General features: G+C 38.1%; 2 protein-coding genes across 5 annotated transcripts; one reads left to right on the forward strand and one right to left on the reverse strand.

Annotated features, from left to right (window-relative positions):
• The first annotated feature begins 7322 nt into the window (after nt 1-7322).
• Nucleotides 7323-37683, forward strand: YTHDF1 (YTH N6-methyladenosine RNA binding protein 1). 4 transcript variants are annotated; one of them, XM_036749465.1, is made up of 6 exons: nt 7323-7397; nt 7936-7960; nt 9455-9534; nt 11531-11575; nt 29903-31426; nt 32523-32601. In XM_036749465.1, the coding sequence occupies exons 1-6, from the start codon at nt 7371-7373 to the stop codon at nt 32571-32573; spliced, it is 1752 nt and encodes a 583-aa protein (XP_036605360.1). In that variant the 5' UTR covers nt 7323-7370; the 3' UTR covers nt 32574-32601. The 4 variants fall into 4 exon arrangements, with proteins under 4 accessions (XP_036605360.1, XP_036605359.1, XP_036605357.1 ...); XM_036749464.1 differs by lacking the exons at nt 11531-11575; nt 32523-32601 and adding an exon at nt 36202-37683; XM_036749462.1 differs by lacking the exons at nt 11531-11575; nt 32523-32601 and adding an exon at nt 33486-33559.
• LOC118841811 (epidermal growth factor receptor substrate 15-like 1) lies at nt 22297-24109 on the reverse strand. The gene is given in 3 exon segments (XM_036749460.1): nt 22297-22846; nt 22848-23444; nt 23446-24109. Coding segments are annotated over 3 exon segments (1794 nt in total). The 5' UTR covers nt 24093-24109.
• Nucleotides 37684-72089: the final 34406 nt, after the last annotated feature.

Here is a 72089-nt window from a genome sequence, read left to right on the forward strand (position 1 = left end):
CTGGTTTGAAGGGGATGAGAACAGATGGGATCTTAGAGGTCATCAAGTCTAACTTCATTTTGCAGTTGGTAAAATGCCGTTATTGTTGTTCATCCTTCATTTTCTAATGACACCATGGTGTGATATCTTGACTTGCACATGAATTGGATTCAAGTGAGGCAGAGTTGCACAAAGTCTTTAGCCTCATCCTCTTTCAGAGTCACTGAAGTCCAGTGACTCAGGATGCAGTGGATGACTGTGATGTTGGGGAAATGAGAGCCGGCAAGATTAACTGACTTGTTCAATGTCACAAAGGTAGTAAGTGGCAGGGCTAGGATTTGAAACTAGGTCTTCCGACTCCAAGTACAGCATGCTTTTGATTGTAGCATGCTGTCTCCTAAAGTCTGGGGGCAGTGGACGGAGGAAGTGGTCTCTTTCCTCCTCTCTTACCTCAATATTGAAACCTCTAAGCTGGGATACAGGTACCGAGGTGGAGAAAAGATATGGGATTGTCTTAGCCTCCAGTGGAGGGTTAGAGTAGGTCTTGGCTGTTTGGCAGCCTTGCTTATCCCAGGCCCTGTCTCAGCTCTGGGATCACATCACAGTGAGTCAGCACCAGAGGGTTTCTCAAAGCAGCAGCACCCTGGTGATCAACCAGCAACAATTTGTGGGCTTGTATTCAAAGAGACCAGCATAGGTTCCAGCCCCTTCCATCTCAGGATCCAATAGGCATCTAGTGCACTGACATAAACACCTACTTTCCCAATACAGGGACCCAGCCCTTTCCCCTTGAAGCCAGGGCCTCCAAGAGCAAAATAAATAGTTGGGATCCCAGAACAGCTCTGGCTGGGAGCCACCCCTTACCCAGGGACAGCATGTTCCTCTTTTGCCAAACCCCAGGAGTAGGAGCATATTCATCATTTTACCCTCACTTTTGTATATTTTTATTTGTACTGTGTTTTCATTGAAAAAAGTGGATGTACTTATATGGGAGAGACAACAGTAGCATACTGAATAGAAAGTCAGCATGTCTACACTTGTTGCCTGAACTTCTCCTTTCACTCACTTCTCAGCCTTTTGCAATCTAACTTCCAACAACATTGTTAATAATCTCTCTTCTGACCTCCTGTCCTGCATCGCCAACTGCCTATTTGACAGTTCAAACTGGATGGAACACAGGTCTGATCCATTTGTATTCACAGATAGGTTTGACCTTTGTTCCAGGCTCCTCATCTCCCCCTCATCTTCCATCTTGGCTACCCACAATGGGGTTTTACAATTTAGAAAATTCTGCTTTGACAGGAAAAATCTGGCAAATGCAGGGTGGGTTTTCTGTTTTTTTAAGCTTTTCCTTGCTGGGGATGAGGAGAAGGGGAAAAGGAGAAGGTGGGAATGGTTCATGTTTGCATTAAAAAGTTAAAATAATGAAAAATATTTTAATATTATGCTTGTCCAGTTTTTCCTGTGGAAGAATGATGTCATCAGCTACTTCCTCCTAGCTATTTTCTGTAAAAGAGAGAGGCCACTGATAACTATTCCCTTTTCAGATTGTCTTTGAAAGGTCAGGCTCTTGTTAACTATTCACTCAAAGTTCTTATAAAGAAATGAAAATTTAATATGAAAAAGAAGAAAAGCCATATGTGTTATTTACTCTTGCTTTCAGGAAAGGCCAGGTGATACTTATTCAGTACCATCCCAATCAAACTACCAAAGGATCCATCTTGACTGGGTGTTTTTTATGTTCTTTGTATTATGGATCATGTCTTCTGGCAGTTTGGTAAAGAAGGCCAATGAAACCCTTTTCAGAATAATCTTTTTAGGTGAATGAAATAAAATATGTAGAATTACAAAGGAAGTCATTTATATTATAGAGCAGTTACCAAAACATTTTAAAAACAAGTTCATGTACCCAGATTAAGAACCTCTAATCTAAACTCAAGATTCCAGAGGAATAAAAGGTCAACAATCTCAAGGGAGAAAACTATGGGAATAAAAGGACCTACTAGTACCTGATCTGTAGTTACACTACAAAGCAATAATCATTAAGACTATTTGGTACTGGTTAAAAAATAGAGTATACCAATGGAACAAAATAGGTACACAAAATACAACAGCAAACATAGCATAATATTTGATTAATCCAAAGACCTCAACTAGTCAGTATTTATTAGGCATCTATATACCAAGTCCTGTGCTAAGCACTGAGAATACAAAGAAAACCGAAAAACAGTCTCTGCTCTCAAGGAGCTCACAGTCTAATGGGAGAGATGACATGCAAATGATTATGTACAAACAACATATATATATATATATATATATATATATATATATGTATGGGATAAATTGGAGATAATCAATAGAGGGAAGGCATTAGCCTTAAGGGTCTTGGGAAATCACCCAACTAATAAACACTTATTAAGCAACTACTCTGTGCCAGACACTGCTAAACACTGGAAACACAAAAAGACAAAAGAGAGCCCCTGTCCTCAAAGAGTTTAAAATTTAATCGGGAAGACAACATGCAAACAAATATAAATAAAGCAAGCTATATACAAAATAGGAAATTGATTAACAGAGGAAAGGCACTAAGATTAAGAGGATTGGGAAAGGCATCTTACAGAAGATGAGATTTTAGTTGGGACTTAAGAAAACCAGGGAAGTCAACAGGGAGAATTGAGGAGGGAGAACATTCCAGGCATGGGGGACAGTCAAAGAAAATGTCCAGCGAGATGGAGTATCTTGCTTGTGGAACAGCCACGAGCTCGTTGTCACTAGATTGAAGAGTGTATGGCAGAGAATAAGGTGTAAGAAGACTGGAAGGGTAAGAGGGAGATAAATTAAGAGCTTTGAATGCTGAACAGAGGATTTTATATTTGATTCTAGAGCTGATAGGGAGCCATTGAAGTTTATTGAGTGTGTGAGAGTGTGTGTGTGTGTGTGTGTGTGTGTGTGTGTGTGTGTGTGAGTGACATGGTTGGATTTGTGCTTTAGGAAAATCACTTTGGTTGCTGAATGGAAGATGGATTGGAGTGGGGAGAGACTTAAGGCAGGCAGACCCATCAGCAGATTACTGCAATGGTCCAAGTGTTAGGCGATGAGGGTCTGTACCAGAATAGTGGAAGTGTCAGAGGAGAAGAGGGGACTTATTCCAGAGATGTTGCAAAGGTGAAATCTACAGGCCTTAGCAACAGCTTGGATATGGGAGGGACAGGGGGAGATATAAGGAACCTAGGATGATTTGTAGGTTTTGATCTGAGGAACTGGGAAGATGGTGTTGCTCTCTACAGTAACAGCGAAGGTAGGGGGCAAAGGGCTTAGGAGTTGTTTTGGACACCTTGAGTTTAAGATGTCTATTGGACAGCCATTTTGAGATGTCTTAAAGGCAGAGAAAAGCTGGAGACCAGCAGAGAGGCTGGGGCAGGAAAGGTAGATCTGAGAATCAGCTGCATAGAAATGGTAATTAAATCCATGGGAACTGACAAGACCAAGTGAAGTAGCACAGAAGGAGAAGAGAAGAGGAGCCAGGAGAGAACCTTGAGGGACATCTATAGATAGAGGATGTGATATGGATGAGGAGCCAGCAAAGGAGACTAAGGAGTGGTCAGATAGGTAAGAGGGGAGAAGGTAGTGACTAGGCAGGAAAAAGGAGCAGGAGGAGATGGAAATTGAATCTGCATAGCAAGAGAAAGAAGTCCTGTTCCTCAACAACTTTTCTCTTCTCTTCCCTCGTCCCTCAAAAGACAGGCACCGCAGGAGATGGAAGGCCTGAGGTCAAATGGTAGATGCTCCACATCTCGGATGGGAGATTGGGAAGACTGTAAGCCACGTGGTGAACTCCTCGAGAAATGGAAAATGACCTGAAACTTCCATTGAATCCTAGTGTTGGCCAAGACTTTAGATGTTACCTTGTCCAACTTGTACCTGAGCTGTCCTTGTTTGGACAACAAACCTAACAAATAGCTACCCAGGCTCTCCTTGGAGACCTCTAGTCACAAAAAAAATCACCAGTTTATATGGCAGCCCATTTTACTTGCAGAAAGTTCTTTCTGTCAGGAAACATTTCCTTCCACATTTCTAGAATCTACCTCTTTGCAACTTCTACCCATTATTTCTCTTTCTGGTCAAGGCAGGAGGTTTGTCTATGTTGTACATCACAGGCCTTCACATACTTCCTCCTCTCCCTACTCCTAACCTAAATTTTCTCTTTCTTAGGTTAAATGCTTTAAATTAAGCAGATCATTATGTTAGGTGTTGGTGTAGGTAGTAGAGATAAAAGTTCAAATAATGTGGTTCCTGCCCTAATGGAGCTTAAAGTCCAATAGTTTGTGAAGTATTTTTCTCATTTAATCCTCACAACAGGCCTATGAGGTAGGCAAGTATTATCCTCACTTTACAGACGAAGAAACTGACACTCAGAGAAGCTACTTGTCTAAGATTATACAGCTGGACAGAGGGAATCCAGATCTTGTGATTTTGTATTCTCTGCTTTTTTCACTTCAGCACATGCTGAGGCTGCAGAGGGTTAGCCCCTCCTTCAGTTTTCCAGGGCCCCCAAAAGACTCTATACCAGTGTTCTAACTCAGTATTACTGTGGAGAGGACAAAGTACTTTCTTAAAAGAAACGATGCTTTCTTTTAAGAAAGGTTTGGTTCAGCTCCACTTCACAGGCACCCAATCCTATGAGGAAAATCCACTCTCTCATTCTTTTTGATCCCTCAGTTTAGATCACTTTGTACTAAGGGCTTTTCATTATTAGGCTCTGGAAGTGGGAAGCCACAATTTTACTACAATGCACAATCAGCAAGCAGCCACCCAGGGCTGCGGCTTAAGTTGCCCAAAGGTACAATGAATGAAGCCCATTCCTAGAATTTTCTCCCTAAACATTGTAGGAGGACCAGCACTCCCTCAGAGGGCAAGCTTGGTCCCTGAAACAAAAAAATCCATCCTTGCCCTCGGCACCATCATGGATATGGTGGAAATTAGCACAATGGGTAAGGTGGAAATTATAGGTGTCACTTAACCTGTGAAAACCAGGCTAATTACAGACATTGTTTAGCCTCTGTAAAATAGGTGCAGTAATACTTGCACTATATACCTGAGTTGTTGCAAGTAAAGCACTTTGTAAACCTTAAATCTATAGAAATCTACAGATGTACAGAAAAACGATAGAAAGTATGTGTTCAGCATTCAAAGCCCTTCACAACCATATCTCCATACCCTTCCAGTTTTCTTACAACCCACTCCCCAAAACTTAATCTTTGATTGACACTGGCCGTCTGGCTATTCCATGAACAAGATGCTCCATCTCCTGGCCGTTCCTTAGACTGTCCCCCATGCCTAGAATGCTCTCTCTTCTCCACTCTGACTCCTGAACTCCTTCTCTTCTTTGAAGTCCCAACTAAAATTCCATCTCCTACAGGAAGCCTTCCACAATCCCTCTTAATTTTCAGTGCCTTCTCCCTTTTAACTACTTCCTATTTATCCTGTATATGCTTGGTATGTATTTGCATGTTGTCTCCCTAATTGGTCCTTGAGGGCATCAACTCTTTTGTCTCTGACACATAGTAAGCACTTAATAAATGCTTCCTACCTTTATAGCAGATCGCTTAGAAAAGCAACATGGTGTAGTTGAAAGAGAATTAGATTTAGCCTCTTACAGGGGTGCAGCCACCAAGCATGCTGCAGCATCTTGGAGCCACAGGTGAGAGTTGGGTGACAGGTGGACAGCAAAGGTGGATGAGCAGCCCTGAAAACGGCTCAACAAGCCCTCGCACCAGAGGGGCTGGTTCCCCCTCCGCACCCCATACTCATTTGGTGTCCATCTGTCACCTACCTCTCACTTGTGGCTCCAGGAGGCTGTGGCATGCTCAGAGGCTGGCCAAATCCCTGAAAAAATCCTCTAGGCGGACCGGCTAAACCAGGTCTAGGGTAACCAACAGGCCTCCAATCCAAGTACATGAAGACTTCCTCCATCAGAATGGACAGATGAAAACAATTTATTCCAATTGTCTTCATGGAGGCAGCTGAAGCAGGTGCTGTGGAGTGCTTGTTGTTCGTCCTTCGTGAAGGTGTTGCCGTGACTTGCAATTGAATTAGATTTTAAGTGAGGGAGAGCTGTGCAAAGTCACTCTCTCCTCCAGTATAGATCAGGACACCCGGAGATGGCCCCTGCGGAGAGCTTGGCCCTTGGTCGGACATCGAAGTCATCCATCTCCAATCGTCTTGACTTTCGTCCTGCCACTGGGCTTCGATGACTGGGTGAGGGAGTGAGGCTGACGACTCTGTGTAATCCTGCTTCACTTAAATCCGATTCGCGATCACTCATGATGTCTTTGGTCCTCTTCAAAAAAACAAAACAAAATCCAACTGAATAAATAGGAGACTGGAAACCGGGAGACCTGGGTCTTAGTCCCAAGCATTAACTAGTATGAGCTTGACCGAGTCACTTTGTCTGGGTCTCAGTCTCTCCAAATTGCAAAACGATCCAGCGGGCTTAGGGGATCCTGCAGAAGCCACTTCTCAAGAGTCCACGAATGGAAGCCGCAGAACCTTCGGGAGGAAGCGGGCTTTGAGCTGCGGATGAGCTCGGTGCATCCTGGCCGGCAGACACACCTCTGACACCGGAGCCCCGCACTCTACCTCCTCCTCACCTCACCCGGGTAGCAACAGCCGCAAATACACCCCCGCGCAACTTCCTGGTTTCCCTCCCTCTACTTCCTCCCAAGCCAAACCCGAGAAAATCCTACCGTCGTGAGTCAAGTCCCGTCGAGGGGGCAGCGCGCAGGCGCGCGGCACGTAGCGGGCCGCCAGTCGGTTCTTTCCCATCCTCCTTTCCTACCCCCTCCACCCCCCACCCCCACCTTCTTCCCAGCCGGGCCGGATGGTTTCCCGGCCTGCCCCGCGCAGGCGTTGACGTCCGCACAGCTTCGTCCCCGCCGCCGCTGCCGCCATTGGACTCGGCGCTTCCTCCGTCCATCCCCATCTTGAGTCTCGGGTCGCTGCCTCCTCAGCCTTTTCTTCTCGTCCTTCAGTGCGGTTTTGCCCCAGCTCCGGCAGCCTGCTGCCGCGAGGGAGAAGCTGCCCGGGCGGAGGGTGGGAGGGAGGGTGGGACAGGGTGGGGGGGTCGGTGGGCAGGCGGGCGGTGAGGAGCGGGAAGTGACAGAGCCCCCCACCCCACCCCAGCCGGAGACTGCCTCGGCGCCACCCCCGCAGCCCCGGCGGGCGCAGGTCCTCAGCGCCGCGCCGCCTTGAGCCTCACCGCGCGGGACCCGGCCCGACCCGACCCTCGCCGCCCCAGCCTCCTGGACCCGGGGCCAGCCCGTCCCCTCCCTTCTCCCCCTCCCCTCCCCTCCCCCTTCCCCTTCCCACCCCCAGCGCCTGGTTCATGAATTATGTCGGCCACCAGCGTAGACCCTCAGGTAAGTCAGTGGTTTTGTGGGGGAGGCCGGGGTTACATTCGGGGTCCCCGCTCCTGGAGTGCGTATTAGGGGAGGGAGGACCTCTCTGGGCTGTTTCCCCTTCCTTTCCGCTGCTCATTCATCGTGCCCCCCCCCCCCCCACGCAGTCCGGACTGCTTTTCTGAGATCTTCCTGCCATTCCTTTTCTCCCCGCCTTCGATAATTCCCAGTCTTCTCCAGTTATGGAGAAGCTTTAAGGGGGGGGGAGGGGGCGGAGGAGAGACTATGTCTGACCTGGAAGGTTAGAGAAATTTGTCCACACACAGCATGTAAGGTGGACATAGATTTGGATTAATAATTGCAATGAGGAGTGAATAAGTACTTAACATTGTTAAAAAATACGAAACAAAAACATTTTTTAAACAAGCTATTTATAACTTTGGTGTTTTTCTTTTAAACTTATTTTACTGCACTTAAATGGAACCCTTCCACGAGTAACTTTCTTTCCTCCTTTCTTGGGCTTTTTCTGTGTTCGTTCTCCTCGGCTCTGGCATTACAGAGAACAAAAGGACAAGATAATAAAGGTAAGGAAAGTTCTGGGAATTTGCAGTTGATTGTATAATAGCATATGAAGGAGGAAGAGTTCTTTCTTTGAAAATGATTCATGTTTGCAGTAAAGACCATATGGAAACCACCTAGTGAGCTACCAAAGAAACCAAAGTTGTTTTTTTTTTCTTTAGATTTTTAAGAAACACTTTGGATTACATGCAGGATATGATTGTTAACTTGTTGAAGAAAATACATTTTCAAACAAACAATTCCATGAAAGACATTGTGGTATAGAGGAAAGCATAGGCCTGAAAGTCACAAGGAGGTGGCTTTTTATCACAGTTTTTTCCACTGTGTGACCTTGGGCAAGTCATTAGGCCTCATTTACCTCTTTAGTAAAGAGTTTGGATCAACACTAAGGTTTAAATTTCTCTGATTCTGTGCTTTTCCCTATGTTTTTTTTTTTTTTGGATGATAGAAGTGTCAGGGAGTTGCCCGGCTGAATCATCACAGAGTTGAATGATTTTAAATGAATATTCCGGGTCTTTATTACCTAGTTCTAAGATACTTTCTGTAGAATTGTCTTATGAAAAGTCACTGTGCTGATATAATATGTGCTTTTCTGGGAAGGAAGTTTAATTCTCTTTTGTGATCTCACACTTTAAAAATCTTTTAGAACAGTTGATATTTTGTTTTTTAAAAGTTATATTCAAATAATAAGAAGTCTTCATATTTTTCCAGAAGACTGTTTTTACTTTGTTATATTGTGCTGATGTCATTAATTGCGTTGTATATTCATTTTTCCAGGTCAGAATCATAAATGGGGTTGGGACTCAATTATGTGACTTCCAGAATTTTTTGTCATGTAATTGTAGCCATTTTTTTTCAGCTAGATATGCATTACAAATTTTGTATGTTTTCCTGAAATAAATTTTCTTTGGTGTCCTTAGTTTGGGATGGAATTTGAGTCCCATTTACCACATTGACCATAGCTTTTATTTATTAGGAAGTAGTCCATGTGAGTATGTGTGTACATTTATCAATTAAATACTATGTGCCATCTTGGGATAGGGATGGAGTAGTCTAGGAAAGGCCTTCTGCAGAAGGTCATTTTTGGGTGGAGGCTTGAAAGAAGCCAAGGATTCTAAGAAGAGGAGATGAAGAGGAGCATTCCAGGGATGGGGGATATTTAGTCTCAGAGATGGGAAATGGAGCTTAGTGTGTGAGAAACTGCAAGTAGAGCAATACAGCTCGACTACATTCCTGATTATTTATATATATTCTGCATATTTATTTCTAGATTTCTTCCCAAAATTTATAAAAATACAATAAGGTTATTGAAAGTTCTGCACTGTTATATACAGTACTATTAATGGTTATGTCCATTTTTATGTATTGGAAACCATATAATTTTTTATAGAAATTAATGGGAAAAGGAACTTGACCTTTTTTAGTTTGCATTGTGGTATACAGGAAGGTGATTGTTGATGAACTTTTAAGGTATAATATTTTATAATTTTTTATTCTAGTACAAAATGGTTCGTTGCATCAGAAAGATACAGTGCATGACAATGACTTTGAACCTTATCTTTCCGGACAGTCAAATCAGGTTAGTGTGTTGTTGATGTGTTTTTTAAAAATTTGTTTGCATTGAGAATTTTTTGCTCTATATTTTGGGGCTGTTTTTTAAAAAAAACCTCAAGGAATAAATAAAACAGTATAGTTTGAAGTGAAAGAAACCCCGAAAAAACTTTAAATCAGAGGCCTGCCTAGCCTTTTGACTCTTAAAATATGCTTCTGTATTAAATATGGATCACAAATGCAGTGAAGATGAGGGCCTTTATTTCAAGCAATAGCATAATATAGTGGATTAGAGTGCTGGATTTGGAGTCAGGAAGACCCTAGTTCAGGTCTTACCTCTGACACTTACCTGAAAGACCTTAGATAAATCACTTAACTTCTTTGGGCCCTGGTTTCCTCATTATTAAAGTGGAGGTGGGGTGGGGAGGAGTGGACTAGTTTGGTTTCTAAGATCCCTTCCATCTCTAAAGTCCTATGGTTCTTTCTGGTGGAACTGCCTCCTATGGAAGGATGGAATAGAATAGATAGAGGAATCTACCAGTGGCTTTGAGAATTATCTTTTAATATGGTGTCTTTAGCCAGTCTTTGGCTATAGTAGCAAGCATACCTTCAAAAGCTTATGGAGCACTGGATTTGAGTTAGATGGCCTAGATTTAAATCTTGCCTCTGTTGCTTCATCCTTGGGCAAGTCACTTATTATCTCTGGCCCTTGTTTTCTCCATCTGTAAAATGAAAGATTTAGACTAAATTATTTCTGAGGTCCTTCACAACCCTAAAAATCTGTGGTCCTGTGACTTATATTTAGAATTATGAAAAAGTCTTGTTTTCTTAGTTTTAGACTTGGAACATAACTTACTTTAGAAGAGAGCTCCTCCCCCCACCCCACATACTTTGACCTTCCACAGAGCACCCACTTCTGATGACTTTTTTTTCCTGGCTGTCTTAATACTGGCTCCTTGCCAGGTGTTAAGTCAGGGACTAAGCTATTAATAGCCCCAGTAGGCTGACAAGCCCCATAGAGATGAGCACAGGCCATCTAGAATTCCTCTGCTGCTTCTTGGTTAGTCTAACTGTCCTCTAGAGCTAACCAGACTCAGAATAATCTAGCCTACTGCCTCTCTAGCCATGCCTTGTCCCGGGCTTGGGAAGCAGAGATGACCTTAGTTCAAGTCAGGATCATAGGTTTGGAACTGGAAGAGGAGCCTCAGAAATAATTTAGTCCCACTGCCTCATTTTAGGATGAGGAAACTGAAGCCCAGGGATTAGGTGGTTAAGTGATTTTCCCAAGGTCACATAATAATAAGTGGTAGACCTGGTTCTCTCCAATCTCTGTAGGTCCAACATTCTTTCCTCCACCATCTTCCCTCAGGTCAGTGACAAAAGGCTCAATTTTCTTTAGCTTCAGGTTCATTTCAGAGACTTTACAATGAAACTGTTTCTTTGTCCACCATAATCATATTTTACGTAGTTTTGGATTTCTCTATGTGCCACTGTGTTTGGCTCTCTCTTGGGCACTAAACTTATCCTTATTGATTTTGCATATATCTCATTTCCAGTTACTTCGTAAGTTCATTGAGGGCAAAGACTGTTTTGCTTCATGTGTGCATTCTGAGCACCTAGCAAAGTGCTTTGCACATAGTAAGGGCTTCATAAGTGTTTGAACAGTTAAATTTTTATATGTATACTGAATTTTAGCAAAAAAAAAAAAGTTTTCTAAAACTAACTGACCTGGCTATTTCAAAACTTGGAATAGCTACCTTGGCCACAATTCTCTATTGGTCCTGAGATAATATAGAAAAAGTATGTACCATTGGCCATTAGCACGACAATTTTGGTTAATTTATGTAAGTTTTAAAATTCTTAGTGAGGTAGAGTGAAGCTAATAATTGATAATAAAACATTTTCCAAATACCCAACTCATGTGGAAGTCATATTTAGAAATGTTATTGGCTGCATGGAGGATGCTAGATTCTTGATGCTTGTAGAACTATAGAATATTACAGTGACAATTCATATTTCTATAGTACTTTCAGGTTTACCAAGCCATCTCCTTACTACAACTCTTTGAGGTAGGCAGTGTTCTTTTTATTGATCTTGATTTTATAGATGAAGCAGTAGGTTCAAAGAGGTGAAGGGACTTGCCCATGGTTACATAGCTAGTAAGTATTATATCTAGAATTCAAATCCAGGGTTATTTCCTCTACAAATGAGATGGTGGAGGTAATGCTCGTTTGCGGTCCTTATACATTAATGTAAACTATTCATATTAGCATTATACACCAATCTAAGAACTGGCTGTGGGATCTCAGAGATCATCTGGCTTACTACCATCCACCAATTTTTTTTTAGAGGATGAAGGAAGTTGTGGCTGAGAGGGTAATTTTCTTGCTCAGCACTAGAGTTGGAACCAGAAAGCCTTTTATCTTTTAAAAAAGATTGATTTTTATGTGTAAAACATGTGGTTTCAGTTCTATTTAAAATCTCCTTAAATTATTGTTATAATTGTGAGTTATTTGGGATACTGCTCTTTTGTTTTTGAATTCATCTTCTGGAATAGGTCATTACTACTTTTATAGAGTTTTCTTATTTCGAACAATCCTGATGTAAACAATTCAAGATGTAATATGCTAATCCATCTTTCAATGGTGATTTCTCTCTGATCATTGTAGTGAGACCCCTTTGATATATAACGGGCAATAATCTTGCCAATCAAGGTATTTCCGGATGCCTTGATTATATTCTAGGTATCTAGATATTGTTGGTAATATCCAGACTAGATGTATTAATCTTAACTACAAAATCTGAACAATTTAGGCAAAATAACAAAGAATGGCTTCGTAAATTTTATAGAACGTTATGTACTTTTAGACACAAGTCTCTTTTTGCAAAGTTCTTATTTTCTTGGAAGTTGAGTTGAATTGGAATGGAATGAAATAAGGCATTTATCATTTACAAAATGGTCTTCTATGAACTTAAAATCTTTAGTTTTAAAGATTCTGTCTTATCTGGTTTCTGTCTGGTATAGTGCAATAAACTACAGTAATAGTAAGGTCTTGGCTATTCTGAACTTCAGGGAGTTATGGATAGCCAATTTTTCTATATGCCTGAGCGCTTACCCCTTTAAGGATCCAAACGTTAAAAAAAGTTTTGAAAAGTCTTTCTATTTAATACAATGTTTGTCAAATGCCTACTATGTGTGAGCGATATAAGAGAGACAGTATAAGGAATAGGGAACTGGTCTTAGAATCAAGAAAATATGGGTTCAAGTCTTATATCTGGCTGTGTCATCTTGGGCAAGTCAATTGACCTCTCATTATGCCAGGAAACTTTTTAAAACAATAAATTGCAAAGCAGGTACCAGTCTGTATTGGTGGAGGAAATTCTTAACCTGGAGCTCCCTGAACCAGTGAAAGCATAGATCCAGTTTAAAAGAAATGAGTAAGATATTATGCTGGTGTAAACTGTATTATATATATTCCTGCCTTCTCAGGCTGTACTTAACACAAGCATTTTCTTAATGTTGGGATGGAGGTGGAGTATCATTATGACTAATAAACATTTATTAAGTGCCTACTATGTGCCAGGCACTATACTAAGCTTTGAAGGTACAAAAAAGGGAAAAGACAGCCCCTGCCCTCAGGGGGCTCACCATCGAATGGGGTAAACAAATATATACAAGACAAATAGGAAATAATTAACAGGTAAGACACTAGTATTAAGGGGGTTGGGAAAAGCTTCCTTTTGAAGATGGAATTTTAGTTGGGACTTAAAGGAAGCCAGGGAAGTCAGGAGATTGAATTTAGGAGGGAGAGTGTTCCCGATATGGGGGGACAGTCTGTGAAAATGCCTGGAGTAGAGACATATAATGCTTTGTTTGTGGAATAGCAAAGAAGTTGGTGTTATTGGAGCAGAGTGGTAAGTGGAGTAAGAAAACTGGAAAGGTAAGAGGGGATTAGGTTATAAAGGGCTTTGAATACCAAACAGTATTCTGTATTTGCTCCTTGAGACAAAAGGTGGCCATTGGAGTTTATTGAATGATGGGGATGACATAGTCAGCACTTCACTTTAGGAGATCATTTTGGTGCCTGAATGGAGGGATGAATTCAGGTAGGGAGAGACTTGAGATAGACTAACCCATCAGCAGGCTACTGCAATAGTCTAGGCATGAGGTAATAAAGACTTGCACTGGAGTGGTGTTGGTGTCAGAGCAGAGAAGGGGGCTTATTCAGATATTGTGAAAGTGAAATCAACAGGCCTTAGCAACAGCTCAGATATGGGGGTGCGAGGTAGTGAAGAATGCAGCTCAGTTATGAGCCTGAAGGACTAGGAGGATGGTGTTGCCCTCTCTAGTTAACAGTGCAATTAGGGGGTGGGATGAGGGCTTAGGAAAGATGAGTTTTGCTTTGGACATGTGGAGTTTAAGAAGTCTATTGAGCATCCAATTAGAGATGTCTGAAGAACAGTTGGAGATGTGAGAGGTTAATGGATGGGTTGAGACAGGTGAATACAGTGACACCCATAAATGCTTTTGGATAGGGCCGAATAGCCTGAGACTATTCTTCCCCCCAGTTTGTGTCCTGCCTTTCTGTTTTTCTTGTCCCTTTATTTGCTGTCAGTTATCACTTCTTGGTATCAGTGTGCTTCTGTTAGCTCTTAGTGTGTAGATAAGAGGAAATAGATTCTACCTGTAGTGAGGGCTTCTCATATGTAAAATAAGTTATAGAGCATGAAATTTATTTAGCTGTGCAGAACCCTGTTTTTACTTTAGTGGTTCTTATGTTCTAAATAGATAAGGTACTAGGATTGTAGGATTTAGAGCTAGAAGGAACTTTATGGATCATATAGTACAAATGTCTCTCAGTCCCTCCACCCTCATATTATAGATGATGATGTTGAGGCCCAGAGAGGGGAAATGACTTGCTTAAGGTCACATAGGTAGTAAGTAGCCAAACTGGGAACTCTTTAAATATTTTCTGTATCAAACGGATGTTCACCACACTTTCACTCCTACTTTCACCTTAGCTCTATGACCTTGGGCAAATCACAACCACTCCATTTCCTCATCTGTAAAATGAAAATAATAGTTCAGTACCTGTTTTCATGGATTTTATGAAAAAAAGATCTTTGTAGAATTTATAGTGCTATATAAATGTGAGCTACTGCTTTTCTGCAGTTTAGTTTTATTTAAACCATATACAAAAGTTTAAGGTCTTATTCAAAGTTTCACTGTCTAATGTTGAAAACTTTATAACCTTGCAAGAAGCAGCGTGTTTTTAGGTATTGTGAATTGCGGATGGCAGATACATGGTGATTAATGTTAAGTGATAAACAATAAGTTTGTTTTGTTATGTTCTAAAAATCTAATTTTATCATTTTGCAAGCAGTGTTGAGAGATTAGTTAACCTCAGCCTACCAATAGATATCTGGTCAAATAATTTGGTTTAGATTACTTTCTGAAATGGTACAGATGTACATTGCCAAATTTTAAAAACTTAACTGCAAGAAAAACTCTTAAGCTTTGCCATATCTAATGATTTGGTTTTTTCTTAATTCTTATAATTTGACAGCTTTTCTGGTTCCAGAACTGGATCAGAATCTTTCAGTGGATCCACTTTCAGTAGTTTTTAGAATTCAAATACTCAGAAGAATTGTGATTGGGATAGAACCTAGACTTGTGTTTTTATTTGTATGGTAAACTCCCAGATGAGGAAATGCCTTCTATCAGGGCACCTTCTCTGCATCTTTTGGTCTTGAAGAATTGCCTAAAATATTGAGAGGTATAGTGATTTGCCCAGGGTCACATAGGCAGTATATCTCAGAGACAAGATTTAAACCTAGATCTTGCTAGCTTTGAGGTTAGCTCTCTATATACTGTGACTTGCTTGCTGCCTTCCATCATATAGATACAGAAAGGAATAAAACCAAATTTTATTTTCTTTCTTAAAAAAGGTCCCATTAAATGTCATTACTATTTTTCAGTTGTGTCTGACTCTTTGTGACCCCACTTGGGGTTTTCTTGCCAAAGATACTGGAGTGGTTTTGCCATTTCCTTCCCCAGCTCATTTTACAGATAAGACAAATAGAGTTAAGTGACTTGCCCCAGGTCATACAACTAGTAAGTGTCTGAGACCAAATTTGAACTCAGGAACATGAGTTTTCCTGACTCCAGGCCTGCCACTCTAGTCACGTCACCACCTAACTGCCCCTGTTACTATTTAGCTCAAGATTTTTAGCTTAGACATTTAAAACAGGCCCTCCCAATTTTTTCTCCCTTAGAAGTTCAAATGGATTGAACTTTTGAAGAAAATTACCAGATGACACAACCATGCTGGTGACTAGTGGGCCGTGTCTTTTTAGGATCATAGCTCTAGAACTGGAAAGGACTTCAGAGTTTTTATCTATTCCAAATTATTTCCCCATGCCCTCATTTTACATATGAAGAAACTAAGGCTTAGAGAGATTAAATGACTGGTGGTAATATGTAGAATGGATGAAAAGGTATCATGAAAAGGTATCTTATGTCTAATATTTGAATAAGAAGAAAATTCATATTTTTATTAGAAGTCTTTTATATTTATTTTAATTTTTCACAACTTAACAAGATCATCTCAAGAATGACTTTCAGAATTAAGCATAAAGCAGTCAGTTGAGCAATGAAACGGATTGAGGAGGAAAAGTAATTTTGTAGAAGTTAAGTAGTATAGGCTGTTTAAAAATCATAGGATTTAGTTGTGGATGGGATGTTAATGATCATTTAGTACTAGACTAGACAGCTAGTACAACCCCTTCATTTTACAGGTACTTCTGAGACCCAAAGAAAGGAAGTGATTTGCCTACAGTTACAAAGGTAGTAAGTTGCAGAACTAGGAATTGAATTCAGGCCCTCTGACTGTAAATCAAGAGTTGTTTTCACCACATGACGCATACTGTGTGTGGTCCATGAGTTATTCAACTGGACTAGACTGATTAGGAACTAGCATTGTCAAATAAACATATAGTGCTTTTACTTGTGAGTTTTTCAGTTAAGTTTCTGACAAGTAAATAAAATAAATTTGGCCTATTCTAAACTTTTCTTTCAGAAAAACGTCTTGTAATTAGACAACATTTTCAGGTTCCAGAATTGATTTATCTGAGATAACATTAAGTAGGGCTTTATAATTAAAATAGCTAGAAGACTGATGATTCAGTTTTGAGGCTTAACTGTGTTAATGCCTCTCTCAGTACCATATGTTTGCAAATACTTTAGTCATATTATTGATATGGATAAATTGAAAACTGTTATTCTGGCTTTTTTATTTTACTTGTTTCTAATGCTGTTAGAAGGTGTCCTTGATCTTAAGCAAAGTGGTTTTTATATATTGCTGAAAGTAGAGTTCTTAACACTGTAAGTGAAGATTGTTTTAGGGATTTTATTTAACTTCTCAGAACAAAGACAAATTGATGTACTTCTTTATCAAAGTGAATTTTTAATTGTGTTAATCTCAGTCATTTTTTGGTCTTATAATGAATTTTTTAAATTGAAATTGCCTTAAAGTATAAAATAAAGGTGCATATTAACTTTACCAAGTTAACTTAGAAACAAATGTACTGATGGAATGATCAGTAAGTTTTATTATTCTTGTTGGTAGACAAGTTTTCAAAAACAATAAGCATGTTGTGTCATAAAAGAAAGAGTATATGTCAGAAACTGCTGTCTCCACATTCCATTATTGATTTTTCTAATTCTGGAGAATAAACAAGAACTCAAGGGGGAAAAATCCTTATGAATAATTATTAAAAATTACCAGTCAAGTAAAGGAATTTTAATGATATTCTTGCCATACATGGTACCTACCCACAGGGATTTCTCCTTAAACTTTCTGTGAATTTAAGATACTCTTTGACCTTGGAGTCCCTGGCCTATATGAATTATTTTATAGGGAGCAAAATCTCTTAATTATGTTTGGTGATTTTGCTCCGTCTTTTAAAGAACTTATGAAAGTAATCAAATTCATCAGATGCTTTCCTGTATACCTTTAAAAGCTTTCTGCTTAAATGATTCTCTTCCTTTTCTCTGATTCCCTCCTCCATGTCACTGTAAATGTCTGAGTCATTTTATTGTTCATGAAACTTAAGTATTTACATAATTTTGGGTTTGAGTCTCAGAAAAAAAGGATATAGGAAAAAAAGATTTCAGTTCCATGACCTTTTTAATATGATTAAATTTCTAGTAAGTATGGAAACACCCTTTCCTGGTTTTCGTTCCAGAGCCAATGCATACCAATTTTAACTTTTGAATATTTTTTTTTGTAAGCCATCCTTTTAAAGCAACAAAAGTAAATTGACCAAGGGTGATAACCAGTGATTACTTAAATTTTCATTGTCTATTAGAGACTTTATAAACTTCTAAAAAGAAACTCCCTTTTTTTAGTTCCCGACATACTTATCTTGGCTTTACTGTTTGGAGGAAACTTAATATTTTCTATTTTAAAGAGGAAATTATTGTTTTTATGCAGATTTCAAGGTTTGTTTTTTTTTTTTAGATCGTGATTCATCCCAGAGACTGGGATTATAATGTCTTAATAACTAAGGCTATTAGTTGTTTGAGGTAATGCTTAGGCTAAAAGAATTGGTAGTTTTGGTTTTAATGCTTATTATGCTAATATGCTACCCAAGAATTGTTTTTGTTACTGCTTCTGAGAACAGAAATAAACGTTTTATGAAACATCACAGAAATATGATAGAAAGTTTTGATTTTGTTTTCATAGCTTTAATAATTAACCTATGTAAATGTTTTCCTTACTCGTCAGAAAATCTGATTTCATTTGTGTGGGTATTCTTTCTACCTGTGCTGAATGAATATAAGGTGTTCCAAAAGTCTTAATGCAGTTTTAAGCTTTAATAACTTAAAACTTTTTTTGGTACACCCTGTATATAGTCCTCATGAGTAACTGTGGCCAAGTGAATCAACCTGGTGGGTTATCTTCTAATGTCAGCTTCTTTAGATTTAGCAAGACTAATCCTTAATGATAATTCTTTACTGGTACCATACTTGTTATCTTTTCAAGTTGTTGAGACCTGCCATAGCTTGTGCATCAGTGCTATAGCCTTTGAGAATTCAGTTGCCAGTCATGCCATAATGAAGCATTCATATGTAGTACTCCTAAGGAACTCCACTACTGTTAAAACTGAAATAAATTTCTTTTTAAAATATTATTTATTTATTTAATATTTTTAGTTTTCAACATTGATTTCCCCAAGAGTTTGAATTACAAATTTTCTCCTCATTTCTAACCTCCCCCCCCACTCCAAGATGGCATATATTCTAATTGCCCCATTCCCTGGTTAGCCCTCCCTTCTGTCACCCCATTCCCTGCCCCATTCTCTTTTCCCTTACTTTCTCGTAGGGCAAAATAGATTTCTATGCCCCATTGCCCCTACATCTTATTTCCTAGTTGCATGTAAAAACTTTTGTTTTGAACATCTGCTTTTAAAACTTTTGAGTTCCAAATTCTCTCCCCTCTTCCCTCCCCACCTACCCTCTCTTAAGAAGGCAAGCAATTCAACATAGGCCACATGTGTATCATTATGCAAAACCCTTCCACAATACTCATGTTGTGAAAGACTAACAATATTTTGCTCCTTCCTATCCTATCCCCCTTTATTCTGTTTTCTCCCTTGACCCTGTCCCTTTTCAAAAGTGTTTGCTTTTGATTACCTCCTCCCCGTGTCTGCCCTCCCTTCTGTTGTCCCCCTTTTTTTATCTCCTGCCTCCTTCTTTCATGTGGGGTAGGATACCCAACTGAGTGTGTATGTTATTCCCTCCTCAGGTCAAATCCAGTGAAAGCAAGATTCACTCATTCCCCCTCCCCTGCCCCCTCTTCCCTTCCAGCAGAATTGCTTTTTCTTGCCACTTTTGTGCGAGATAATTTACCCCATTCTATCTCTCCCTCTCTCAATATATTCCTCTCTTATCCCTTAATTTGATTTTGTTTTTTTAGGTATCATCCCTTCATATTCAACTCACCCTGTGCCCTCTATGGGTGTTTGTGTGTGTCTTTTCTCTTCAGCTGCCCTAATATTGAGGTCTCATGAATTATACATATCATCTTTCCATGTAGGAATGTAAACAAAACAGTTCAACTTTAGTAAGTCCCTTATGATTTCTCTTTCTTGTTTACCTTTTCATGCTTCTCTTGATTCTTGTGTTTGAAAGTCAGATTTTCTATTCAGCTCTGGTGTTTTCACTGAGAAAGCTGGAAAGTCCTCTATTTTATTGAAAATCCATATTTTGTCTTGGAGCATGATACTCAGTTTTGCTGGGTAGGTGATTCTTGGTTTTAATCCTAGCTCCTTTGACCTCTGGAATATCATATTCCAAGCCCTTGAATCCCCTAATATAGAAGCTACTAGATCTTATATTATCCTGATTGTGTTTCCACAATACTCAAATTGTTTCTTTCTGGCTGCTTGCAGTATTTTCTCCTTGATCTGGGAGCTCTGGAATTTGGTGACAATATTCCTAGGAGTTTTTGGGATCTTTTTGAGGAGGCTATCGGTGGATTCTTTCAATTTCTATTTTACCCTCTGGCTCTAGAATATCAGGGCAGTTTTCCTTGATAATTTCTTGAAAGATGATATCTAGGCTCTTTTTTTGATCATGGCTTTCAGGTAGTCCAATAATTTTTAAATTATCTCTCCTGGATCTATTTTCCAGGTTAGTGGTCTTTCCACTGAGATATTTCACATTGTCTTCCATTTTTTCATTACTTTGATTCTGTTTTATAATATCTTAGTTTCTCGTAAAGTCACTAGCTTCCACTTGCTGCAGTCTAATTTTTAAGGTGGTACTTTCTTCAGTGGTCTTTTGGACCTCCTTTTCCATTTGGCTAATTCTGCCTTTCAAGGTGTTCTTCTCCTCACTGGCTTTTTGGAGCTCTCTTGCCATTTGAATTAGTCTATTTTTTTTCCCTTTTCAAACTATGTTTATTAAGAAACAGAAACAAACAAATAAGGTTTTTAAAGTTGTATTTGTACAATAAGATAGTTATTGGTTTTGTTTTGTTTTTTTTTCATAAACTGGCAGTTTTTACTTAACATTTATGACATAAACATTCCCAAGATAGTTAACTTTCATGTAAACTCAGCTATGCTTTAAAGATGAACAAAAATAATGAGAAAAGTAAAATCTGTGGGGAAGAAAGTTGGCTATGTTACAAAGCACACCAATTGCCATGTCAACTCCAATTTTTTTCCCCAAGGAAACCAATCTTATGAAATACTGCAGAAATGATACTTAAAAGTGAACTGTATTAGGAATTAAAATTTAATTACCACAGTTCAAAGGCCTAACGTTAAGAATACCGGACAAAACAAAATATGCAATTTTTTAAATAAAACTTGGAAGAAAATACATAGAACAAGTAGAACAATAGTAGAAAACTTGAACTTCTGGCTCATGTAATTTATCAAAGATAACTAATAATATTTAATTTTTAAAGTAATGTTAATAGACTTTCTTTGAGGAAATACTGACCTTTTAAAACATGTGGAGCAACTAAAGATACTTTGGATCACATATTGAAAGTTCCATAAGAAGAAAGCTAACTGGTAAATGAAATGAAGAGGTAATACAGAAGGAATGTCAGGGCATCAAGCAGTAGCTGGAGAGAAAATTAGGAAAACTAAAAAGCACTGTGCAAGAGAACCAGAGAAAGATAATTCTCCCTAGTTGATAGGTATGACCAAACTGTATAGCTATACAGCAAGGAAAAATGTCAAGAATTAAATTGATATAAAGACATCGGCATGTTTAGGAAGAGAAGCCTGCATTATTACAAGAAAAAGGGAACCACTTAACAAATGAGGCCAGAAAAGGATAGGAGTTAGAGCCCCAAAAGAATGTCAGTAGTAACATTTAAGTAAAAGGATGTGGCATAAAAAGTACAAGGATGGTAGAGCCAAGAGCCACCAACACTTTCAGACCAATTGCTTTCTTTCTGTTCACTTCAACATCACAAAGGTAACTGGATTAAACAGAAAATTCTATTTCCTCCAAGGAATGATATCTGGAAGCTTTGCAATAAATGGGCGAAGTTGTTATCTAAGGATGCTGTTTGGCTATAAATAAGCATCCTTGGAACCAAATCGTAAACACAAGGAACTAAACACCTATATAGCTAACACTGTGATGCCTGCTCTGCAGTCACGAGGTTTAACATAAAGTGCTGAGTTCTTAAACATTACAAACATTTCAGGTAAGTGGAATAATAATATCCACCCCGTCCCCCTGGTATATTCTTTCAGATGAGTGAATAGACAGGGGAAGAATGTTATTATTTCACTCACAGAACATGTTTAGGAGGGTTTCTCTTTTTATGACTGAAGTCTGATTGCCCTATTCCTTGAACCTTATCTTAAACTTTCATTTTGAAGATGCTACTCCTGAAGAAAGTATCTATCACAGAAAACATGGCAGCGGTAGGCTCAGCAAAGAAAATATTTGGATCCATCTTTGGTTATGTTAAACAGACACATTACTGAAGGACTCCAGACATTTAGTGAAAGTCACTGTACAAATACTTTCATTGCAAGTGAGGTTCCTTCAAAAATCTTACATATCATTCTCACCCATAACTACAGAGTAAGTACTAAAGTCAAATATAGTGATGAAAACTAGGTTACAAGAGCTGTGGAAGTTAAAACCACAACCAAAAACCTTCACTTTACAAAATCAAAATGAGACACGATTTACAAATTGATAAACTTGTTTGATGTTAACATTGGAAAATGTAAATCTTAATTATTACTTTTATTCAACCTTTACCATAGCTCCAAAACTACCTTTTTCTTTCTGTGCGGCTCCTTCACTGAGGTCAGCTAAGTTCGTCATGCTGTCACCAGGAATCCCATTCAGTGCTTCGTTATACTGTTCAATACTTTTGTTGGCTTACTGGTGACACTCTTGCAGTTGGGAAAGCTTACTTCTTGCCTGATTAATTTCTTCTTGTGTTGATTTCAAAGATTTAATTATTGTTTCCAGTTGAACTTTCCCTGCTTGGATGCTCTGTTCTAGTTGGGTTTCTTCTTGTTGCAATCGGTTCAATTCCGTTTTGGCCCTATTCAGGTCATCCTCCTGCGATTTTAAATCCAATTCCTGAGACTGAATCTGAGTTTTCAATGATGAAATCATCTGTGTTTCTTCCTGGCATTTTTGCCTTACATCATTTAGCATATCTTTAAGTTTAGCTTTCTGCTGGTCCATTTCATCAAGGCGATCTTGAGCATCTTGTTTCTGGGCTTCTAATTCTTGCAAATTACTTGTTTCTCTGTCTAAATCATTCTGCAACTCCTGCACTTCACTGTCTAATGGCTTCTTCCTTTTCTCGAATGTCTTGTTCCAAGGAATATTTCTCTCTTTGCAGCTGAGCAATCTCCTGACTGATATCATCAAGCTCTTTTACTCCTGTGAACTCCCCTGATCCAAGAGTGCTTGAACTATCCTGAAGAGGAGTGCTTCTTTCTGAGGGAGCGATCATGTCAGGGGACAAAGCCTGAGGAGGATCGATTCCTTTATGAACCTTTTGCTGAATGAAATACATGGCTAATGCAAACTGCTCCTTGCTTAGCTTTCCCGTCTGCCTTGTATCGGCCAGGGCCCATATGTGTGCTAAGAGACTCTGAGTAAGGCCCGAGTGAATAAATATTTCTTTCACTTCCTGGCCACTCACATAACCATCCATGTCCAAGTCAGTTTTCAAGAAAATCTCATCAAATCTCACTTTATCAGACAATGGTACCACCCAATTCACTGTTGGCTGGGTTTGTTTTATGCCATGTTTGGGAGATAAGCTTCCTGTGCTGTTCAGACTATTCACACTGCCATGGGAGGGAGTTGAACGCAGGCTATCTTTGGGTGGGGGACTTGCAGGAAGAACAGGTACAGCACCAGGAAAAACGTTTTTTTCTTTTGGAGGGTGGTATAAGTGACGGTGGAAGTACAGAGGGAACTGGTTCTTTCTCAAGGGCTTGATATACTAGGTACATCGCCACAGCAAATTCATCTTTGTCCAAATGTCCATCTTTGTCAATATCACTGAGATCCCAGACCCTGCCCAGGATATCGAGAGGTAGCTTGGAGTTCATCAGAACTGGTTTTACTTTGTCTCCAGAAAGCAAACCATTTATAGGTAAAAGGCTTTCAAAAATTCCATCAAATTTTGCTTTCTCTTCCACCCTGACAGCCCAGTGGGACTCTGCCAAAGGAGGTGTAACCAATAAAGGACTGCTAGTGTCATGAAATTTTGGAGGAGGAAGATTCAAGTTTAGGCTGCTCAAGTTAACTTCATGGCCATTTTGTGCACATGCTATTAGTCTCAGGGCAACATAGAAACCCTGTTTGTCCAAGAAGCCCTTAACCTCTGGATCTGCCAGATCCCAAATCTTTCCAAGAACAATGTCGGAGAGACCTGACTTTTTCAGAAAAAGTGCAGCTTCACCAGCCCCAACTCTCCCTGTGTACGTTGGATCTACCTGTTTGTAATATGACTCATATAATGGATTTCCAGTCGTAAACTGCTGGGAGAGTGGAATGAGCGGAGCCGCCATCTTCGCCCCGCTCCGGCACCGACCCAATTAGTCTATTTTTTAAGGTGTTATTTTCTTTAGCATTTTTTTGGGTCTCTTTTAGCAAGTTTTTGACTTGTCTTTCATGGTTTTCTCACATCACTCTCATTTGTCTTCCCAGTTTTTCCTCTACTTCTCTTTCTTGCTTTTCCAAATCCTTTTTGAGCTTTTCCATGGCCTAAGACCAGTTCGTGTTTTTCTTGGAGGCCTTTGATATAGGTTCTTTACTTTGTTGACTTCTTCTGGCTGTATGTTTTGGTCGTCTTTGTCACCAAAGAAAGATTCCAAAGTCTGAGTCTGAATCTGAGTCTGTTTTTGCTGCCTGTTCATGTTCCCAGCCAACTACTTGACCCTTGAGTTTTTTGTCAGGGTATGACTGCTTGTAGAGTAAAGAGTACTTTGTCCCAAGCTTGAGGGGCTGTGCTATTGTTTTCAGAGCTATTTCTGCACAGCAAGCTCAGCCACACCAGTGCTCCTCCTCCCCCAAGAACCACCAACCCGGACCGCGACTCAGATCTAAGCAGGCTCTGCACTCCTGCTCTGATCTGCCACTTAATTCCTCCCACCAGGTGGGCCTGGGGCCAGAAGCAACTGTAGCTGTAGCTGGAAGCAGCCTCAGAGCTGCACCACTTCTACCTCCCCGGGGTGGTGGCTGACTGCAAACTCCTTTCGCTCTGTCCCTGCAGTTTTTCCCACTAACGTTCTCTGTTGTCTTTGGTGTTTGTGGGTTGAGAAGTCTGGTAACTGCCACAGCTCACTGATTCACGGCCCTAGGGCCTGCTCCAGGTGGACTTCCAGTCTGGTCTGTCGTGGTGTGGCTCATGCTGGGCTGTGCTCTGCTCCCAGCATGGTGCGATAGACCATACCCAGCTACCATCCGGGCTGTCCTGGGCTGGAGCCCTGCTTCCCTCTGCTATTTTGTTGTTTCTGCAGTTCTAGAATTTATTCAGAGCCATTTTTGTAGGTGTTTGGAGGGTTCTGGGAGAGTTTTAGGCAAGTCCCTGCTTTCCAGCTGCCATCTTGGTTCCGACCCAAAACTCAAATAAATTTACAGTCTAATGTATTTAGGAAGTACAGAGCTAATTTGTTTGTTACATGAAAAAATAAAGTTAAGGAGTTTTTCGTTTGGAACAGAAGTAGAGAATTTTTTGAGCCAGAAGAGACTTTATAGATGATCTTGTGTATGCTCTCTGTGTTCATATGCATGTTGAATGTGTATAGACAAGAAGGAACAGAAATCATATAAACTAAAGTGGGGGAAAAGAGACTCCACAGATACCTGTGTGTGAGCACAGAATGGGAATGAGTTTGAGTTTGTGTGTATGTGAATGAAAGGGAATGCCACAATATTGGTTCCTGGGTTGTGTTTTGTATGTTATTTTTGTGGTAGACCTACACAAGCCTAGAAACCAGTGAGTAAATTTATGTTTATGTATGTGTGAGGAGAGGTAGTATGTAGAACTGGAGACTGTGTGTGTGTGTGTGTGTGTGTGTGTGTGTGTGTGTGTGTGTGTAGAAGAGTGGTGGGTGGATAAAGGAAGAGAGGGGTCTCCATTTTTACATTGTTCCTACTTGTATTTGAGCTTCTTGCTAGAGTAGGTAATGAGACCACCTGACCTTGAGGACAGAGAAATAGCATCTTGGAATCCAAGGACTGATGAGAGCCTCTTGTGGAAAAGTTGTTGGATTCGAAATTAGAAGACCTAGGTTCAAATCCTACCTACTTCTACTCAGTGGCTTTTGCCTTCGGCAAGTTATTTGACTTCTCTGGGCCTCATCTGAATATCTCTTAGGCCTCTTCCATCTTTAGACCTATGATTGTTTCTTGTTAGCAGCACTTTTAAGTAAACTGCATCTCAGCTTTCTTGAATATTGTAAATACCTACACAAAAAGTAAAGAAGAAAAAAAATCATGTAAATGGAATCTTATCTCTTACCTCCCTCCATCAAGAAGCATTCAATGTGTAAGGGTTAGAAATAGAAGATATAGTTCCTGCCCACTAGGAAATTATAACCTAGTTTGGGAGATAGTACAGATTCATTAAAAGATAACTGTCATATAAACTGAATCTTTATAAAGAAACTTAAATATGTTAGGGAAATTTGCTACTTAAACTTTCAGAGAAATCTTTGTGAAAGAGGACTCATAGTCACCTCCAGTTGCTTTGTATATTTGATTTAAAGTGGGAGCATACCTGTATTCTCCCTATAGTTTTCTCTTTGTATAGGAAGAACATTTACAGAGTAAGTGTAAGATAAATTGGGGGTGGCACATTAGTAGTTCTGGAAATCAGGAAAAGTTTTGGGTAGAAAGTGTCACCTGAGTCGTTTTTGAAAGAAACAAGGGATACTAAGAGATGAGGTAAGATGAGAGAATACATTCCAAGTGTGGCAGACATCCAGTCAAAGGCAAAAAGACAGGCAATTGAATATAATATCTTGTGCAAGGAATAGCAAGAAGGCCAATTTGGCTGGCAATAGGAATACTGTATGATAGAGTTGGAAAGGTAGTTTAGGGCTTAGGCAGTGAAGGATTTTGAAATCTGAACAAAGAAAGTTATATTTGATCCTAGTTACAATATGGAGGCATTAGAGTTTACTGGGTTAGGAAAATGATGTGGTCAGCCTTGAACCTCAGGAAATTCACCTTGGCTGCTGTGTGGAGAATAGATTATGTGGGGAAAAGACTTAAGGCAGGAAGACTAATTAGTAGGATAATGCCTTTGTCCTTTGTGATGAAGACCCATACTAAGATGGTGGATGTGTGAGGAGAGAAGGGGATAGTTAACATTCTACCTAAGTGTGTGTGTGTGTGTGTGTGTGTGTGTCTGTGTGTCTGTCTGTCTGTCTCTCTGTGTGTGTGTGTCCATCCCTGTGTGTGTCTGTGCCTGTCCATCCCTGTGTCCTTCCAGTTCTGTATGTGTGTCCACATTTGGCTTACGTTTATTATGTTGATCTGTTGGTTACCAACCCTGTGTAGGAATGTCCCTGAGGTTAAGTAATTCTTGATCTGTGGACTTTGCTTGAGCAGGGATATGTTAGAAGTTCAGATTTACTGAAGATGAAGTTTAGTGATGGTTTACAATGTGATAAAGACAGATAAGGAATTTTGTTGGAAGAAGCCCTTTGCCGAATGATAAATGATACACAGACTTTTCAGGTCCAATCTAACTGATCAGTGGGGTTTTTACTCTACACTTCATACAAATAGTTTATACTTAAACCCCTAACATCAGAGATGGAAGGTAATGGTTTAAGGTGTAGACAGGGGTGTGTGTGTGTGTGTGTGTGAAGAGAAATTTCAATCATATCAACTTCGTGATTGTGGTAAAAGTAACTTTGGTGCATTATGCTATTTTATTTGTGTTTACACATATACTTGGATTTGATTTGCAGTTCAGGCAAGACCTAAATGTTGTCAGAAGCAACTATTACTTCTGAGGGTTTTAGTTTTGTCACCCTCTTCTCTTTGCTTCTAATCTGTTCAGTCTTTGCTATTGCTACAGACTAGGCCCTTAACTCTTCCAGGCTTGTCACAGTTTATTACAGTCATCAGGTTAAAATTGCCTCCAATTAGGAATATAGGACTTGGAATTAAAAAGAACATAGGAGATCATCTATTCTATATCTTCTTTTTTCTTTTTGACAGAAGAACCTTGGGATTCTTTTTTTTCCATCTCTCCATATATGAATATTCATCAGTACATTGTATTGATGTTTTATATCTTAATCATGGAGTAAATTTGATATATGGAAGATAATTTTATCTTGAAAGAACAGGCCATAATAGGAATCTAAGGAGATGTTTTTAGTAGAAAGAGGGTGACCTTGGTCATCTTGGGTTTTCTGGGGGGGCTGTGGAGAGCCTTATAATGAAAGAATAAATCTGCTCTTGGGCTCTTGTCAAGTAAAATCCTAGTTTGCTTGTTGGGTAATGGCTAGGAATGAGAAAGTTAGTAAAAGAGATGGGCTTGAGAAGAAGCAGAATTTAAAAAAAAACATTGATGCCTTTTGTTTTTGCATTTACATTCATTTGGATATATGCACTATTCCCTTCCCGTCTCACCCCACCTTTAAATTATTACAAAGATTGTTTTTAAATTCAGAAAAACCAGTCACTGACTTTAGTCTGATAACATATGTAGCATTCCACCTCCATAATCTCCTGCTTCTTAAGTGAAGAAAAATTGGTACAAATACTCATTCGTGACAAATTGAAAAAGAAAGGAAATATATTTTCCATTTATTTTATGATAAGCCAGAATTCCTAAACCCAGCATGAAGGCAGAATGGAGGTTTCCACCTTATGACCACAACCTTCCACTAATATGATTGCTTAAGGCCACTACCAATACCAGAATGGTTTTGGTAGGCAGCCAGGTGGTGCATTGGATAGAGTGCTGGGTGTGCTGGACCTAGAGTCAGGAAGATCTGAATTCAAATGCGACCTCAAACACTTACTAGCTCAGTGATTCTGGGCAAGTCACCTTACTTGTTTACCTCAGTTTCCTCATCTGTAAAATGGGGATCATAATAGCACCTACCTCCCAGGGTTGTTGTAAGCACTGAATGAGATAATAATTGTGAAACATTATAGCACAGTGCTTGGCACATAGTGCTATATAAATATTAGCTATTAATAGTGGTTTGGATGGGAAGAAGAAGGGATGTGGTCATAGTATCAGATTTTAGTGCCTTAGAAAGACTTATGTTCCAGATAGCTCCTTAAAATTTCTCAGAGTAAGCAATTCTGGAAGGCTAATCTACTTGGAGAGATGAGAGTTAATAAAATGAGTATGATCAATGTTATAAGTCTCAGAACTCTCAGAATTGGGTATCTGCTGTCTTTTCTCTTCCTTGGATTTAGAAGGAAAGAGGGGAGAGGTGATAACAGAATGAGGGACTACGGTAGTCTGCAGACCACAGAAACTTGGCCTAGTGGTCTGGCATAACAGAAATTTACCTTCTATTTCTTCTACAAAACAATAAAAATTGTGCCAAAGAGCTGTATTATGCCCAGTTTACTTAATGCTGTGATCGTATGCCTATTAAGTTTCAGAACTAGGACTCAAACCAAAATAATCCAAAGCCAGTGTTCTTCCCACTTCCTCTGATAGTGTTATCAAGTGACACAAAAGGTATAATTGTCTTCCTTGTTGATTTTTAGGTATAAAGATGCCCTCAAAATAGCCTAATTTAATTTCCATTAATAAATTACAAGAAATCCATCATGAATGTACCTGACTCCTTTTTTGAGGTATTTGCTCTCTAAGTGTGTCCTACCTGTGGAATAATGAGTTTAAATTTCACTATACGGAAAGATATAGTTCCGGCCCTGGCTCCATCTTTGAAAGTTAAGGATAGAAAGGATTTTAGCCCCAGAGATGATGAAGTGTGTTAAGTCAATTGTGATGTAATCAGATGAACTCAATAAAATATTTAATTTTAGAGTAAGGAATTACTTTTTAGTATAATTGTCACTTTATTTAAATACAGATAGTCTTAAACGAAATTGCTTTGTACTTTGAGACTGATCTGAAATGTTTGAATTCTCAATTTGCCTTAAAAACCTTATGTCCTTCTTAATTAAGCCTTTAGATTTTAATATGCCATTGATAGCTATTTTGATAATAAATTAGTAACCTTACCCAGCATGAAGCTCTAGTTGATCTGTGGTTTAAACAAAGTATAGCACTCTAAAAAGGAAAATTAATCACATAATTTTAATAAATTCTTTATATTTTTATAAATACAGACCTAACTCTAAAAATAATTTTGATTTTCTTTAACAGAATAATAGCTATCCCTCAATGACTGATCCCTACCTTTCCAGTTACTATCCACCATCTATTGGATTTCCTTACTCACTCAGTGAAGCACCATGGTCTACTGGTGGTGATCCACCTATTCCATATCTCACCACTTATGGACAGCTTAGTAATGGCGACCATCATTTCATGCATGATGCTGTTTTTGGACAACCTGGGGGTCTGGGAAACAATATCTATCAACACAGGTTTAATTTTTTCCCAGAAAACCCTGCATTTTCAGCATGGGGAACAAGTGGATCCCAAGGACAACAGACTCAAAGTTCAGCTTATGGAAGCAGTTATAGTTACCCACCTAGTTCTTTGGGTGGTACTATTGTTGATGGACAGACAGGATTTCATAATGACACTTTAAATAAAGCACCTGGAATGAATAGCATTGAGCAGGGAATGGTTGGACTTAAGATTGGTGGAGATGTGACAACATCTGCAGTTAAGACGGTAGGATCTGTTAACAGTGCTGTAATGACTGGTGCTCTTTCTGGTAATGGTGGATCAAGTGTAAACTTACCAGTTTCAAAACCAACATCTTGGGCTGCCATTGCCAGCAAACCTGCAAAACCACAACCTAAAATGAAAACAAAAAGTGGACCTATAATTGGAGGTGCTTTACCTCCACCACCTATAAAACATAATATGGACATTGGTACTTGGGATAATAAGGGGCCTGTGAGCAAGGCTCCTGCTCCCCAACAGATTCCATCACCTCAGTCTCTCCCACAGCCACAACAACAGATTGTTCAGCCTGTTCCAACTCAGCCTCCTCCTTTGGCCCAGACACAATATCAGAACCCTCAGCAGCCACCCCCAAACCGTTGGGTAGCCCCTCGAAACCGAAATGCCGCTTTTGGACAAAGTGGAGGAACCAGTAGCGATAGCAACTCTACTGGAAATGCCCAAACTAATTCTGTTCCAAGTGGAGAATCACACCCTGTCCTTGAAAAACTGAAAGCTGCCCATAGTTATAATCCTAAAGAATTTGATTGGAACCTTAAAAATGGACGAGTGTTCATAATAAAGAGCTATTCTGAGGATGATATTCATCGTTCCATTAAGTACTCCATTTGGTGTAGCACAGAACATGGAAACAAACGTTTGGACAGTGCTTTCCGCTCTATGAACAGTAAGGGTCCTGTCTATTTGCTCTTCAGTGTCAATGGTAGTGGACATTTTTGTGGAGTAGCAGAGATGAAGTCACCTGTGGACTATGGCACTAGTGCTGGTGTCTGGTCTCAGGACAAATGGAAGGGGAAATTTGATGTCAAGTGGATCTTTGTCAAGGATGTGCCCAACAACCAACTTCGACACATCAGGCTGGAGAATAATGACAACAAACCAGTTACAAACTCCCGTGACACACAGGAGGTACCCTTAGAAAAAGCTAAACAAGTGCTTAAAATTATTTCCACTTACAAGCACACAACCTCCATCTTTGATGATTTTTCTCATTATGAAAAGCGCCAAGAAGAAGAAGAAGTAGTGCGCAAGGTAAATTTGTATTTGATTTCTTAGTTTTCAGAAAAGATAAATATGCCGTCTAAAAAGGGGAGAAGGATAGAAATGGAAATGACTATGTAATTGTTGGTATGAGTAATCCAAATTTGAGCACTATAATCATGAAAATCACCAGGTTGGCCAAAGGTTGAATTTTTTTTTTCTTTTTTTTTTTGCCACAGCAGCTCATACTATCTAAGTTAAAGAGTAGTTGTGATCTGAATCAGTGGAGGGCATATCCACACCAATGCAGATCCTTGAAGTATTAAAGTACAAGTCATGAAAATAGAAAAGTCAATGAAATGTCAGGTATTGTAATGGCAAACTTAGGGAGACCTGATGGTTTTCTTTGGTTTAATAATCATAGAAATTCAGTAGTTAACCTCAGAGGCTATTCTAGTACAGTAGTACAAACAGAAAAAAAAAATCCAGCATAAGGTAGCATCAGTACTGCCATACGTGCTTAAGTTTTGTGGAGAACTTCCACCTTCTAGGGATTTGCTAGACATTTTCGCGAGACGTTAATTTATGAACTAAGTAATTTTCAGTTTGGATTTTTAGCTATCTTATTCTGATTGTTGAGAAAAGTGATAATGTGCTTTGCTTTTAAGGGTTTTGATTATAATTTGAGGTTTTCTTGGTTGGGAATAAGTGGGAGGGCTGGAATATGGTGCTTTTCTTTTATCCATGTCAAAGCAGATGAAGATTTAAGATAGAAAAATTGAATTTGACTATTTACTATCTATTGCCATAAACAGACTTGCTCATGAGTAACAAGCCACTCTCATTTCTCCATTCCTAGGCTAATCACATGTAATTAAACTATTTCATTTTTTCTTGCAAAATTTTGGAATGGAATATAGATTTGAATGGGAATTTGACTTCATGTGGCCTTTACTTTTTCTAGTGTTCTAATATGAACAGTAGTCATTTCAACACTTCTCTACTCCATTCATCGATTAAGAACTTTCATTTGTTCATCTACCTTTTAATCTAACTCATTTCCATTGTTATAAGGGAAACATGGGATTAAATGACTAAAGTGATTGTGCTATGCAAAATAGCTTTAATATGTTTGAATAATTTTTAGGATAAGACTGCATGGATGATCAAAGCTGGGGTCCATGAGCAAGCAAAGTGACATGCTGGTGATGTAGTATAGTCATTCATGTGTGATTGTCTCCAATCTTCAGGCTTAATTTTTCAGGTATGGGCAGTCTACTAAGGGAAGTCCTGTTAGATCAAGCTATTCCTGACATCGAGGATAACACATTCTTAAATTTTTATTTTAAGAAAATACTTATTTATATACAAGTTAAATAAATTTGACAGTTTACTTTTTTTGACATCTGAGTGTTTGAGTACTTGCACGGTGTGTTTGTGTGTATAATAGGGAAATGATGTAAAAGAGACAACTTTTAAAATAAAACTATTTGTAGTTTTATTTAATAATAGTAACTTCATGTCAGTATTCCATTTGAAGTAAGGGATAGCTTGAAGGGGTTGAACTTAGATGGCCTCTATAGTCCCTTTCAACTTTAATAGCTGACAGTCGTATCATAAAAAGATGGTATTGTTCCTAGGTGATGCTCAGATCAGGAGACTTTTGACTCTTAATATATCTATTTTATTATAATTTTCTAATTGAAGGAAAGGAGCTCTTATTATATAATTTTATGAAAGAAAATGGGAGCTGGGAGAGACATATCTATATAAAATATTTAAATTCTATGTAAACTTTGTAAAGCTTGGTTTCATTATGGTATGCATGACCTTGGCTAAGTCATTTAATAGCTATATCTTAGTTTACTTCTCTGAAATGGCTCTGCTAATACCCTTACTTTTTCTAACCTTCTAGAGATGTGAAGTCTAATGAAATTATATAAATTTTTTTAACTCTTCTGGCTTTTGAGATCAAAGGTGCCGTACACATAGACACACACACAAATACACACCTCACATAAACGCACGTATATACATGTATATGTATGTGTATATATGTAGTATGCTTAGTATGAAAGTAGTAATCATGCTTTAACTCTTGTTTATTTAGTCTTTTAAGGTTACAGAGCCTTTTCACTGAGTCTCAGAGAAGTTCAATGACTTGCCCATGGGTTAAGCATCTAGTAAGTGTTATTGTATATAAATAATTTTTGTTAAACCTGAAAAATGCATTAGGTCAGGCTTTATTGTTTATTTTAATGACCTGTCTCCTTCCTTAGTGCAGAAGTTGGCAGTACTTCTTTCTTCTAGTTGTTTCCCTTGAAGTGTATCAGAAAATGGAAACCAATTTTGGTATTATTCTAATTAAGCACAATCATTAAGGCAAATCTAATCTTGCTCTCCACCCTCAGCTTATCTGTTCTACTGCCTTGTTAGAACAAATAAATAAGAATTGACTAATAAGTGTTTTTTTCAAAAACTTGTTAAAATTTTCAGAAAGCTTAGATCGTTTTTCATCTCAGAAACATTCAGTAGTTTTAACCACATGGTATAAATATCTTTTGAACTTCTTAAAATGCATGTTGGAAGTTAAGAGACTGTATGTATATTTTAGGTAACAGGATAATACCAGTTTAAAGATTTAATTAAGAACTGAAAGTTTGATATATTTTCATGTTGTATTTAAATTTGGTTTTCCAAAATTTTATTTCTATGGATTTCCGGTAAATAGTACATTCTTAAATATGGAGTGAACAGAAATGAAATAATTGGGACAGGGAAAAATAATTCTTATCCTGGTTGTAAAATTTTGGTATAATTCTAATTTAGTTTTACTCAGTAAATTTAAATGGTATTTGAAGCTGCCTGTGCACTTGGGTTTTTGTTTTATGCTAAAATTAAAATTTTGTGCTCATACATATAAAACAAATTTCAAAAATTTCAACTTTAAACTATCAACTTTTATAGACTTGTAGTATGATATAGTGAAAATAATTTTAAAGATACTCTAAACTTTCGTAAAGCGTTCAGCCGTAATGCCAAAAAGTGAAGAAATTCAACTTTGGAATTATCTCTAATTCCTTAGTAAAGCTACTGGGTACTAGATTTGACAAAATAACTATGGACAAGCAATAAATGACTCTTGGATTATCTTCAGTCATATTGTATTTAGATTATTGAAAACTTGAATGTTCAATTTAAGTATAAGATTGCACCAAAAAATTCCTCATCCACATTTCAAACTCAGGTACCAATCATAGGTACTACTGACATGAACCAGTTGAGAGCATATTGGATCATCTCCATAAAAATAAGGGTGCAATGTCAGAATAACAACTTTATAACTGAAAACTGGGGAAAGGCAAGAGAAAGTAAATTAAGAGTAAGCAGAAAGAGTAAGCTGAAATGTTCATTGTTGAGCATTCAGGTAGTAAGATCGAATCTACCTTCTTTTGTCACCATTTTACTTATATAGAAGAGATAATACTTAACTGCTTACTGGATAATGATTTTTTGGTGATTATTTGTACCAAATGAACAAGAGATATATTAAGTCAGAAAATTGAGTGAGGCATTATATTACAAAAAAGGAAAGCTACATATTACAAGCGTGAAGGTTAATAATGGTAGGGGAGAAAGAGAAACTGTTTGCTTTGAGAGGAGCCATCATTCTCATAGGAAGAAATGACTTCATTTCTTAGGAATATAGTACATGTTGTAGAGTTAAATAAAACATCATTATTCTGCTCTCATGGTCTAGACTTGGTTAATTTTTCTAAAGAGGTGAAGTTAGAGGAAATTGAAACCTTCCTAGATATGTGGGCTGTTATTTATCCCAGTATAAAACTCCAGATAAGGCAGAATAAAGAACATTTTCAGTAAAATGCTATTTATATGGTACCGTATTTCGCATGTATAATGTAAGTAACTGAAATTAACAGAAGACTTTACTATGTTTAAATTATACTTTAACAAGCCTAGGTTTTGGGGGATTTTTGGGTATATTTTGGGGTAGGAAATAAAGGCTCAGGGTTTATACTATTAGTATAGTGCTTTTCTATACAACATGATTAGCAGTTTCATTCTTGGAAATGGAAGTGTATAAGAGCTATTTTTTCTGAGTCGTCATAAATAATTTATTTTTAGAATTGGATTTTTTACTCAGTACTTAAATGCTGTGCTGAACATGCCAAGAAAAAATTAAGAATTGTTTCTAGACAGTTCCAGAACTAGTTGGTTATACTTTAGCAATAAAATGAAGTTGTTTGAAAGAGAATGTAAATTGGCATTCTCTTTGTAATGCAAGTAAACTGAATAAAATGTGAGTGAATATAATACATAAAGGAATAGTTGAGTGGAAGCAATGGCATTTTCTCTTTACAGTGTTAGCAGCTCTTTTAGGTACAAATAATATTAGCATTTTTCCCATACAAAATGTCATTCATATTTAATCAGATTTCAGGTTAAGAAAAGCTTGATCACTTAAGCAAATAACCCTGTTAACCATAAATATTAAATATTTCTGCTTGCAGAAAAAGGTTTTGATGGGTCCAAACTGATTTTTTAAAGAGGAAACAGTTTAGTTTAACTACAAAACTAACCTGATTTGACCAGTATCACTAATTTTGTCTTGGGTCTTTAAATGCAACTTATAGCTTGACATATTGGGAATCTGTAGTTTTAGGCATTTAAAGGGTAAAAATTCCAGTAATATGGTAGGTAAATTTTGTCATGGTGGGTAAATTTTATGTTTTAGCTTTTTAATAGACCTATGAAGTATATAATGTTTCAATATATTTAACCTTCACTTATTTTCTTTTTTACAGGAACGGCAGAATCGAAACAAACAATAAGAATAAAGATAAACTAGAACTGTTCACAAACTCAACTATGAAAAACTAAAAAATGCTGGTGCTGTATCTAGGCATCATGACTGACTAAAGCTTTCAGCTCCAATGCATCTTCTTCTCATGCAGGGGAAATTAAGTTGTTTCATCTTTAATTACTTTGTAGATTTTTTTCCCCAGGTGGATCTGCATTAATTTGTATTTTTTCTATGTACAATGCTCTAGAACCCATTAATAAAGTTGTATTTTTTTTAAGTCAGCTATTAATCAGACTGACCTAATAAACTATAAGATAAGCATTCTTACAAAACAAAAAATACAGGCCTAATGCTTCCCAAAGAATTTTTTTTTTAAGTTTTGGCACAAATTATGTTCTTTTTCTTATATTCACAATAATTTTATATATCTATAAATATGAGCCGTCGTATATTCCCCCCCTTTTACGGTTTTATGGCAAACATAATAAACCATGCATTGTTTTGTTGTGTAAAACATTATTAAAATACTTTATCTTAAAAATATGAAATCAAAAGGTAAATCAGATCATTTTCTGCAAATGTTATGCCATTTATTTTGTCTGTGATAATACTTCTAAAAAGCCGGGATTGTCAGTTTCATTTTTTACTAAATGGGGAAAAATTAAATTTTAAGTTTTCACATGCTGTGGAAAATTTAGATTTCTTTAACACAAACAAAAGAATCCCTTTCAAGTTCTGTTAAGCAGAGCTTTTGAGTTCGTTTGTTATACCATATCCTGCAGAGAATATTACTTTCTCACAGCCATAATTGCTTTATTGTTTATATAGCTTAATAATAATAATAATGATCTGATACTATCAACATTTCAGGGTTTTTGAAAATATGTTTTAAACCTGGTTCAGCTTTCAGGTGTTCTTAGTTTATTGCAGACATTTTTAATTTTTCCCCTTATTCCTTACTCAAGACTCCTAATGCCATTTTAAGTTTTTATACCAATAATGCTGAGCTTTACTGTAGGAACTAATAGGATGGAAAGTATGATGGATTATGCCTCAGATGTTTAAATTTGGCAGTGTATATGTCTAATTTTTTTTCTGTTGGATGAGTAAAAGAAAAACTTTTAAAAACTCAATTTGCTGTCATGTTTTTGTGGAATGAGGGAACCATGGAAGAACTCAACACCAAATGGAATTGGAATTAAGCATGAAAATGGTGCTCATGCCTGTTGCTCTAGCCCACTGAATCTGCACGTGTTTATTGTAGAGGATCTTTATGTATTAGAAAACAACTATCTTCTGAAAACTATTTACTCCAAAAGATCCTCTGATTTTAAAGTTTAAACTGTATCATTTAGACTTGTATTTAGTACGTATAACTCTTGTCTCTAAACTATTACTGCCTGTATGGAGTAATGGACATCAGATTAACTTTTTTCCTCTAGGAGAATACAAGCCTTAATAATAAACAATACCTATTTAGCAAGTTTGATGTCATTTCATTTTTTCCCCTTGAGTGGGGTAATATTTTAAAATTCAAATCCCAGAGCTAATTAGTGGTATCCTTATTTCAAGAAATATTCCTTTGTGTCAGTGGTTCTTAACTCTTTTTTGATAGGTTTTTCCTGGGTAATCATCTTAAGTGCCTATCTCAACTGCTTGGTAGAGAGTTGTAAAGCATGAGGACTAAAGAGAAATTAATGCATTTTCTTTTGCTTATTCTGTATATTTAAACTTTTAAAAGAAAAATCATAATAAAATGGTGGTCCACAGAATTCACAATATTTACTGTGAATCCAAATAATAAACCAGCTCTTATTAAGAACTTATCCTTGAGGGGAGGGATTGTTTTTGTCTTTCCATGTATCCCCAGTGCTTAGCTCCTAGTGTCTGGCATCTAAGAAATCTACTTAATCTTATCAAGGAAGGCTGTTGGAGTTTGAGTACAGGATGACATAGCCATATTTGCATTTTAGGAGTATCACTTTAGTGTCTGTACAGAGCAGAGGTTCCCAAACTTATTTGGCTTACTGCCCCCTTTAAAAAAAATTACTCAGCGCCCCGCTGGAAATCTACTGTCTTTAGTCCTTTAACACTTTTTAAAAATTCGTGTCATTTTAAAAACTATATAAATTTTTTAAAATGATGCATCTTAATAATTTATTATAAATTTGTGTTTTTCCTGCATTGAAATTTTGACGACACAGTATTGTGTCATGTAACGATATAGCATTGTATTGTAAACAAGTCATTATACACACATATTCCTGAGAATGCATGCAGAACTTCCTGACAATGCACAACACACTCTCCTGCCAACACTTGCTTGTTAAGACCTGTTGGTGGTGGATCAGTGGAATAGGATAGGAATAGGATGGAGAAGTCAACGACTATAGCAATCTACTCTGATAAACCCAAAGAGGCCAGCTTCTGGGCTAATAATTTACTATTTCACAAAAACTGTTGGGAAAATTGGAAAATGATAGGGCAGAAACTGGGCATAGACCAATATCTTACACCATATACCATAATAGTCAAAATGGGTTCATGATTTAGGAATAAAGGCTGATAATATAGTTTGGGAGAGCAAGGAATAGTTCCTTGAATCTGGAGATTGCACTAATGTAATCATACCCCAAAGAAGTTACTGACATCAAGAAAAGAGCCAAATGTGTATAACTAAACACACAGCTACATTATTTATGGTATCAAAAACCTGGAAACAAAATGTTTGCCCAGTGATTTAAGAGGGCTGAGCGAACTATGGCATATTTTTGTAGTAGATTATTATATGGTAATATAATTGATGACAAGGATTCAGTGAATCATGAATACTTCTGTGAACCCATAGAGCAAAGAAAACTCAGAACAATATACCCACAGAGTAAGACAAAATGAACAAAACCCTAGATGATGATAAAACTCATGCTTGGTTTATTCAGAAAGGCAGCTGGAGTTGGCTCCACCTGGATTGGGGTATCTAAGTCCGATTGTCCACCCTGCTATAGAACTTCACAGCCACCTGATAGCTACTCATCAGCCAGAATCAATCAACTGTCTAGCAAACTACTGGTTGTCTGGAATCAGCCTCCTATGTCTGCAATTTCTATTCCCCAAATTTGAAAAAAAATGGGGATCCAGGGATTTCAGTGAGATGGAAAGTACACCTATCTTGAACCATTTTTTTCCTCTGTGAATAAGTTTCACTAATAGCTTTCACCCAATAATCCTTGTAGTCAACTTGAAGTGTGCAACTTCGTTTCTGGTCAAGTATTCCCCAAACGTGACTAGTGTGCCCTCCAAATGTCTTTGCAGTTTACATTTGTATTATGAACTATAGTCTTAAAACCAATTACAGAGGCAGAAATGTTACGCATGAGCTTGAAGCAACTTAGCATCCTTTTCCTTTACTAAAAATGCCCATTATCAATGACTTGAGTAGAGTAGAATTAGAAAGATTTGGGTACAAATCCAGCTGAAGATGCTCACTAACTGTGTGGCCTGCGGAAATTGCTCTCTGCTTCAGTTTTCTTATCTGCAAAACAAGGGAGCTGGACTCAATAACCTCTAAAGATCCCTTCTAGCTCTAAATTTATGAACCTGTGATCTAGGCAAGATTTCAAGATTTTCTGCAAGATTGGCATGAACTTTGATCAAAGTTCTGTATCATTCACCCCTGCTAGCAGTGATTGGGGGATTTTTGTTTCACCTGGGCCTAGACTTGATTTACTGTAGTAATTCTCCTTGTCTTCAACTTGGAAATCAAGCTTTATTGCTCTCTACTTGCATCAGCTCTGGGTAATCCCCATACCAATCACCATCAGAAGCCAGCTGTGTATTACTATTGACACTAGCTTGCCACTGTTACTGTGTCTACAATGATGAATTATCAATCCGGATCTCTTCCTTGGTAGTTTAGACACTGTCAAAAGATTCCCTTGGGCACCTTGAAGTTAATGTACTGCTCTTGTACTCTTTTATTTTAATAGATTCTGAAAAAGCCAATGAAAAACCATTTTTAGTTCCATTCTTATGGCCCATCCTAAGAAAAAATAATCTGCAAACTATAGGCTGATGAGCTGCACTTCATTTTCTGACAAAATTCTAGAATGCATTATTAAAGAAATGACTAATGAACATCTAAAAAAGGAAATAGCTATGGCAAGGAGCTGGAAAGTCTGGATTAAAAAAAGACTGTGCCAGACTTGATTTTCTTTTCTTTTTTGATAGGGTTACTAAACGCAAGGAAATGCTGCATACTCTACCCAGATTTTAGCGAGGCTTTGATAAAGTATCTTATGCTATTCTTTTTGAAAAGGTGAAGACATGTAGCCTATAAGATAATTCAAAATTGGATGAGCAGCCAAACTCAGAATAGTCATTGATGTTTCTGTGTTATCCTGGCAGGAAGTCTATAGTGTGGAAGCTCCAAGGATTTGTGCTTGGTCTGTTCAATAGCACAGGACCAAACAGCACATTTTTGTCAATAACTTGGGCGAAAGCAGAGATGGAATCCTTATCAAATTTGAAGATGACCCAAATCTAGGAAGAATGCCTAATATAGAAATTTACAGGATTAAAAATAATCTTCACAGCCTATAACATTGTGCCAAAGCTAATAAGATGAAATTTAATGGGAATAAATGTAAAGTGTTAAATTGACCTCACAAGAATAAAATGGAGGAGGTGTAGTGAGACAACTCTTGAAAATTTGAGGAATTCTTTAGTGTACCATAAATGCAATACAAGTCAATACTGTGATATGGCAGCCAAAAAAACAATTTTAGAATATATTGAGAGAGAGAGAGAGAGCACTCCAGGAAAAAGGAAGTGATTGTCCTGGAAACAACAGCTTAGAAAGGGAATTGATAAACTGAAGGATGTCCTGAGGGAGGCCACTAGAGTGGGGAAAAGCTTTTCAGTTTATACCATCTGAGAATGAACTGTAGGAACTGGGATATTTGTCTTGGAGAATTTGGGGGAGGGGATGAAGAAGATGTGATAGCTCTCTTTAAGTATTGAAAAACTGGCATGTGGAAGAATAATTACTCATAGCTTGTTCTGTTTGGCCCTAATGTTTTCCATTTTTGTCATTGTATCCCATTGCTTAGCACAATGCCTTGCACATATTAATCATTTAATAAATTAATAAGCAAAATCATTTAATAAACATTTAATAAATGTTTGTTGCATTGGAGCTGGGGGACAAAGGTAGAGACTCAAAGAGGTAATTTAGGCTTGAAATAAATAAGATCTTCCTAACAACTAGCCCTAACAAAAAGTGAAATGGGATACCCCAGAAGGTAGCGGCATTTCCTTCACTGGAGGTTTTCAAAGACAAGATGGCCTGATAGGTGTGTTGTAGTGGGGATTATTTTTCAGGTATAGGTTGGAGATCCCTTTTCACTCTGGAATTCTTTGATTCTTTGAAAATATTCTTCTGTATGTCTCATGGGGCTTTAGTTCCAGGAGTCCTATCAATTTGGCTAAAAGGAATCTCAAGTCGCATGCAGTAATATACAGCCTAACAGCTTGGAAAGAACCTTATGGAACTCAATCCTTCCTTGAATAGTTTCCTTTAGGATAATTTAGATCGTAGGAGCTCTTTATTATAAATATAGTCAGCTATTTTTTATGTGTGCTTAATTTTAGTCTGGCTTCCCTCTTTCCTTCCAGTATATTTCTTTTTTTTCTACACTGTCCCCCCACCCCACCCCGCCCCCTTTTGCTTCTGACCAATGTCTTCCTTAATCTGCCTTCCTTCTTATCACCACTTTTTTTCTCTTAGCCCCTTGTATTGGTAATTAAGGTGGGCCTTTTTTTTTTTCTGTTTCCTCTTTTAGAATGCTAAAGTAATCAAGTGCCTTTGATTACGTCTTGCTAGATGCAAAGCCCCAGGCCCACACCCTTTTGCTGATTAGGTGTGAAGCCTTCCAGGCCCTAAGAAGGGTATATAAACTCAGAGGTTAGCGTTTTTTGTTTGGGACTCCCACTCACTGGAAGAGTGTTGATGTGGAGACTCTGGGTAGCTGCTGGAACCTCGCCCCCCACCCCCCACCCCTGCTTGAAAACCCAGATATTGGTACTTCTCTGGTAACTGTATATTGTGATTTTGTCAGACAGAAATCTGTCTATTGATTCATGTTTATTTGCTCTGTTTATATAATGTATGTTTGTAATTTCTCTTTGTATTTGCTCTGAAGTTCAGGTTGCTGGCTTTTCCTCCTGAATTAAGTGAATGATATATGAATGTTTAATTAAAGTGAGATTGTTAACCCCTTAAAGTTGCTTTCCTTAGAAAAGCAGATCAAAGAACTTGTCCTGGCAGCCCTCCTGTGTGCTGGTGTTGTTGGTCTTACACAGCCACAGTAGTGGCAAGCCAAATTGTTGTTGCACCCCTTCCCTTCCTCCCTCCCTGATGGGTAAGAAGAATTTTTCAACCCAACTGTGTGTGGGTGTGTGGGTTGGGGGGGGTGTATTTTTTTTATTTCCTTGAACCAGTTCAGATGAGAGTGAGATTCAAGCATTGCCCACCCCCATTATCTCCTCCATTGTAAAAACTCTTCTTTGTGTGCCTCTTATGTGAGATAATTTTCCCTACTAATCTTCTGCATCCTCCCACTTCATCCCTTTCTCACTCTTCCATTTTCCTTTCGAAAGCACCCAATATTTTGGACTCATACCCATGCCTTCTATCAAATAAACACCTTTTTTTTTGAGGGGGGAAGCCAGGGCAATTGGGCTTAAGTGACTTGCGCAAAGTCATATAGCTAGTAAGTGTGTCAAGTGTCTGAAGCTGGATTTGAACTCAGGTCCTCCTAACTCCAGGGCCTGTGCCCTACTCACTGTGTCACCTAGCTGCCCCTAATAGACACCTTTAAGTGCCCTAATCATGATAATGTTCTTAGGGGTTGCATGTATCATTTTCCCATATGGGAATGTGAACAGTTTAACCTTGTTAAATCTCTTATGATTTCTCACTCATATTTGCCTCTTTATGCTTTTCTTGAGTCTTGTGTTTGAATGTCAAATTTTCTATTCAGCACTGGTCTTTTCATTGGAAATTCTTGCAAGTCCTTTATTTCATTAAACACCTGTCCCTTACCCAACCCCCCCCCCCCACCCAACCAGCTCCCAGATTATCCTTAGTTTTTTTAAATTGTAATCCTAGCACCATTACCTCCCAGAAAATCATATTCTAAGCCCTACACTCTTTTACAGTGGTAGTTGCTAAATCTTGTGAATCCTGATTGTGGCTCTGTGGTATTTGAACTATTTCTTTCTGGTTGCTTACAATATTTTCTTTCTGACCTGGAAACTCTGGATTTTGACTTTAATATTTCTAAGTTTTCATTTTGGTATTTCTTTCAAGATGTGACCAGTGGATTATTTCAATTTCTATTTTGTTCTCTGGTTCTAAGATATCTGGGCAGTTCTCTTTTATAATTTTTTGAAACATGATTTGTAGGCTCTTTTTTTGATCATGAATTTCAGGTAGTCTAATAATTGTCAATTATTTCTCCCTGATCTGTTTTCCAGGTTAACCACACTTCTTTTTTTTTAAACAATGATTTTATTATTTAATATTTTAGTTTTCAACATTGATTTCCACAAGATTTTGACTTACAAATTTTCTCCCCATTTCTACCCTCCCCCTCACCCCACTCCAAGATGGCACATATTCTGAATGTCTGTTTTTAAAACTTTGAGTTCCAAATTCTCTCCCCTCTTCTCTCCCTGCCCACCCTCCCTAAGAAGGCAAGCAATTCAACATAGGCCACATGCGTATCGTTATGTAAAACCCTTCCACAATACTCATGTTGTGAAAGACTAACTATGTTTTGCTCCTTCCTAACCTATCCCCTTTTATTGAATTTTCTTCCTTGACCCTGTCCCTTTTCGAAAGTGTTTGTTTTTGATTGCCTCCTCCCCCTGTCTGCCCTCCCTTCTATCTTCCCCCCTTTTTAATATTCTTCCTCCTTCTTTCCTGTGGAGTAAGATACCCAATTGAGTGTGTATGGTATTCCCTCCTCAGGTCAAATCCAATGAGAGCAAGATTTACTCATTCCTCCTCACCTGCCCCCTCTTCCCTTCCTACAGAACTGCTTTTTCTTGTCACTTTTGTGGGAGATAATATACCCCATTCTATCTCTCCCTTTCTCCCTTTCTCAATATATTCCTCTCTTATCCCTTAATTTGATTTTTTTTTTTTGGTATCATCCCTTCATATTCAACTCACCCTGTGCCCTCTGTCTATATATATATATGCACACACCTACATATATACATACATATGTTTACACACACAAATATATGTGTGTATATATATATATATATATATATATATATATATATATATATGCATATTCCTTTCAGCTACTCTGATACTGAGGATAGCATATATTCTGATTGCCCTGTTCCTCAGTCAGCCCTCTCTCCTCCTGTCACCCCACTCCACCCGCCGCATCCTCTTTCCCCTTACTTTCTCGTAGGGCAGGATAGATTTCTATGCCCCATTCCCTATATATCTTATTCTCAGTTGCATGCAAAACAACTTTTTTTTTGAACATCTGCTTTTAAAACTTTGAATTCTAAATTTTCTCCCCTCTTCCCTCCCCACCCACCCTCCCTAAGCATCCTATTCTGTCCCCATTTATTCAATTTTCTCCCTTGACCCTGTCCCTTTTCAAAAGTGTTTGCTTTTGATTACCTCTTCCCCCTATTAGCCCTCTCTTCTATCATCCCCCCTTTTTTATCCCCTTCCCCCTACTTTCCTGTGGAGTAAGATACCCAATTGAGTGTGTATGTTATTCCCTCCTCAAGTCAAATCCAATGAGAGCAAGATTCACTCATTCCCCCTCCCCTGCCCCCTCTTCCATTCCAACAGAACTACTTTTTCTTGCCACTTTTATGCGAAATAATTTACCCCATTCTATCTCTCCCTTTCTCCCTCTCTCAATATATTCTTCTCTCACCCCTTAATTTTATTTTTTTTAGATATCATCCCTTCATATTCAACTCACCCTGTATCCTCTGTCTATATATATATATATATATATATGTATATATGTATATATATATGTATATATATATGTATATATGTATATATATATATATATATATATATATATATATATATATATATATATATATATATATATATATATATATATATTTTCCCTTCAACTACCCTAAAACTGAGAAAAGTCTCATGAATTACACACATCAGCTTTCCATGTAGGAATGTAAACAAAACAGTTCAACTTTAGTAAGTCCCTTATGATTTCTCTTTCTTGTTTACCTTTTCATGCTTCTCTTGATTCTTGTGTTTGAAAGTCAGATTTTCTATTCAGTTCTGGTCTTTTCATTGAGAAAGCTTGAAAGTCCTCTATTTTATTGAAAATCCATATTTTTCCTTGGTGCATTATACTCAGTTTTGCTGGGTCTGGAATATCATATTCCAAGCCCTTTGATCCCTTAATGTAGAAGTTGCTAGATCTTGTGTTATTCTGATTGTGTTTCCACAATATTCAATTTGTTTCTTTCTGGCTGCTTGCAATATTTTCTCCTTGACCTGTAAACTCTGGAATTTGGCAACAATATTCCTAAGAGTTTTCTTTTTGGGATCTTTTTCAAGAGGCGATAAGTGGATTCCTTTCTTCCAGTTTCTGATGAGATAGTCCTTCTCCTTGCTAATACTAGCCCTTCTACATATGACTTTCATCATGTCCCCTAACATCTTCTCCTACAGATTGTCTCCTCAGTTATCCCCCCACCCCATCTTCAACTCTGCCTACCTAGATCCCTTTCCTACTATCATAAACCATGCCTAAGTATCTGACCCCTGATCCCTGAAAAATCTTCACTAGATCCTAATAACCCTTGAAGTTATTGTTCTGTCTTTTATCTCTTCTTTCTTTCTCAGCTAAACCCTTAGAAAAAACTATCTATACTCATATCCTTCACCATTTTCACTCACTTTTCAAATCTTAGCAAAATGACTTCTAGTCTCATCACTCAACTGAAACTGCTTTCTCCAAAGTTACCACTGATCTCTTAATTGGCCAAGCTGATGGCCTTTTCTTAGTCCTCATTCTCCTTGACTTTACAGCTGCATTTATTACTATTGACAACCCTCTTATCATGGCTGTTCTTGTTGCTCATGGATTTTCATGTCTGCTCTCTCCTGGTTGTCTCTTACCTGCCTGACCTTTCCTTATCTCCTTTGCTAACTCATCATACATATTAGCCCACACCCTAAATGAATGTGTTCTCAAAGGCTCTCTCCTTGGCTTTCTTTTCTCCTTTCCATACACTATCTTTTTTGGTGACCTCATCAGCTTTCATGCGTTTAATTATCAGTTTTATGGAGATGATACCCAGTCTCTCTCTAGAGTTTCAGGTCCATATCATGAGCTGCCTATTACATATTTTGATTTTGATGGATATAGGTAAATATATCCATAGATATCTCAGACTCAACTTGTCTAAAACACAACTCATTCCCAAACCAACCCTCTCACCCCAAACCAACCCTCTCACAAACATTCCTATTTCTGATGAAGATTCTATTCTTTCAGTCTCCTAGGTTTATGATGTAGGTGACTGTAACAACAATGTAGCTTGCTGCTACTGTGACTATGTAAGACCAACAACATCAGCACACAGGAGGGCTGCTAGCACAGGTTCTTTGATCTGCTTTTCTTTTTTTTTTAAATTAAGATTTTTTTATTTTTAGTTTACAACACTCAGTTCCACATAATTTTGAGTTCCAGATTTTCTTCCCCTCCTTCCCTCTCCAAGATGGCATGGAATCTGACATATCTTCTACACCTAACTTTGCATTAAACTTATTTACACAATAGTCAAGTTGTACAGAAGAATTATGGCCAATGGAATGAATCATGAGAAAGAAGAAACAAAATATATATAAAAAAAAGAGAAAAAAAAAAGGAGAGCAAATAGTTTGCCTCAATCTGCATTCAGATTCAATAGTTCTTTCTCTGGATGTAGATAGCTCTCTCCATCATGAGTCCTTTGGAGTTGTCTTTGAACCTTATATTGCTGAGAAGAGTGAAGTCTATCAAAGTTAGTCATCACATAATCAATATATCTGCGGTTGTGTATAATGTTCTTCTAGTTCTGCTCCACTCACTCAGCATTATATCGTGTAGGTTTTTCCAGGCTATTATGAAGTTCATATCTTCCCCATTTCTTATAGCACAATAGTATTCCATTACATTCATATACCACAACTTGTTCAGCCATTTCCCAATTGATGGGCATTCCCTTGATTTCCAATTCTTTGCTATTACAAAAAGAGCCACTATAAATATTTTTGTACATACGGGTCCTTTTCCCACTTTTGTGATCTCTTTGGGATACAGCCCTAGAAGTGGTATTGCTGGGTCAAAGGGTATGAACATTTTTATAGCCCTTTGGGCATAGTTCCAAATTGCTCTCTAGAATGGCTGGATTAGTTCACAACTCCACCAGCAATGTAACAGTGTTCCAATTTTCTCATATCCTCTCCAGCATTTATCATTTTCCTGTTTTGTTATTTTAGCCAATGTGACAGGAGAGATGTGGTACCTAAGAGTTGTTTTGATTTGCATTTCTCTTATCAGTAGTGATTTTGAACATTTTTTCATATGCCTATAGATATCTTTAATTTCTTCCTCTGAAAATTGCCTGTTCACATCCTTTGACCATTTCTCAATTAGGGAATCACTTGTATTCTTATAAATTTGGCTCAGTTTCCTGTACATTTTAGAGATGAGGCCTTTATCAGAGATATTAGTTGTAAAGATTTTCTCCCAATTTTCTGCTTCCCTCCTAATCTTTGTTGCATTGGCTTTTTAAAACAAAAACTTTTCAATTTAACATAATCAAAATTGTTCATTTTGCATTTTGTAATGCTCTCTATCTTTTGTTGTGTCATGAATTCTTTGCTTTCCCATAAATCTGATAGGTAAACTATTCCTTGCTCTCCCACATTGCTTATAGTATCAGACTTTATTCCTAAATCATGAACCCATTTTGACTTTATTTTGGTATATGGTGTAAGCTATTGGTCTATGCCCAGTTTCTGCCCTACCATTTTCCAATCTTCCTAGCAGTTTTTGTGCAATAGTGAATAGAAATTGGAAAATGGTAGGGCAGAAACTATTCACCTCCTTGACTTCTTTCTTGTTTATTTTGAAGTTAGATTTATCAAGTTCAGAGAGGGGGAGGTTGAGGTCCCCCATTATTATAATTTGGTGTCTATTTCTTCCTGTAACTCCCTCTAAGAATTTGTATGCTATACCACTGAGGGCATATATGTTAAATAATGATATTACTTCATTGTATATGGTGCCTTTTAGCAGGACATAGTGTCCTTCTTTATCTCTTTTAATTAGATCTATCTTTGCTTTTGCTTTGTTTGAGATTAGGAGTGCTACCCCTCCTTTTTTTTCCTTTAGCTGAAGCACAATATATTCTACTCCAGCCTTTTACCTTTAACCTGTGTGTATCCCCCTGTTTCAGATGTGTTTCTTGTAAACAGCATATTATAGGATTATGGTTTTTAATCCATTCTGCTATCTGCTTCTGTTTTATGGGAGAGTTCATCCCATTCACATTCACGGTTATGATTACTATCTGTGTCTTTTTCTCCATCCTATTTCCCCCCTGTTTATGCTTTTATTTCTCCCTTTTCCCTTCCACCCCTCAACAGAGTTTTGCTTTTGACCACAACCTTCCTCAGTTTACCCTCCCTCTTGATTCCCCTCCTTTATCTTACCTTTTTCCCCTTGCTATTTCTTCCCTCCCTTCTGACCACCCCCCTCCTTTTTCTTTCCCCTTTCCCCTCCTACTGCCTGTAGGATAAGTTTGATTTCTATACTTATCAGGGTATGTTATTCCCTTCTTGAACCAAATTTGATGAGATTAATGCTCAAATACTGCTCTTCTCTCTCCCTTCTTTCCGTCTACTATAATGTTTTTGTGCTTTTTCATGTGATGTAATTTACCCTTTTCCACTACCTCCTTACCTCTTCTCCCAGAGCCATCCCTTTATATCTCTTAATTATATTTTTTATCATTATATCTGTTATCTTATACTGACACCCACAGTCTATGAATATCCCTTTCAATTGTCATAATAAGTATACTATTCTCAAGATTGACACATATATAAAACAAAATAATCCTATGTAAGGATGTAACTAATTAGCCTTATTGATTAACTAGGGTTATTTTCCCCCGTTTATCTTTTTATGTCTCTCTTGAGTTTTGTATTTGGAGATCCAATTTTCTATTGAGCTCTGTGTTTTTCATCTGGAAGGTCTGGAATTCCTGTATTTCATTGAATGTCCATCTCCTTGCCTGGAAAATTATACTCAGTTTTGCTGGGTAGTTGATCCTTGGTTGTAGTCCAAGCTCCTTTGCCTTTTGGAATATCACATTCCAATTTCTCCTGTCATTTAAGGTAGAAGCTGAAAGATCCTGCATGATCCTGACTGTAGTTCCATGATTTTTGAATTGTTTCTTTCTAGCTGCTTGCAGTATTTTCTCCTTGACCTGGTAGTTCTGGAATTTGGCTATAATATTTCTTGGAGTTTTCAATTTGGGATCTCTTTCAGGGGGTGATTGGTGGATTCTTTAGATGACAATTTTACCCTCTGGTTCTAGGACCTCTGGGCAATTTTCCTTAAGGATTTCATGGAAGATAATGTCCAGGCTCTTTTTTTCATCATAGCTTTTAGGTAGACCAATAATTCTTAGATTGTCTCTCCTGGGTCTATTGTCCAGGTCAGTTTTTTTTTCCAATCAGATATTTCACGTTTTCTTCTATTTTTTCATTCTTTGGATTTTTTTTGACTGATTCTTGATGTCTCATAGAGTCATTAGCTTCTACTTGCCCAATTCTAATTTTTAATGTATTGTTTTCTTCCCTTGTCTTCTCTATCTCCTTTTCCATTTGGTTGATTTTAGTTTTCAATGAGACATTTTCTCCATTTATATTCTGATTCCCCTTAACCATCTCACCAATTTTACTTTTTAAAGATTTTTTTCATCAGTGAATTTTTTTTTCCATTTTTTCTTTTACCTCCCTAATTTGGTTTTAAAAGTCCCCCTTGAGTTCTTCCAGGAATGCTTTTTGCTCTGGAGGCCAGTTCATTTTCCCTTTTGAGGTTTCAGATGTGGGTATAGGGTCCATGCTGTCCTCTTCTGAATTGGTATTTTGGTCTTCCCTGTCTCCATAATAGGAATCAATGGTCTTTGGCTTTTTAGCATGTTTTTTTATTGTATTTTTTTTTTACTCCTGGCTTCTAAAGTGGATCTCTTTTTCTGAGGCTCAGGGAACTCTGTCCCAAGTTTCTTGTGTTGGAATCTGAGGGCCTGCTCACTGGCTTTATGTTCTATGGCCTCTGCTTTTATGAGGTGTGAGGGAGGAGTGATCTGGCTGCTGGGATTCTCCTCTTCCCCAGGACTGCTCTTCAGCAGAAGTGGTCTCAGCTATTGTCTGTGCTGGTGTCTGCCACTTCCCCTGGCCGTGCAAAGCCATGTCTGGGGTTCTGGCATTGACATTTGTTAGCTCCGCCCCCTGGGGCTCAGTTACTCTCATTGTTCTGCTGAGGTGAGGGATGCTGGAACACCTCTCTTCCTGCACTAGTCTCTTTCTGCCACCACAGGAAGGGCCCTCTCCCCAACTTCTCTCGCTACTGAAACCCCACTTCTGGCTCCTCTGTTTCTCCCATGGGAGTATTCTCTGGGTTTATTCAAAGGTGTGATGAGAGCCATTTTACCTGGATATCATGGCTTCCAGAAGTTCAAGAAAGCAAGTTTCAAACCTTTAGATTGTGGGTTGGAGACCTCCGGGCTAGCTGCTCTCGTAACCACAGGCTCTGTGCTCTGACAGACTCCTGTCCTGGAATGAGAGGCCTGGGGCTCTATCACAACTGTAGCAGGCACTTCTGCACTGGGGCTGTTCCTGCTCCAGGCATTCTGCTCACCTAGCTACCTCCCAGATCAGTGTGCTGGCTAGATTCCTCTGCTGTTCCCAGTTGGTTTGGTCTGGTGCCCTTCCATGTGCCCAACACTCTTACCCCCCTCCATCTACTAGTGGCTTCTAACGCTCTCAAATCTGCTCAGATTGACTTTTTTAGACATATCTGACAGAATTTGTGAGAAAGTTCCAGTAGTTCCTTTCATAGCATCATCTTGGCTCTGCCTCTGCCCCCCCCATCTGCTTTTCTAAGGAAAGCAACTTTAAGGGGTTTACTATCTCACTTTCATCAAACATACATATACCATTCACTTAATTCAGGAAGAAAAGCCAGAAACCTGAACTTCAGAGCAAATACAAACAGAAAATATCAACAGATCAAATAACACAAACCAGTAGACAAGCTTTTAGCTTTCTGTCCAACATCTCAGTAACAAGTTACCAGGGAAGCACCAACATCTGGATTTTCAAGACTGGGAGCTCTTAACAACGACTGCCCAGAGTCTGATCTAGTCAAATCACACAACACTCTTCCAGTGAGTGAGAGCCCCAAACAAAATGGTAACCTCTGAGATTATATACCCTTCTTAGGGCCTGGAAGGCTTCATACCTCATCAGCAAAAGGGTGTGGGCCTGGGGCTTTGCACCTATTAAGACAATCAAAGGCACTTGATTACTTTAGCATTCTAAAAGAGAAAACAGTAAAAAAAAAAGTCCCACCTTAATTACCAATGCAGTGATATCTTCAACTTCTCACTCTCCCTCACTCCACATATACAATTAGCTGTCAGACTAGTCATTTTTACCTTTACATGACTGACTGTGTCTTTCTACACAGCCACTACTTTAGCTCAAGTCCTCTTACTTAGATTATTACGACAACATCTTACTTGCTCACCTTCCTTAAGTCTCTCCCCACTCCAGTCTATCCTCACAGCTTCCTTAAGCCAGATCTGACAATGTCATTCTCCTAATAATCTCAAGTGGCTCCTTATTGACACTGGAATTTATAAACCAACCTTTCATATTTACCTTTTAAAACCCTTCTCAACCTGGCCTCAACCTTTCTTTCCAGGTTCATTGCATATTACTGCTTTTCCTACTTTCTATAATCTACCAAACTTCTATCTGTTACCCTTCCCCTCCCAAACATGCCACCTCATCTTCCATCTGTGGGCCCACACTATCCCTCCTTACCTCTACTTCATGGAATCTGTCTCTTTCTTCAAGATACACTTCAGGCACCAACTCCTACAAGAAACCTTCCTCCATCCTCACAAATACAAATGCCCTCCCTAACTCCTTCCCTTGTATCCAATTACTTTGTATTTATCTCTTTATGTTATTTCTGTATATACTTCTTTATGTGCTTGTTTTCTCCCTGATTAGAATAAAAGTTCTTTAAGAGTAGGGATTATTTAATTCTTAGTTCTTATTTACCCCAGCATTTAGCACAGTGCTTGTGCTTAATGAATGCTTATTCATTGATGGGCTGTGAAGGAGCTGTAGGAACTGACAGTGGAAGAAGCAAAGAGCTGTCCAAATAGCTGTTCTAGGATCAATTTAAAGTAGTGCTCCCTCCAGTCTCCCTGGGTATGTTAGCAGGTGAAGAACTACTTCTATGGAGACGTATTTCCAACGTTTTTAGGGAATGAATTTTCCTCATGGATTTGTTCTTTTCCCCCAATGGTGTGGAAATCGGTGAGAGGAATTGTTTTCCAATGACTTTATAAGGGAGCTAAGCAAGATTTTATGACATTTTCCCCCTGTTGGTTAGGTGTATCGTTTGTGTGGTTCACTTCAATTCAGTTTGATCCAACAAACATTTATTAAGTGCCTACTATGTGCCAGGTACTGTGGTAGTAATTGAAGATATAAAAACAAAATAAAACAACCCCTTCCCCTAAGGAGCTTACATTCTATTGGGGGAAGGAGGGGACAATGGGATGTAAAAACTATTCCAAACAAGCAAAATTCCTTATTATTTGATTTCTGGTTACTTGTCTGCTCTGTGAGCAGGATATGCCCTGAATTGGGGCTCTCTCAAAAATATATTTTCCATTTCTTACTCTGAGCCCAAGGATAGTATGAGTACCCCCAGGATAGAGTAGAAGCTTATATTACCTGCATATATCATTGTTTTTTAATCTAAGTTGGTTTACAAGTTTCTTGAACTTATACCCTGGTCTTTTTGGACAGTTCCTCCTTTCTCTTATCAATAGAATTATTTTTTTTTCCTGTCTTCAGATTTCATTCTTGAGAGCTTTCCATCTCTTCCAGGCTACTACACCTTATGGAATTTTAGTCCCATAGGATCTTATATATTTTATTCTTTGAACCCATTGAAATTTACTATTCCCAAATCTAGGATACATATCAAACTATTCCAAGATTTTTCCTTTACCACAAATGCTAAGGTGAAGCTCACCCTCCAAAGTCCATATCATTCTTATCCCTACAACAGTTTACTCTTTGTTGATGAGAATCAAAATAGAAGTGACCTCATTGTTCTGTATACCTTTTGAAGAATGAAATCCCTAATTAAGGAAAATTGAGAAATCCTTAGCTATTCTACTATTGACAGAAAGGGGGGGGATAAAGGCCTGAGAGAGAGGAGGAAGAGAGGGGAAGGGAGAAAGGGAGGAGGATGAGAGGGAGAGGAATGAGAAGATAGGAGGGAAGAAAAGGGAAGGGGAAGAGAAAAAGAAAGAAATAATTGAAGTTCTTTATTACTACTCCACTGTGTATTCATACCAGACTTGTGATAGATTTTCTTAGCTCTTGAGCTATTTGCTCTTTCTTTACAAGTACTTTATATTATGCTCTGGCTTTTGTTTATGGCCCAATTGATCTTTACTCAAATGCTCTTGGCCATGTTTCCTTGCTCTTTTTCCTGAATTTCATTACATTAGTCTATCTTTTAAATATGTAATGATATTATACTTTCACAAACCCCTTTACTTACCTTATTCATTCTCAATAAACTATACTTTTCCAGAGCCATTTTCTAGTCGTGGATCTCATTTCTTAAAGTCTCTGTGTCACTTCTGAGGTTAAATTTTTAGAATCTTTAGTTCACTTTGCTTATTTCTCATAGTAAAACTGGAAAGAGAAAAATAAATAGGTCAAATATGAAAAAGATCCATAAACAATGTGATTACAAACTCTTTTCACCATCAAGGACAATAGAACCACCATATTTTAGACTCTAACATCAAATCCCTCAAAATTGTCTTATCCTCACCAATGCCCTACTCTCTGTATACCTGATCTGGTCCCACTGCTTTTCTCATCTTTTCTCTTTTAATATCAATGCAAGGGTGTGCATAGGGGAAATGTAGCTTAAAACCCTTTGAACTCTGTCATTCCTTACTCTTGAACCATATTTTCTAATGTATTCTTTCATTTGAAGTAGAGGAAGACACAAAAGACATGGAAAAAGTTTCAAAACTTATTACTACCCACAAAAGCTGACTAAAAGAACATCAGTAACAACATGCTCATAAAACTCTTTTCTCATTTATGGTTTTTGTTTTTGTTTTTTTACTTTCCCATCTATATGCAAGTTACTTCCCCTTTCATATTTGGATAATTGTATTTGTAGAAAAAGGCAGAAGCATGAACAGTTCTGAGAGAACCACTGAGAAGACAGCACCTCAGAGACCTGAGATGGAAAAATAACCTTCAGAAGGTAAAGATCAAGGAAATGTCTTGTTTCTCAACAGATAATTTGCATATGACTATTATGAAGACTTTGAGGTTGATAGCTAGGAAATCATGAAAATTTACTTTTTGGTGGCTATGGGATAATTGCACATTTCTTATTTTTATGAAAGACATGTGGTTTAGTGTCTTACATTAAAGGAAAGATGAGTCACTTCACATAAGGAGGTCCTGCTTTGGTGTTCATGGAACTGAGACAGAAGCTGAGGGAGACCAAAGGAGAGTAGAAACAAAAGTAGAGAAACAAGAAAAAACCTGAATGGAATGACATGGAGATTGGATTATCCCCTGCTATTTGAAGAGAGTCGAGCTCAATTGAGTGGAGGGCTCAGAACTGACGCATAGATGCAAACTTTAAATAAAATATTAGCAGAGGCTAGAGTAACATATCACAAAGATTATAAACTATGGCCAGGTTGGATTTATAACTGGAATGCAGAGTTGATTTAGTATTTGGAAAACTATAAACATAATTGACCAGATTCATAGTGAGAACAAGAAAAATTACATGATTATATCAATAGATGCTGAAAAAAGTTTTTAACAAATCTATTTAAAAATACACTAGAAAAATACAAGAATAAATGGACCTTACATGGCAAATACAATGTATCTAAAACCAAGAGTGAGCCTTATATATAATAGAGATGTTAGAGTCCTTTACAATAAGATCCGGAGTGAAGCAAGAATGTCCATTGTCTCCACTTCTGTTTGATGTAGTCCTTGACAGGCTTGCTATAGCCACAAGAAAAGAAAAAGGAATTGAGGAAAAAGCATAAGTAAAGAAGAAACAAAATACTAATTTTGTGTAAACATCAATGGTATACTTAGAAAACCCTAGAGAGTCACCTAAAATTAAATGAATAGTAACTTCAGCAAAGTTATAGGATATAAAACACATTTACAGAAATCATCAGCATTTCTTATGATACTAATATACTCAGCAAGAAGAGCTAGAAAATTTCCATTTAGAATAATGATAGTATGTATTAAATACTTGGGCATCTACTAAGCTAGACACAAGATCATTGCTTACAGAAATAAAGACAAAATTAAAAAGTTAAAGAAATATTAGTGACTCATTGGTAGACTGAGCCAATATAATAAAAAGTTCAATAAGGCCTAAATCAATTAACTTATTTAGTGTCATACCTTTACTACAGAGCCCAGCTGAATGACAGGCTCGTTAAGAACCAAAACCAAACAAACATAAAAAACCATCCTGAGAACTGAGAGAAAGCCTAGAGTCTATAACCCCCACCTCCTAAGCTAATTGGAAAAGACAGACACTATACTTATTGCTGCTGGGACTTGATTGGAAGAACAACTTTACCGATTGGAAGAGATGATTGAAGGAAAAGAATTGTTGCTGAGAGCTGATTGGAAGAAAAAAAAAAGTTATCTGCACCTTAACAGAACTGTTTGGAGGAAAGTGGAGGGTTGTTTGTCTTGCCTTTCAATGTCATCTGCATCGTGAGAGAAGGAAAATACCATCAGAGGCTTTTCTGCCTTGCTCTTTGTTACAACATCAGGTTCAAGAGAGAGAAAAACTCCCCAGAGCCCAGCCAAGAGAGAAAATCTGAATAACTCTGCAGATTCCAAGCTTTTAGGAGTGCTTTTGCTAAAAAACAAAAACCCAAACCACAAAATGAGCATGTTATTGCCTTAGAACCTAGCAAGGAGCAGAGTAGACTAGAGTAGCCAGTAGAGAAGTGATCCATCTCATCAGGTGACTTTTGGTGTAGACTCTTTCCCTAATGAGACTAAGAATGTCAAGAATTATGAGTTTCTCTAGGGATATGGGTTTTCCTATTCACATTACTCCATGCAAGGTTTCCACAAATTTATACCTATGTTTCCGCATGGATGCTACTATTTACATTTGTGGGACAGTGACTCAGGATCATGAGTGAACTATCAGGTTATGCTTATTTTTTATTTTGTAGTTAGTATAGTTTATGTTTCATGATTAAGAATTAATAGTTTCAACTTGGCTGATGGTCTAAATGGAAGCACATAGGTGAGTGCTCAGGAGCTAGTTGTGAATAATAAACTTAGGACCCTGAGACTAAGTTGTAGTAGCAGCAGCATGACTGACTCTCTCTAGAAAAATCTCCTTGACTTTTCAGCATCCTACAGGTTGAGCTAGCAAGATTGCCTAGAAAGAGAGGAGAGTTGAGGGTCAGGTGCTCACATGCCTCAGTTATGCCCGTGGTGTGTACACACATTGTTTTTTTTGGAAGCAATCAGGGTTAAGTGACTTGCCTAGGGTCATATAGCTAGTAAGCATCTGAGGCCAGATTTGAACTCAGGTCCTTTTGACTCCAGGGCCAGAGCTCTTTCTACTACATCACCTACTTACTTCTGTTTACATATTTTTTCATATATTTAATATTTTATTTTTTCCCAATTACATGTAAAAACAATTTTAACATTGTTTTATTTTTGAAACTTGAGCTGCAGATTCTCTCCCTCCCTCTCCTCCCCCACATTGAGAAGGTGAGCAATTTGCATAGGTTACACATTTGTAGTCATGCAAAACACATTTCCTTGTGAGTCATTTTGTGAATGAAAACATAGACAAAAAACCCAAAGGAAAGTAAAGAAAAAGTATTTTTGATCTGCATTCAGGCTCTAAGTAGTTTTTTTCTCTGGAGATAGACAATACCCTTCATCATAAGTCTACAGAACTGTCTTGGATCATTGTATTGCTGAGAATAGCCAAGTTATTCATAGTAGATAATCATACAATACTGCTGTTACTATGTATGATGCTCCCCTGAAGTGATGTTCATTTCACTTTGCATCAGTTCGTGTAAGTATTTCCAGGTTTCTCTGAGAGCATTCTGCTCATCATTTCCTAAAGTATAATAGTTTTCCATCACAATCATGCACAACAACCAGTTCAGCCATTCCCCAATTGATGGACATTCCCACAACTTCCAACTCCTTGCCACCACCAAAAGAACTGCTACAAATGTCTCTGTGCATATGGGTCCTTTTCCTTTTATTTAAAAAAAAAATCTCTTTGGGATACACATCTAGTAGTGGTATTGCTTGGTCAAAGGGCATGCAGGGTTTTATAGCCTTTTGGGTATAGTTCTAAACTGCTCTCCAGAATGGGTGAATCAATATACAACTTCACCAATAGTAGATTAGTGTTTTAATTTTCCCACATCCCCTCTAACATCTGCCATCCTCCTCCTCTGTCATACCAGGCATGAGGTAGTAGCTCAGAGCAGCTTTAATTTACATTTCTCCTATCAATTGTGATTCAGAGCATTTTTTATATTACTATAGACAGCTTTGATTACTTTATCTGAAAACTGCCTGTTCATATCCCTCAACCATTCATCAACTGAGGAATGGCTCTTATTTCTATAAATTTGACTCAATTTTCTGTATGAGAAATGAAGCCTTGATCAGAGAAAATTATGGTAAAAATTTTTTCACAGTAATGATTACCAACTATGTATTTCCCTCCATCCTACTTCCCCCTATTTATTCTGTTCTCTCTCTCTTTTTACCTTGTACATTCTCAAAAGTGTTTTGCTTCTAACTTTTACCTTTTCCGAACTGCTCTCCCTCCTATCAGCTCCACCACCAATAGATTTCTACATGCACCTGAGTGTGTATGTTATTCTGTCTTTGAGCCAGTTCCAATGAGAGCCAGGTTGATGTCCTCCCTTCTCCACTTCCCCCATTTCCCCCTCCATTTCCCTTTCTCCCATTGCATTTGTCTTTCTCATACCTTAATTTTATTTTATTTTTTAGATAATCATTCCATCACTCATATCTCTGCTTTCTGTCTATGTATAATCCTTCTAACTGCCCCAATAAAGAGAAAGTTTTTAGGAGTTATAAATAACATTGTCCTGTTTAGGAATAGAAACAGTTTAATGTTATCAAATCCCTCATGATTTTTCTTTCCTATTTACCTTTTTATACTTCTTTTGCATCTTGTATTTGAAAGTCAAACTTTCTATTCAGCTCTGATCTTTGCATCAGGAATGCTTGAAAATCCTCTGTTTCGTTGAATATCCATTTTCCCCCTGAAGGATTATATTCAGTTTTACTGGGCAGGTAATTCATGGTTGTAATTCTAGGTCTTTTGCCCTCCAGAATATTACATTTAAAGCCCTCTAGTCCTTTAAGGTAAAACCTTCTAAATCTTGTGTTATCCTGACTGTGGCTCCACGATATTTAAATTGTTTCTTTTTGTCTGCTTGCAGTATTTTCTACTTGTTCTGGGAGGTCTGGAATTTGGCTATAATATTCCTGGGAGTTTTCATTTTAGGATCTCTTTCAGGAAGTGATTGGTGGATTCTTTCAATTTCTATTTTACCCTCTGGTTCCAGAATATCAGGGCAGTTTTTCTTGATAATTTGTTGAAAGATGATGTCTAGGCTCTTTTTTATCATGACTTTCAGGTAGTCCAATAATTCTTAAATTATCTTTCCTGGATCTATTTTCTAGGTCAGTTGTTTTTCTAATGAGCTATTTCACATATTCTTCTATTTTTTCATTCTTTTGATTTTGTTTGTTTCTTGATGTCTAATAAAATCATTAGCTTCCACTTGTCCAGTTCTAACTCTTGAGAAATTTTTTTCCACTGGGTTTTTGTACCTCCTTTTCCATTTGGCTAATTCTACTTTTTAAAGGAGTTCTCTTCAGTGAATTTTTGTATATCTTTTTCCATTTGACCAATTCTGCTTTTCAAGGCATTCTTCTCTTCATCAGATTTTTTGATGCCTCTTTTACCATTTGGCCTATTCTGTTTTTTAAGAAGTTGTTTTCTTCAGTACTTTTTTTGTGCCTCCTTTACCAAGATATTGACTCTTTTGTTCATGTTTTTCTTGTGTCACTCATTTCTCTTCCCAATTTTCCTCTACTTCTCTTTCTTGATTTTTAAAATCCTTTTTGAGCTCTTCCATGGCCTGAGATCAATTCATATTTTTCTTTGAGGCTTTGGATGCAGGAATTTTAACTTCATTGTTTTCTTCTGAGTGTATGTTTTGATCTTGTCACCATAGTAACTTTCTATGGTCAGAATTTTTTCTGTTGTTTTCTCATTTTTAGTCTATTTCTTGACTTTTAATGTATGCTATGCTAAAATGGAGCTCTTCTTCCCAAGTGGAATGGGCACTGTCCCAAGCCTCAGGTCTTTTGTGTAGTCATTTTCAGAGGTAACTCTGGGGACCTGTAAATTTTTGGCTCTTCCAAGGTGGTATGATCTTGAGAGGTGTGTTTACCACTCTCATGTACTGTGCACTGGCTTGTCAGTAACCACAAGCACTCTTTTCAACCGTGAAACTATGACCAGAGTTCCTGCTTCCCTTCAGCTGCAAGCTGTGCTGTACTAGTGCTCCTCCTCACGCTGGGACTAAGACCCAAGACGGTGACCCAGATCCAAGTGTAGACAATGCAAAAGAGTCCTTCCCTGGTGCCAGCAAAGGAACCCCTATAAATCTTCTTCTGACGCATTGTCCTATCCCCTTACCATCTGTGGGCTGAAAGGTCTGGAAACCACCACTACTGCTACTGATTGTTATCCTGAGGCCTGCTTCTGGTTTTCTGGGGCCTGATGTGTGTCCAGCCTATAGTAGCCCTGTCTGTGCTGGTGCAGCCTGTGCAGGACTGTGCTTCTCTCTCACACGGTTGCAACATATCTTTCCTGCCTACTCTCTAAGTTGTCTTGGGATGAAAAATTGTTCCACTCCATCTTTTTGTGGGTTCTGCCACTTTAGAATTTGTTTAGAGTCATTATTTAAAGATATTTGGAGGGGTTTGGGGGAGATCTCAGGTGAGTGCCTGTCTTTACTCTGCCATCTTGGCTCTGCTTCTTGTACATACATTTTTAATGAAAATAACCTATAGATGTATGGAATGAATTATGATTTTAATGCTTTATAAACTTTAATGAGATGATATATAAGAATTTTACAACAATTAAATTGCCATATGAGTATTAGTTATTATTTTTCATAAGCCACAGAGAGAAGAACAAATTGAGGTTAGAAAAGATTATTGAAGCAACTGGGCCATATTTGGTGGCTTTGTCCCCAGTTCCCCTGTGACCCTAGGTATACCTATCCCAGTTCTCCTGACTTCCCCTTCTATTTCTTTTTAATCTTTTTTTTCTGAACTTAAACTCCAAATAAAATGAGCATTTCCCTTTGCACTGTAGAATAGAAAAGGAGGATTGTACATGAAACTATTAATCTTTCTTACATAGAACTTCCTTTTCTTTTTTGAGTATATAATAAATTCATAGTGTAACCATCCTACTTGCCTGTAATTTCTTCTAGCCTTCTTTCTATTCTCTATTTATTTTGTTTGGAACCCTCTCTACCCTTTCCCTCTCATATCCTCCTCCCCATTGAAAAAAGTAAAAAAGAAAGAAAAATCCTGGTAACAAATAGGCATAGTCAAAAAAATTCCTAGATTGGTCATGTCTCAAAACTGTATGTCTCATTTTTCATCTTGAGTCCATCAACTCTATGTCAGGGGGTGGGCATTATGCTTCGTGATCTATACTCTGGAATCATGATTGGTTAATCAGATTTTTGTAAGTCTTTCAAAGTTGCTTTTGTTTGCATTTTTTTTTTACTTAAGTGACTCTACTCTCTTCACTCTATATTAGCTCATATGTCTTCCCAAGTTTCTTTGACATTGTCCCTTTTATTATATCTTAGGGCACAATAATATTCCATTATATTCATGTCTCATAATTTTTTCAGCCATTTCCCAATTAATGGCTACCTCCTTCATTTCCAGTTCTTTGACACTAGGGGAAAAAATGCTGCTATAAATATTTTATACTTATGTGTCCTTTTCCTCTTTCTTTGATCTCTTTGGGGTTTAGGCCTAGCAGTCGAATCACTGGATTAAAGGTTAACAGTTTTGGGAATGTAGTTCCAAATTGCTTTCCAGAATGGCTGGGCCAATTCACAGCTTTACTAATAGTGCATTAGTGTATCTATTTTCCCACAGCTTCTCCAACATTTGTCATTTTCCTCTTTTGTCATCTTTGCCAATCTGATGTGGAGTGGAATCTCAGACTTTTATTTAATTTATATTTCTCTAAATATTAGTGATTTGGAGCAGTTTTTTCAAATGGCTATTAATAGCTTAGATTTCTTTGAAAACTGTCCATACATAACCTTTGACTATCAGACAATGTATTCTAGGTGATGATGTTAGAAGTATACAGGAAGGTTTCCATAAGAAATATTATATGATATGTCACATTTTGTAATTATACAATTAGACGAAAGATATAGAAAATATGAAATCCTTTTTTACATATCATTTTTATCTATTATAAAAACATTTTATACAGTAAAGCAAAATATTACCTTAACAGTTTTCTCCATCAAAGTGTCTCCTACACCTGTGTCCAAGGAATATAAGATTCCTTGAAAGATATAACAACAGAGATATTCTTGTTTGATGACCCTCTAATCATTAATATCAAATAAGGCAAAAAGTTGAGAAAATGCTTGGAGGGGTTTGCCACTGTCATGGAATTTAGAGCAGATGAAAATGAAGAAGGATTCCAAGATGGGGAAGTCCTTCTGATGCTCCTGTTTGTGAATGATTCTATTAGGACCTGGTATGAGGACTCTAATATGAGATCCACAATCACTCAAAAGGCTTTGACCTAACTCTCCACATAGGAAAAACCATATGGATAAGGAATGCCTATTGTCTATACAAGCTATGATGTGCAGCTGGATGAACACTTTATAGAGCTCTTCCTTTAGTAACTATATATCTACATCTATCTATTGATCAATCTTCATACATACATATACATATACATGTGTATACATATGTATACATATATGTATGTGTATACACACATGTAGATAATAGGTAGATATATGTGTATCTTGAAAACTATGAATGAATGGACAATATTGAGCAGGAGTAGAGCAGGCTGTATTGGTTCTGGGAAATAGTCAAATACTCGTAATGACCCCAAGCTTTTTCCCTAAAACAAAGGCCCATCTTTTTAACGGTACTCTATGATTTGTAGACACAAAACATAGAAAACAACAGTGCCTGAATAACTGAAGTTAAAGATCCCCAAAAAGGCAATGAAAGAGAACATAGTCAATAAAAACAGTCAGGAGCACATTAAAAACAAGAAGTGATATAAATGATATCATCAAAAAACTTTCGGTTCTAAACAGAGAGCCTGGTCATGTCATAAGAATGAGAGAGAGCTAATAAATAGCTCATGTCTTACACTGCTGCCTTTGAGATGTCAGAAGTCAATGAAGGACCTCTGAACACTTGGGAGGTGATTGACTCATGGTGGATGAAAGTCTTATAAGATGGGCAAGCATAGATGAGTTACAGTGTGTACCATTGGAGGGAATACCCATATCATTAAAATCTCAGATTTAATAGAGAATTTAAATAATAAGTGAACAAAGGGACATGGAAGAGTGAATAGTTGCAATATGAAGTGTGTGAAGGAGTGGAATAGGAGACAAAGCTATAAAGATAAGTTGGTTCCAAATTGTAGAAGGTCTTGAATACTGAGAAAAAGAATTTAAGCTTAATTTAGTAGGTAACAGGAAGCCACTGAAGGTGTTTGAGTGGGGCAATGACATGATTAGAATTATGCTTAAAGAAGATTTACCTGGATGTAGTAAGTCTGTAAGATTTGAGGAAAGAAAGCCTAGAGACAGGGATATCAGTAGTTAGGTTATCAGTTAAAGGAATTTTTGGTGTCCAGAATAGAGAAGAGAAAATTTAGAAGTCAATTGATAACTTTCCTCTAATACTTTAAAGACCATCATGTGTAAGGGGGTTAGATTTGTACTTCTTGGCTTCAGAGAGAACTAGAAGTAGCAGGTGGAAGTTGCATAGAGAGAGACTTGGGCTCCATATAAAGACAAAGTTCCTGGTGATGATGATAGGCTTATAGAATCTGGACCTAGAAGAGATCTTAAAGTTAATCTACTATAACATCCCTCTTCCCATTTATAGAAAGCGATGTCCAGAGAAGTTAAATGACTTTCCCATGGTCACCAGTACCAAAGAACACGGCTGGGATTAGAGCTGTCCAAAAGTGGAAAGGGTTGCTTTGGGAGGTAATGGATTCATTCTTATTGGAGACTGAATGGCTACTTGTCAGAGATATTAAAGAGAGTATTTCTGTTAGGGATATTTTAGATTGGATATCCTTCAAGGTCCTGCCAATTAAAAAAATCTTTGTTTCTATATCTTGTCCCCAATCCCCCCTGTAATGCCACTTACACAAAACCTTAAAATGCAATAAAAAATGAAAACGAAGCACTTACCCATATGAAGACCACAATGTTGGGAAAGTTAGAGTGTTTAGATATGATACTGTCCCTTCTCTTCAGTACTGTAGGAGGGAAATAATCCAGAATCACAGTATTACATAATAAATTTGTAAGAGATCAACCCCACCCCCACCCCATGCTACATAAAATCTGAAAAGAAAGGTCATTACCAATTGTGAGTTTTCCAGGAGGACTTCATGGAGGAGACAGTATATTTAGTATTTTTCCTAGATAGAAATAACAGCCTGAACAAAGGCACAGATGGGTCAGTATAGCACACACTTAGGAGCAGAACATGGCTAGTTTGGCTGGAGAATAGAGTTTATAGAGGGGAGAAACACAAGATAATTCTGGATGGGATAAACCCCAAAGGCCTTAAATTCCTGTCAAATGAGTTTGAACATTGCTGGGAATGGGATGTGAGTGAGGCAGGAATAAGAGACTACTAAATATTTTAAAATAGAGGTATGACAAGACCTGGCCTAAGAAATTTTATTCCAGTAGGAATATTAAGGATGGATTGGATTGGAAAAGAGTAGAGGCAGGAAGAACTGTTAGAAGGTTAATTCAATAGACCAGACAAGTGGTACTGGGGACTTGTTTTGTGGCAGTAATAATGAGCTAAAGATGAAGGAAGAGATTCAATAAATATTGCAGAGGTGGAATCAGTAGAACCTGGGAACTGACTAGACATAAAAGATAAGGGTGAGGGAGAGGGAAGGGTCCAATACGAGCCCATAGTACTATTTATTACATGGGGAACCAGGTAAACTGGGTGACACATTTAGACATATTGAATCAAGAAGGAAGGGCAAAAGTTTAGGGAAAAATAATGAACTTGATTTTAAGGTGAGTTGAAGTGCTGCTGGTCCATCTAGTTGGAGTTGTCCAGAAAGCAAGGTGGGTATCCAGACATCAAACTCAGCAGGCAGGTCAGGACAGAAAATAAGGAGTCCAAAATCTTTTACAGAGAAATTGTCCTTTGTGTTGGCAGTCAAGATGGGCTTTTAGCACTTATTCAACCAAGTGCCCTTGAAGAGCTTGGCCTTTGTTTCCTTGATTAAATTAGGAGTCCTTGATGACCTCCTTGCCTCAAGGGAAAGCCGAATTTACATGGGTTTGAGTGACATCTTTGTGACATCAGAAGCTTTTAGACCACATGGGTTTAAGTCGCATTTTTGTGACGCTTTTAGGTCACGTGGGTGAGGCACATGTGTGACTCACCTTTGACCCTGAACAAGATATATAAATCCAGAGGTTGACTTTCTCCTTTGGAGCTCTGAGCCACAGCAAGAGTGGCGCGTGACTCTGGGCCAGCCGTTGTTGTGAGCTCCCTGGCTTTGGAAAAAACTCGGATGGTGATGCTTCTCTGGTAACTGTATATAGTGATTTTGTCAGATGGAAATCTGTCTGTTGATTCATGTTTATTTGCTCTGTTTGTATTTGCTCTGAAGTTCAGGGTGCTGGCATTTTCCCCTGAACTAAGTGAATGATAATTGTGTGTTGGATTAAAGTAAGATTGTTAACCCCTTAACGTTGCTTTCCTTAGTAAAGCAGATCAAAAGAACCTGTGCTAGCAGCATTCTTGTTGTTGGGCTTGTGTTGGTTTTTCGCCTGTGCAGCAGCTGCTAGCCAGATTGTAGCAACATCCTTGAAGCCATGGGAGTGAACAAAATTGCCAATGGAGAGTACTTGGACAAAAGAGAAAAGGAACAGGGATGGGGAATATTCACACATTAAGCAATTGGGAAGATATCGTGGACACATCAAAGGTGATACAGAAGTAATACTTAGTGTTAGAAAAGAGAGTGGTGTATCTCAGCAAGTAGCGGACGCTCAGTACTGTTTGCTGTGACTGCACTATTGCTACATTCACCATTTCTATGACTCCTTCTCCCCCTCCCCCAGCCCCCAGGCCAGTGGGTATGCTGTTTCCTCCTCTCAGGAAGTAAGTTTCTTAAGGGGAGAAATTTTCTCACTTTTGTATTTGCGTCCCCAGAACTCAGCACAGTTCTTAGCACATACTAAGTATTTAATAAATGCCTTTTTCATTCACTTTAAAGGAGGATCTAGTTTGGACCTTCCTTGGGAAATGAGCCCCATCAGGGCTCTCTGATCTGACTCTGGAGCTCAGGGTTCAGAGATCTCCAGACTGGGGATATGTTTGAGATACTACACCCTCCTGGCTCCTGCTACCTTTTTCGACTCTTAGGATGAAGAAAGAACTTTCCAGCATGTTAAGGATAGAGGTGGTTTCTTTAAGAATCCCAAGAAGAGTCCCAACTCAAGGGTATACTGTGAGTATGGGGATTATATAGGTCTTTGGAGAAAAAGTGAGACTTATAGAGGAAAGATGAAATGTATCATTGGGCTACTTCAAGTCCTTGATTTGTTCTCTGTATTTTTATGGGGTTCATAAAAGTTGTGCCGTATCTAATTTGTATTATTACCTTGAGTGCTCTCTTGGGAGCCAGGGGCCCTTTTACCCACATCTGTGGAGCCCTTTATATAACCTATCATCAGAGATTTCTCAGAGAAAACTCTGTGTAGGGGCAGCATGAGTCAAAGAAGTATGGTTTGGGGGCAGCTAGGTGGCACAGCAGATAGAGCCCCAGCTCTGGAGTTAGGAGGACCTGAATTCAAATCTTTCCTCAGACACTTACTAGTTGTGGGACCCTGGGCAAGTCACTTAACACCAGTTGCCACCCCTTCCCCCCCCAAAAGAAATATGATTTGGAGGGGGCACCTGTAAGATAAAACTCGATCTATTTAATAATGATAATAGCTAGCATTTATATAGGACTTTAAAGTTTACAAAGCACTATCTCATTGTATTCTCATAAGAACACTGAAATAGAGGTGCAGTTATTATCCCCGTTTTACAGATGAGGAAACTGAGGTAGATATAAGTTAGTTAAACTGGCTTGGCCAAGTAAAGTAAGCATCTGAGATAGAACCTGAACTCTTCTTCCTGACTGCAGGCCCAGAGCTCTCTACTGCACCACTTACCTACCTCATGTTCGAAGACAGATTTTGAGGGTGCTGGACCCCAGGTTTCTAACAATAAAAACCCCTTGTGTGTGATTATCACTTTGTACCTTTACAAAGCACTTTCAAATCCCATTTGATCCTCGCTAGTCCCATATAATGTAGACAAAACAATAGATTTATCAGATCCATCAATTATATTCATATACCATAGTTTTTTCAGCCTCTTCTCAGTTGGTGGGCATGCACTTGAGTTCTTTGCAGTCACAAAAATGCTGTTATAAATATTTCAGCTAGGTGGCACAGTGGTTAGAGTGCTGGTCCTGGAGATAGGAGGACCTGAGTTCAAAAAGTTACCTCAAACACTTTACTAGCTGTGTGACCGTGGACAAGTCACTTAAGCCTGTTTGCCTCAGTTTCCTCATCTGTAAAATGAGTGGAAATGGCAAACCACTTCAGTATCTTTGCCATGGAAAACCCAAATGGGGTCACAAAGAGTCAGACACGATTAATTTATTTTGGAAAACTGATTCCTATCGCTTGAACTGTTATCTATTGATGAATGACCTCTAGTCCTATATATTTTTGTTAATCCTCTATCTAAGATTAAATTTGAAATGATCATTAGTGATCATTGATGGAAATGTTTTCTCCACCTGACAGTTTTTATTCTAAGCATTATTTCCTCTTATGAAGAAAGGAGCACGAGCAAAAAGATAACTAAAAGAAGTCAAAATATGAGTGACTGAAAAACCAGTCATGGTCCCAGAGAACAAATAATGAGATATCTTTCTGCTGAGAGGTCTAGGGCTACTAGGACAAAATAATGTACACACTGTCAGACCTTGTCACTGTTTCAGGTGTTTTAGGTGGCTAAGTGGTTCACTGGGAAGAGCACTGACTTCAGAGTCAGGAAGACATGAGTTCAAATCTGGTCTCAGACACTTACTAGCTGTGTAATCCTAAGCAAGTCATTTAACGTCTCTATCTGTCTCTGTTTTCTCAACTGTAAAATGGGACTTAGCATCCAGGGTTGTTGTATCAAATAAGATAATATTTGTAAAACACTTATCACAGTACCTGGCTCATAGTGGGCACTTAATACAAGCTCATTCCCTTCCTTCACTTTTGTTAGAAGGAAGAATTCCATGGGAGGAGACGTTGGTGAGAGGAGAAGGCATTTCCTGAAATTATTAAGGAGCACAAACAAAAGGCCATAGATTTCCCATGGATGTTGGAAATAGAAAAAGACACGGCATCTTGAACACATGTTCCCAGGCATGCCTCTCTCAACTTTGAAATTCTGGGAACGATAATCCAAACTGCTCCAATTCCTCTTTTTGTCTATAAATTCCCCAAATTTACTATCAACCCTACTCATTATTATTTTTGAATTCTTGGAGTCTTGCTTCCAAGTTGATTATGGTGTTTTATTTTTCAAAAAGACCCTTTTCTCTCACTGGTGAAGGGGTGCCACCTGGTGGACAAATAACCAAGTATCTATTGAACAACTAGGACAAGCCAGGTCCAGCGCAAGCCACAAGAGGAGGCTCAGTTTATATACTCAAAGAATTTTGGAGTTGGAGAAAACTTAACATTGAATGTCAGAGTTAGTAGGGTCCTAAGAAACCATTCAGTCTAATCCTCTCATTTTGCAGAGAAGGAAACTGGAGGCTGGAAAGCAAAAGTGATGCATTCTAGGTCACAGCCCACACATGAAAAGTTAAATAATGGTATGAAAGGTGGTGAAACGAAAAGAGCTTCAGCCTACATTTCCCTCCCTGGCCTCAGTTTCTTCATCTGTAAAATAATACATAAGGTCCCTTCTGGCTTTTACATTCTATGACTCAATGATTCTAGGTATAACATTCATTTAACTGTCAGAAACCTGAAGAGCGACTCCTTATCTATCCATGTTCTCCAGTATAGAGTGTCTCTCCTCATGCTCTCCATAAACATGAGGCTCATTCCCACTTGTGTGGAGCTGCTCATAGCATTTCTAAGTTCTTTCCTCGCACTTCACAGACTGTTATCACAGGGAAGAGGCCTTTAATACTATCTGGTCTAATCTCATTTTGGAGTAAGGAAACTTAAGTCTAGAGAGGGAGATTGACTTGCTTCAGGCTACATGGCTAATAAGAGGCAGAGTCTGAATTCAAGCTCAGTTCTTCTGAGTTCAGGGTTCTTTTCTTTAGATGATCCTGTTTCTTTCAATCCTACTCATCATCCTTAAAGGCTCTTACCCATTATCACCTCCTCTACAGAAGTATTTCCTATTGCTTTCAATCCATAATTACCTCTCTCTCTCCTCAGTAGTCTCCTAAAGCACTTACTGTCTGGATCACTTATCTGCCATTTGACAGAGATGGGCCAGAATTATTTTCTGGTTGTATCTTTGGCGCAATTGTCTTCTCTGGGGGAACTGCAAAATCCCAGAAGGTGGCTGTTATCTCCCATAGGCTTCACACACCAAAGGTGTCTTTACAGGCTTTTTATAGATGATCTGCTAGACCTGAGAGCTATGGTGACAAAAGGCCTTTTAAAATTGCCCTTGATGGGCCCATAACCCTAATAGCCCTCTCAGTTCCTCTGGGACCTGCAAAAGTCTCTTGATTTACCATAGTTGGTTTTCCTCCCTCCTCCTCAACCAGTGGCTGTCTACAGCATCAGACACCATGGTGCCCTCGTGTGGCTGTCCTGGGTTCCTGCAAAGAGACCAGCCAACTATGGCTCCTGCATCTTCAGCCTTTTTTGCCTTGTGTGCTTGTGTGTCTGCCTCTGTGTGAGGCTGTGCTGTGTGTGTATATATGTTGAACTTTCTGTTGTGAAGATATTGTATATTTTGTGTATTGCTTCCATTGCTGTGTCTGTGTTCATACAATATTCAACATCTGTCATACCCGGGTACAATACTAAGAAAATTAGTCAAGATGAGAAGGCATGGAAAGATTGCCATTTGCTTCACATCCGCAGTGAAGGAACCATGGCTCTTTCAAAGTGAACACTTCATGAATATCTTTATGAGTCTCTTAAATTTAAAAAAATTTTTTTTGTGCTCAAATGTATTTTCTGTTGAGTATAAAGCTGTATATAATTGTTATAGTTAGGGCTAAAAGTATTTTTTAATCTAAGCTCAGCCAAGTGTATGTGACCATATCACAAATTGAATCTTTGTTATTAAAATTGTGATTGCCTAAAAAATGAATATGTTTATGTTGTAGGTCTTTGCATAACTTTGTTTTGGGTGTTGCTGTGCAGATATTTTGATTATCTCACCTGAGAACTTTGCCTCATATTTCACTAAAAATAGAGGCCATCCACCATTCAGCCGTTTGCTGAGAGCTTCCTTTGCTCCCCTCATCCTTATCTCATATCAATTAGCTGCCTTCCCCTACCATCTTTTCCTTTAATCCTGTCTCACATGAAGAGAAGGCCCTTCTTTCCACTGCACAAGTGATCCCATTCTTTCTTGTCTTCCCCAACATATTTTGTCCTCTATCATTTCCATTCTCTCACTTATCCACTTATTCCACTCTCTCTTCCTGTCTACTGCCCGCTGTCCTGCTGCTTGCAAATATACCGTGTACCCATGTATCCCTCACCCTCAAGAAACCCTCACTTGTTCTGTTCATCCCCAATAACTATCAAATCTCTCTACCCTTTATCAAACTTGTTTTCCTAAAGCATAGGTCAGACTATGTCCCCTCCCTATTCAGTAAACTCCATTGGCTCCCTATTACCTCCAAAATAAAATATAAAGCCTCCTATTTGGCTTTTAAAGCCCTTCTTAACCTTATCCCTCCTAACTTTCTAGTCTTCCTTACTCCCTTTCATGTATTCTACAATCCAGAGACAATGGTCTCCTTGCTATTCCTTGAGCAAGACATCATTTCTCCAGACTCTTGGCATTTTTGTTGACTGTGTCCTGTGCTTAGAATTCTTTCCTTCTTCATCTCCATGCCTAAAATTCTTTCCTTTTTCCTCTCCTTTTCCTGGCTTCCCTAAATTCCTTCAAATCCCAGCTAAAATCTCACCTTTTATAAGAAACTTTTAACAGTTCCTATAATGCTAATGCTTTCTCTCTGAGGTCATCTCCACTTTATCCTGTATATGTATATTTTGTACATAGTTATTTGCATATTGTTTCCATTACATTGTAAGATCTTCTAGGGCAAGGACCTAGTTTTTCTTTTGTATCCCCATTGCTTAGCAAAATAAATGCCTGGCATATAGGAAATCCTTAATAAAAGCCTCTTGAATTGTTGACTTGTATGTGTAACTTTCTTTTGGGTGTCTTTTACCTGAATATGTGGCCCATATGATAATCACTTATACTTTTGTAAGGTGGCAGATCTGTTCTGACACGATGATGTCAATCGTAGGATGGCAGACCTTCAGAGAGAATACTGAGATACTGAAGAAAGAAAAGCAGTCCATGCCAGCTTGGAAGTAAAAAGGTTTTATTGGGGGGGGGTGGAGCTTAGTCATGAGGCCAATCCTGAAGGACAACAGGATGATGCTAGATCTCTATGCTGCTGTCAGGCCAGACCAGGTATTATATAGAAACAGAACAAAGAAGACATAGTGCCAAGGATGGCTGGTGATTCACATGCCACTTTCCCATGGGATAGTTAGAGCATCTTTTGCTGTTTACATTAACCATGGAGTCATAGGTCACTTATACTGTGGCTTCCATAATACAACTTTCTAAGCCTCAGTTTCTCCATCACTAAAATGAGGCTCTTGATACCTACTGCACCTGCCTGTCATAGGTTGTTGGGATTATTGTTGTGATATTTAAGTGAGATAATGTTAAGAAGGGGCTTTTCAGACCTTCAGACTCTGCATAAATGCCAATTCTTCTTA

This window comes from Trichosurus vulpecula, chromosome 3 (genome assembly GCF_011100635.1).
Source record: "Trichosurus vulpecula isolate mTriVul1 chromosome 3, mTriVul1.pri, whole genome shotgun sequence".
Taxonomy (NCBI): domain Eukaryota; kingdom Metazoa; phylum Chordata; class Mammalia; order Diprotodontia; family Phalangeridae; genus Trichosurus; species Trichosurus vulpecula.

Excerpts from the sequence above, each read along its gene's own strand:
- YTHDF1 (XM_036749465.1), top strand. The coding sequence starts at position 7,371 with ATGTCGGCCACCAGCGTAGACCCTCAG. Across the intron at positions 9,535-11,530 it reads TTTCCGGACAGTCAAATCAG|TACTTTCAGGTTTACCAAGC; the intron begins GTTAGTGTGTTG and ends ATATTTCTATAG. Across the intron at positions 11,576-29,902 it reads CCTTACTACAACTCTTTGAG|AATAATAGCTATCCCTCAAT; the intron begins GTAGGCAGTGTT and ends TTTCTTTAACAG.